Source organism: Convolutriloba macropyga, chromosome 9 (genome assembly GCF_964194025.1).
Source record: "Convolutriloba macropyga chromosome 9, txConMacr16.3, whole genome shotgun sequence".
NCBI lineage: Eukaryota > Metazoa > Xenacoelomorpha > Acoela > Convolutidae > Convolutriloba > Convolutriloba macropyga.
Genome location: NC_134476.1, coordinates 45,007,683 through 45,079,771, shown reverse-complemented (window position 1 = coordinate 45,079,771; position 72,089 = coordinate 45,007,683). Strand labels below are relative to the sequence as shown.

The following is a 72,089-nucleotide window of genomic DNA, read 5'->3' as shown; positions in this document are numbered from 1 at the left end:
TAATGGCTGATGTGTCTGGCTGTTCTGGTGTCTCTTCGTCAACATTCCTCCCTTTCTCAATGAGTTTCCCTATATTAACTCCATTTCTACTGCTTGCAAGTTGTGGCAATCTATGAATGGTCCCTTAATTCATCTGTCGTCCAGAGGTTTATGGTCGGCGTCCATCCGTTGGATTTGTTATGCGCTGCCATTCATCAATAAATTTTTTTTGTTAGAAATTGTAATCTCTGTACTCTATCTTTTCATATATTTGATTGATCTGTGCTAATGATCACTACCACTCTTTTATCTTCGCTTCAAGAATTGATGCTTGTTTGTGACGCAGTTTCTGCCCACAATTTTGTGTTCTGGTCGTTGGTGCTGATGTTTATTTCCTTCCTGGTAGGTTCGCGGTTACTTTCCGTCCCTCTTTTATCTACATTATTGTGCCTCTGTTGCCCCTGTTGTGTCTCCATCACCTGCGTCTTCATCGCATAGCTGGCTAGATCACTTTTGTCTCACAGCCGGCTAGAGTCGTTTATTAGTTGTGCTTAGTTTCTTTTGGCATTATCCCGCATAGTAACCCTTCATTTAACAGCTGACTCTCTACTTTTGTTGCCGGGCATTCTTATATTTGTCTTCTTGAGAGTGTGTTCCTGCAAGATTTCCTAGTGGCTCTTGGATGAACTCTGCCACCTTTGTTTGGCGGTATTTGTTGCGAAGTTTGTGCGAATTCCTGTGGTCTTCTTCTTCCTCTACTGCTTCCATCACCTCCACGTGGGCCTGTTTGATCTCCATGCCATTGGTTCTGTTCTATTTGACATGCAATTAGTGCTTGCCGTTAATTTTCTTGAGGTTGTTTTGAAGCGTTGTCGGGCTGCGCGTCCTTTTTTCGAATTAGCGGATTTTTACTTGCATTTTTTTTGCCATTTTGGGTTCTGCAACTGTTTCTTTTTCTTTGCTGGTGGCTGGAATATTCACAATAAACACCACTGATTTTTCGAGTTCATTGTCAATTTTGAAATTTGATGATAGCGCTCACATATCAGAATAGAATTGTCTTTATGTCTTTCCTGGTCTTTGTTTTTGTGATAGAAATTGATATCTATTGTAAGTCACGTTGCGCGTTTTATCAAACGCCTGTGTGATCTTATGACAGGTGGGAAAATTTGGCTTATACCGTTGCTCTGCAATAACAATTTCAGAGCATTTAATCCTAAACTCAAAAATAAACGGAAATCTGTTTCACGCTTGGTGCAATTTTGCCAATTTACGTTGGGATTTTTTGTCTCTCTATCCGTGGCTCACAAATTCTTGTCAAACCTGATGTCCTCTGTAACAAGATGGCTTGCGCAAGACTCTGCGTAGCACAAAATGTTCCAACATACCTCTCAAGTTTGCAAAAACAACTTTTAAAATCTGCCACAGAAAATGTTGTGAGTATCTGAAAGCAAGTTATAAAAAAACTATAAAGCAATAAAAAATTATTTGTACTGTTTGAAGCAAAAAAAATATGCCGTCTTTTTTAAAAAAAAACAAATTCTAGAAAAATAAGAGTAGAACAATTTGAGAGAGACCGAAAAAAATCATACAAACACACAAACAAAAACCAACACGAAAACAAAGCCCAACAAAAAAGAAACATCTTTTAAATTTTGATTTTGTCGATTGGTCACTACTCAAGGTTCCTCGCTGTTGATTTATGTCTTCTTTGATTTTTTTTCTCTAAAAATCTAGGTGTGGACTTTTTGGGGCAATTGTAAGGGTAATTTTAATTTCGACACTAAATGTTGAAACGTAAAATTTTAAAGTATTCAGAAATTTTTTCAGTTTGACAATTCATGCGCACAAGGGGACAATTAAACTTTCAACAAATCGCAGAAATGTTATCAACGAGATTTAAAAAAAGACTTTTGGTATTGGACACATTACAGGCCGCAATTTCTAGACTTCTTCACTCTGCCTCTTTTTGTGCCTAACATTTGAATGCACTGTCTCTCTAACACCATCTGTTCCTTTTTTCCTCTCTCATACTCACATACAACACACATAAGAAGCTGACACTAATAAAAACACCCACCAAAGCGCAGACACACAAATACACAATTACAAATACCAACCCAGCATCAAAAAATTCTTTGAAAAAATTCTTTTTGGTCAGTTGTGTCGGTTTTAGCAGAAATGACAGTAATTCATGAAATGAGCTCTATGAAGCTTTTCGAATTTTTTAGTCATTTATGCTTCATGAGCATTAGGGGACAAATAAGTTTTCAAAACAGCTCAAACGTGTTATCAGCAAGATTTAGAAACAAACAAAGGTGGCATTAGACATATTTAGACTTTAATGCATGTAGAAATTCTTGAGCAATTTTTCTAATATTTCTTGATTTGTGCCAGTCTTTGCTTTCTTCCTCCATTTGTGTCTAACATTTGAAGGCAAAATTTCTCTCATACCAATTCTCTTTCTCTCTCTTTCTCATGCACGTACCACACATTGAAAATTCGCATACCCATACGCCCTACAAAAGCGCGCACGCTAAAAAAAACAAAAATTATACGGGAAAACTGTGAAAGAAATTTGAAATTTTCTCTCTGGCATCTGATATTTACACAGTAATCGTCACTGTTCATTTGTGTCTTGATTAATGTGATTTCTTCTGAAGAACTTGGCTTGGAGTTCTTGGGGAATTCTTATCAGTAATAGTAAAATTGCCAATAAAATTGCCAAAAAAAATTTTTTTGAATTGTTTTGAAATATTTTGTCATTTTTGATGTTTCATGAGCATAATCCGCTCATTCATTTTTATAAAACAAACACGCAGACACAGTTGTGGTTCTGAAGATTTTAAGAACTTTCTGTTTAGCAAAATTATTAAACTTGAATTGTTTTCTAACCTCTAAAACTTCTGGCTGTTTTTGCTCTCTGCCTCTAGTTGATTTTAACATGTAAAGAAACGTTGAAAGCTGTTCGTAAAGGCTCCTGTTTAGGAACGTTGAGTAATTGTGTAAAAACTTGATGTTGTGGCATTTTCGCTTTTTTAAGTGAGAGTTTTTGAAGAAATAGTTTAAAAAATTTTATGAGAAGTGAAAAGAAAAAAAAATCTTTGTCTTTTTTACAGATGAGGAGTTTCAAAATGAATAGAAATTTCAGTTTGTCAATTAACAGAAACGCCGGATTAATGGAAAAGATCAGTTCGAAGAGCAATTTTAAAAGAAAGGGAAATGAAAAATAAATTCCTCATTTTCTGAAACATTGTGAACTTGTATTAAATTTTTCATGCTGACGATCCATAAACTCTCTAACCTTCAAATTCATCTGTATTTCATTATACTTGAGAATAATAGTTCTAACTCTGTGCTCTGACATTCTTAAGAGTACAAATAAAGTATGAAAAGATTTCCTTTTTTCAATAATGATTTTTTGTTAATACTCAAATGGTTAGACCTGATTAAATGAGAATTTTTAGCAAAAACAACTCTATAATTTAAACAAAATACATTTTCGGCTTGTATTTTTTCAATTTCAATTTTTTTCTGTTTTGAGAACTCTAATATCCCTTAAATCTTTGATTTCCCAAAAAATTTTTTTGATAAAGAGAAAAATTGCTTCGTACAATAGTTTTTAACCAGCAGAAAAGAGAAAGACAAGTATAACTGTTTTTAAATAAACTGTAAGTTTTTGAAACTGTAAAGCATCATCGAAAAATATCCAATTAACCGAACTAAATTTGTTACAATGTTTTTCGTTTGTTTTATCTGGAATTTTTATGCGATCTGTCACCTCACCCCCCCCCCCCCGAGCGATCGTCCTTTTTTCTTCTTGTTATTTCCTTCGAAAATTCTAGAGTTTCCCGTTTTTCAGATTTTTGATAATTTTTTTTATAAAAATGGAAACTAGATCCTGAGGCTGCAAAATGGTGTCTGACTGAAGAAAAAAGCCAGTCTCCCATATATTTTCCCCCATTTTATAAAAAATGTTGGATCATTAATATGGTCTATCCGTCATGACAAGATGATAAGACTCAATCCACGCTTCCCATGGATGTAGGGATCCACAGATTTTGATGGCAAAAAGTCTGCGACGCCCAATGACAATTCTTATCTTCTTTATTTTCAGATGCTGATTGGGTGACATAATTTGCGAAAAAACCTCTTATATCAAAAAAAAATCTTTACAGTATGTTCTTACTTACTTTTAGTTCTAAATATCTTAACCAATGAAAGAAACGCTAATGAGTAATTTGTAAAACTTGTTTGTAAAGCATGCCCGTTCATATCTCTAATTTAGCCCCAATGTGTATAGAATTTTGTTTTATCAAAAATTTCATCTCTTTTTTGTTCATGCTGCTTCGCGGTGGAGGCAAAACAATTTTTTGGTTTGTAATATTGTGTTTAACAACACAGAACGTCATTCAAAACTTGTGTTCTCAAGATTTTCTTCAGTTTGCTTGTGATTAGATTTTGGCTGGCTCAAGCTGTATATTGTCATTTTTGGTTTTTGAAATTGAAGCTTAAGGAATTTAGGATCAGACTTCAGCTCGCTCTCATGACCTGTCTTCGTCAGTGTCATTTTAGGACGGTAGAACCTACGTTTGAATCAAATTCCTTGTCACTAAAGAGGTTTTTGAGAGAGATCAATATAAACAGAGTTTTTAAAAATTGTTGTCCTCTTGTGCAAGTTTTATATACTACATAAAAATGTTGCACATAACTGCCCATTTACATTTATGGTACATGATTACAGTTTACGCTTAGTTGTTGCAACTGTTTCCTTGTATTTCAGTTACGACTTCGATAACCCATTCAAGTGTGTGTTGTGTCTGGACACTTTCAAGAATCCGCGCCTGTTGCCATGTGGCCACTCCTACTGTTCCTATCCGAAACCCTGTCTGAAGAACCTGCTGTTGAGACACCCCAGGAAGTGTGCCGTGTGTAGGGAACACATATCTGGAAACATCACTGATGAGAAGAGATACACCTTCAACTACGCACTCGCATCAGCTATCGAGGTGTGTATTCTTAGAAGATGCAATGCAATTCAATCTTGTTCTCCTCGGCTATCGATGCTAAGCAAATTCTGTACTCTGGAGTGATTATTGCCGTTCAAACTCTTATTAGGAAGACAACTTTTGTGTCATATAGAAGGAAATATGCTTCGTACTAAACTGTGGCTTTTACTTGACGTTGCTTTGCAGTATCACATTATGAATAAGCAAAACCATAAAGTTATACTAATGGCAAAATTGCATAGGGTGTTTTCCTTTAAGCAGAATCCCTGAGTATCAAGGTTTCAGTCCCATAACTGAACCAACAAACTTATTTCGGCGAATTAAAAACAGACAGCCCGTTCAAAAATAAATATGTAGGGGTTAACCAAAAAATAATTCAATATAACTGATGAAATGAGCTGATTCAATAAAATTGATGAAAAAATCTAAATAAATATCTATTACATACATTGAATTATTGTTAAACTTTTTTTAAAAAGTATTAGATTAGCCAAATGTTGCTGACTGTTGTTTTTTGTCAGTTGTAATAGCAAAGTTTTTCTTATTCTTGATAGAAGGGCTCCCATATTGAAATTCATAAAAGTGCAGATGAAGAATTGGAAAAAAATTTAAAAAATCAATGAAATAAAAAAAGATTAAAAACCAAATATCATTAAACATTTTTGAAGACAAAATTTTTGTTTTTTATCTTTGTCGTTCATGTTCAAACGTCATATATTTGGTTAACTTTGTCTGATATTTGTGTTTCTTAGTGGACTGAACATACTATAATATTAAAAAACAAAATTTTGTTCTCTTTGAATATCATGTTTTTCATGCTGGTCTGTTATTTGAGGCGTTAACTCAGTTTTTTTATGGGCAAAACGGGTAATAAAGTTAGCTCAATTAAGGATCAAAAAACATAACAGAGTCAAAAAGGTCTTTTTCAAAGGTCTTCAGGAAAAAAAATTTTTTTCAGTGGTTTTTTGACGGAAATTCCATGTTTGGTTGTTCCAGCATGTTTTAAATGAACCCTTAAATATCGGGAGGTCTGGATTAGCTCAAAATTCTTTCAGAAATTCGGAGAAATAATTAATCTTATAGGAAAAACATTATAGAAATAATTAGCATTATAAAAAGTAACATTTTAGAAACTGTAATGTTTTTTCTATTAAATAAAACAACTAACAAATTTGAACAACTGAAGGACACGAGCATTGAAATCATTATAAATCTCAGGTTGAATATGTACGTTTTGGAAATAGATGTTATTCTACATTTTACAACTTTTGTTTTACCTACGTCTGTTGCTATTTTTTGAAATTTCCAGGTGACTGCTAAATTTAATTGAATAACTAAATTCACTAACAAATCACAGTTCAAAGTAACGCCTAAAATTGAATGTTTCCTCTAGTATCAAAAACAATCGACAAAAGAAACATGGAGTAGAAAAACAACGAAAACTTTTGCTTTTTATCTCGAGAAATTTTATTTTCTATTTTGTTTTCAAAAATTTCATAAGTGGTCAAATCAGTCAATTTTTCGTCAGCTTAATACTGAACGTTGGTATGAGAAATAACAGCTCAAGCTAACTGCTCACAGAGATTCAAACTTTGCTCTCAATTATTCTAGTAAGATTATTTTAGTCTGTTTCCAAAACTTATGATCTTAAACGGGACAGCATTCTAATTAGAGACACTTTTTCAATTTTTTGACGATAGCAAAACGCAATCATAGGTCAAACTTCAAAATTTGTTCACTCTTCCACGTTCCATCGAAAACTTTTTTTACTTGAAAGATTTGTCATTCGTTCATTTGATTATGGTATTCGACAAATGAAAATAACGAAATTATGTAAAAGGTAACGTAGTTGTTATGTCAAGTATTTGACCGGTCATTTCAACGCAAAAAGGAAAAATATAATTATCTTCAGAATATTTTTTTTCGCAAATTGGTGTTTTTTTGTCTCAAACAATATCTTTTGATGAAATCGAGAACCTATTTAACTGAAAAATCAGAATCAGAATTAGATACGGTGGTGAAGAAGACCATTTGAGAAAGTGTTCAGAAAAAATGGTTTTCAAGCTCAGCACCCCCAGTCTCATCCCACGCCCCCTTTCAATTAAACTAACGCTAGCTTCCCAAATCTGCAGCTTTTGACAAATCCAACCGTTTTTACAACAATGTGTGCGATTTCTAAAGACAAGTTAGAAAGGTCCTCTAATTGCCATAAAATTTTATTTCGCTTTTTTTTTCTTTACAATGCCTAAACAGAAATTGAAGTTTTTTGACTGTGAAAAGGCCAGCCTGACGTGTTTCGCTATTTTGAAAAAAAAAGGTTGAAACAATTTTGTATAAATTAATTAACATACCAATAGGGTTTAATACTTATTTTCTCCAGTTGCTTGAACTTCTTTAATTTGATTTTTAGAGTGAAATTGTTGTTGTGAAGTTAACATTTTTATGTGTTCCATATTTTGCCTTAATCTGTCAGGCAAGGCCATAGTTGGCACATGACGCAATCAGTAAGTTTCGTGAAAAGAGGTGTTTTTACACTTTTTTCTGAGTTTTTTCTTGGTTTTAATTTTAAAGCATGTGAGAGTTTTCACGGTTTGTAGCCTTCTTCCAATTGGTTTTTGTTAAAGCGGCAAAAAAAGACAATCAAAATGACAAAAAGACAATCAAAATGACAAAAAGACAATCAAAATGACAAAAAAGACAATCAAAATGACAAAAACACGATCAAAATTGTAGGTCAAAAATGCCAACTTTACTCATTTATCCATCAAATTTTCAAAATGTTCAAACACCACACTTCATCATCGACCAATCGCATTTCTGCATTTCAATTATTGTGCAGTTTTGCTTGAGACAAACAGTTTGCGCGCAACATGTTTTTGAGCTGATGAAATCATTGAAATACTTTAATTATGATTTTTTCTTCTATGTCTACGATGATCGCTGCTCATGTACTAGGCACTCAAAGAGATGAAAACATTTGGTTTGTGCTGCTTTTCTCTGCTATTTTCTGTTAGTGTCGCAGCAGATTCATTACTGGTTAAGGCCTATCTTTTAATGTACAATTTAGATTCTGCAGACATATTATAGTCTGTCCCATAAAGTTGAAATAAGCGAATGTTCGAAAAACGCCAAAAACGTGCAATTGAGCATCAATGTGCTCATTTGAATGACAACGTTTTCTCCATTAAGTTTTCATTCATCAATTTTTCTGCATGTTTTAAATTTGAACTTTGACCTTTGAACTCTAACCTGTGGTTTTTGAAACGTTCGCTTATTTCAATTTTATGGGACACGCTATATGTTGCATGTTTTTATACGTGCGCACTTTTTTCTACATGGAAATGTTTTATGTGAACGTTCAAAAGTTTAATTTTTAATTATCTGCAGTAATTCAAGCTATTTTCCGATTTCTTTAATTGCCAAACACGACTTCTTTCTTGCACTTGACATCTTAATGTTAATACATAAAACGGACTCTGAATTGTGACTTAAATTGCTTTTGGTTAAATTTCAGTAGAAGGGAAACTTTGAAAGAGAAGAATTGTTTGTATTTTTTTTGCGTTGGTTGCAATTTATAAAATGGTACGTACGAATATGGTTGAAAAAGACTGTAATGATTGTTTCAGACGATTGAGTCTCGCAAAGATCTCTTTGAGCGACACTCTCATCAAGCCGAATCATGTCCGATGCACAACAACGACAAAGTCCTCTTCTGTCGCAGCTTGAAGTGTTCTGTCCAGATCTGCCAGGACTGCTGGAAAGCGAACCACATTGACAAAAACGAACACGAAGTTGTTCCCTTCGAAAAGATCGTAGAGAGGGTCGTCAATTCAAAGACACCTGAGATCAAAAACCACCAACAGCTTTTCCTCCAGGTTTCATCACAATTTGTGGAAGCAAATGCAGATGTTATCGGCTTAATGAACGAAGTCAACAAGTTAGCCGAAACTCAAGAAACCTCCTCTGATATTAAAACACTGAAAGAGCTCAAGACTTACAGCGAAGACATGCTCGAGGCGCTCAAAAAGCAGAAAGCGTCCATTCAACACCTTAAGCATAAATTCCAAGCAATTGTTGACGAAAACCTGCGAGACTCCGAGAGTCAGATTGATTCTACCATCTCAGCCTTTGAGAAGACTGTAGCAGAGTGGGAATCTGACCGCGGGCATGAAGGTTAAAAAGGAGAGAGCAAGCAACAGACAAAAATTAGTTAATTTGTACTGTAAAATATTGGTCATCCATTGAAAATGAAATAATAAGTAGTAATAATACAGCTTATGAACATGATGGTCGCAACATAATTGGGCTCTCGCCGAAACTATATCAATTGTAAATGTTCAGGAGGACACTTATGTCAGCAACACAATGAACGAATCTTGATAGCCTTGATAAGAAACATACCAAGCCATGGTTAATCTTGCCAAAATCTTTCCCATTATAGTCCCCACTAAAATTTAGCCCCCATTATTAATTAATTACCATGATTAGAGTTATACGTTATCTGACCACTATGCGCAGAGGGGGGGGGGGGTTAAAATGGGCGCTTTTTATTTCCTTCCTCCACTACCGATTTACTAAAAACAAATCGCTCAATTTCCATCTCTTAACATCATGTAGTCTCTATTTCTTTTCCCTGCTTATTTTTTTGTATCGGATTTTCATTTTCAACCATAAACTGTAAAATAATGTCGTCAATATCAGATCTTATTTTTTCACTTAGCCCTATATATAATAATAAACCTAAAGGTTTTAATAACCCTAAAATAACCTCTAATAAACTTAAAGGTTTTAATTTTCTGGTGATGAGATTGCTATCCAATTGGGAACACCAATGAATCACATTTGTCTTGGTTATCAAGACATTATGTTACGCACTAGAATAGAATAGTTAATTCAATTGGATAGTATTGGACAACATTTCAATCATCACATCCAATTACAATCCAATTAGGACACAAAATGAGCATAATTGCTCTTCAAGTCTGTGCCCATATACGCAAAAAAATTAATAACCCAAATAAATTGATGTCATCTTGCTGAAGCGTATTAAAAGTTAGTAATAGAGGGCAAAAACATCCCTATTATCTTTAATGTAAAGCTCACTTATTTTTGATATATGTGCTTTCACTTGCTGAAAACTAAAGTTTTGAAAGTTTTCGGGTAATAAATTCAGTTGTTTTAGCCAATTATATGTTTTCTTCAACAAGTTAGCTAATGACTTTTTGTTTTTTGTAGTTTTCGAAAATGGCGGGGGAAATAGGCCTCTTAAACTCCATCTCGTTTGTTTTTTAATGACTGCTAGACTTTGCGGAATTATGTATTGTAGCGGAGATTCGGACCTTATTTGTTTAAAAAGTTCTTTGACAAGTTCAATCACGTAAAGTTCATATACAGTATATATCTTGTTGTCAATTAGTGTAAGACCTAAGGATTCATATTTTTTCCTGAAAAAAATTGCTCGAATGATTTTTCGCTGTACCCTATCAATTTTTTCTAAATTCTGTTTGCTTGTGTTCCCATAGACTAATAGACCATAAGTTATGACCGATTTGGCAAAAGAGTCATAAAACATTAGAAGACACCTTCTTGGATAAAAATGTCGTACCCGATACATTAGTCCGCAAAACTTGTTAAGTTTTTTAACAACAAAATCAACATGATCACGGAATGTTAAGTTCTTATCAATGTAGATTCCTAAATACTTACAAGATGTGTTGTAATCTAGAGCATTATCCTTGAGTTTTACTTTTTCTTTTGTGGGTTTACCGAAATTTATAGCTTCACTTTTGACATAATTAATTGTTAATTTGTTAGTATTAAACCAGTTGGAAACTCTTTCAACATCCATTTGTAGAGGCGAATTATTGTCTTTACTGGCATTAACAACAGTAGTATCATCTGCGAACATTACTAAAGTGCTTTCATTACAAACTGCGGGGAGATCATTGATATACAAAATGAACAAAAAAGGGCCCAGAACAGAGCCCTGAGGTACGCCACAAACTATTTGCTTTTCTGTCGTTTTTTTTGCATCCTGCACTTACAAACTGGGTGCGCCCAGTTAAATAATTTTTTAATAGCTCCAAAATTGGACCTCTGAATCCATATCTTTCTATTTTTAGTAACAAAATTTCATGATCTATTGTATCAAAAGCTTTGCTTAAGTCAATAAAACTAGCTTGCCCAGTTGATTTGTTGGCAATAACATTTCGAATATACTCCGTTATGGTGGCAACTGCATGCACACATGACATTTTAGATCTAAAGCCAAACTGATTGTTCGCTAGCAAATTATTTTTTACGCAAAATTTCATCATCCTCTTAAGTAAGATCTTCTCCAGAATTTTGCTTATTGTACTCAGTAAACTGATAGGTCTGTAATTACCAGGGTCAGTCTTGTTTCCTTTTTTATATAAGGGTATTACTTTGGCTATTTTTAATGAATCTGGGAAAATACGCTCTAGCAAACAATAATTAATGGCTCTTGCAAGATGACATTCAATAATGGGAGAACAACACTTCAAAATTTCGTTTGAGATTCCATCATGACCAGTACTTTTCTTGTTTTTCAATTTCCTCAAGATTTTTGTAACCTCTGATTCATTTGTTTGATGAAGTACCATCGTTTTTTCATTATTGCGTATATTGCAACTGCTTTTTTCGCTATTAAATTTTGCAGATAATTTTGGTCCAATTGAAACAAAGTAATCGTTCAAGTCATCAAGATTTGGTAAATCGATGGTATTGTCCTTTCTTTTACAAGTTTTTAGTGTCCTATAAATAATTTTTGGGCTTGGATTTTTGCCTAGTTTTTTGAAGTTATCGTCTCTTTTTCCATTTCTTATCAAGTTAGTTACCTTGTTCCGTATTTGTTTATATCTAGTTTGGTTTTCAATAGTAGGCTCTGCTATCCATTTTTGAAACATTTTGTCTCTCTTTACAATGGCATTTTTGATTTCATTTGTAATCCAGCTTGCAGATTTAGGAGAATCAGATGTTTCGAACACCTTTTCAGGCGCAAATTTGTTTAAACTTTCAATAATTTTCTTGATCATTGTACTCATGTAATCATTAGCATTCAAATTCTCAGGAATTTTTTTGATATTCTGGTCTAAGACGAAAAGAAAATTCAGCGCTTTGTCTGTTTTGATTGATTTCAAATTTCGCATGAGTACCGATGACTGAATGCTTTTAATATTTAAGCTTGATACAAAAAATTCAGCAGTTAATATAAAATGATCGCTTATTGTCGTTCCTAGCGTTTCAGTTTTTATGTTTGTTTCTGTGATTATATGATCAATACAGCTCTTTGAATTTTTGGTTACCCTTGTGGGCATTGAGTTTTGTACTTGAAAATCAAATGATCTTAAAAGATTCTCATAATTTTTTGTACTTTTTTCTCTCTTTAAAATATCTATGTTAAAATCACCAAAGATTAAACTTTCCTCTTTTGAAAACTTCAAACAATGTAAAATGGTTTCCAGCTTTGGTTGAAAATCAGTTAACTTCAAAGACGGAGGTCTATAAATCACGCAAAAATTATGCAAACATTTCTCGTCGTATTTCACTTGTAAAATTAAGCATTCAATTTCTGTGTTAGTATCCTGTATTGTATATTGAAGATTATCTCTAATGTAAAAGACTACTCCACCAGATCGTCTCTTAGCGTTGTTTCTTGGTTTCGACACTATTGTCTGATAACCTGGTAGATCATAGTCGTCAGGCTGGTCACTATCTTTTAACCATGTCTCAGTTAAAGCAATAACATCAGGTTTTTGATCTAATGTATCAAGGAAAACTACTAGTTCAGCATGATGGAATCTCAAAGACTGAATGTTTAAACCCAAAAAAGTTCGGCTTTTGTTTTTAGTATGACAATCAATGATGTATGAAGACTAAATCGGATTCTCTTCACTGCTCTGATTACTCGAGAAGTTATTGCATTCATCATTCAAGTTTGTACTTTTTTTGGACGGCGGAGACTCTTTTTCAACCAATAAATTGAATACTTTTTCAGTCAAACAGCATAACCTGTCCAGCTTGTCAAATTGTTTAGTGCCACAATGCTTTTGAAAATTTCCTTGAGGTGATTGAAAAGCCACCTGCCGACTTCTTTTCAATGGTGTTTTCTTATTTACATAAGGTTCTTGTGCCAACATCTCTACTGTTTCCATACCCCACTCGTTTTCAGTATTACCATTAGTTCCCACAAGGTAATCAACTTGATGCCGACTGTCAACTGGATACCAAGTTGTATCGTTTTCTGAGAACTTAACGCGTACTTGGTTTTTGTTCGTGGTTGTAAGAAGATTTTTTTCTTTTCTGCAATAGTTGTACAAGTCTCTATCATTTTCCGCTAGACGCTCGTTTATGTGAATTTTAGCCCCAGAAACCGGATCAAAAAAAGAATTGCTATTAAACCATACCGAATCGCGCTGATGATTATAAAGAAATTTAACAATTATGGATTTTCTTTTACCTTTCCCAGGTAGGTAGTGGCAGGCCGCAATATCATGAGTTTCAATTGGAATTTGTACTGACCTGATTAACTCCACAATTTTGTGTACCGGGTACTCACCACCGTTCTCTACCCCATGAAAAGTCAAACACATAAAAGATGAATAACGTTCCAATTTAGTAACTCTCTTTGAAAGCTCCTCCTTTTCGGTCCTTAGTTGATCACATCCTCTACGCAGTTGGTTGATTTCTTCTTTTTGATAATTAATTTCTTTAATGAAATCCAGAAATAATGAACGCATTGAATTTGTATCGTTAAGATCAATTGAGTTTAGTTTCTCATACAGCGCCATAGTTAAGAATGCAGTTGAAATTTTATTACGTAATGCAGTGTAAAAGAAAGCGACTGTTTGCTAACTGCTCATTTCGTGTAATGCAGTGTAAAAGAAAGCGACTGTTTGCTAACTGCTCATTTCGTGCACTAGTTTTAGAGTGTCAATGTGGTTGCACACTTAGTTGTTTTAAGACACAGTTAAGGCAACTACCTTTCAGCAATTTAGTTGTTATACAATGCAGTTCTAAGCATTGCAATTGACAGTCGGCCTATTTGGAGCAATTTTGGATGAGCGCTATCCGTTTTATGGGTACTATTTTTTAGAAAAAGGGGTTTCAATTGATGAGACATTCAATCAATCTAAACCTAGACAGAACCAAGTTTTCTAGAAATTTAATCAGACTTATTATTGAGTCACAATGTTATTTCCGAAGAAAGAAATTATCAAGTTTTAAGAGAGAGTTTTATCAGCTGATCTCTTGGGGTGGTTTTCCGTTATTGTGGTGGTCCGGTCTTAGGTAGATCTTTACCTCGGCCTAAATTTATTTTGTAATTATTTGTCGATCTCTCAACCGGTACACTTCCGATTTGCACATTTCTTGGTGTTTTTTAAGTACATATACAAACGAATACTGACACTCGATTTAACAGTGTAATTACTTTTTATATACATATACTTTACTTCTTCTGTACTTTATTAACCAAATATACAGGTCTATATTAGGTTTATCTTCTTAAAAATGTTGAAAACTTTGTACTTTGAAGCAATTTATGTACAAACAACAGGTTGTTACGTGTACAGTAATCATGTTTTTATCCGGTTGCTTTCAATAGAAGAAAACAGAATATGGGTCACGGTGCTACATCGAGGTAACCAAATATTGCCTTGTAATTATTCAATGAAGATCTCAATATCTATTTTTTAACGGATGATTAGCGCTTGAACTCGGGAAATCACGTGTGAAGGAGGGGATCGAAAATACCACGTGATAGTTTAACACAAAAGAATAAAGCTTCTAGTGCATTCTAGGTCGAAGAACTTAGAGAAAGTTTTAAGCACAGTTTCGGAGAATTTTTCCAGGGTACGAGGAACAGAAGCCTTTAGTCTGTTGCAATGAATAAGATCAAACTGAGAGATCTCTTGAGAAACGGTTACACAGTTTTTAGCCAAGTCACGCTGGCTCCTCCTCGGAATTGCAGAATTTTTCGAAAGAATAGATGCAAGCAAGCATTAGGTTTTTGATGGATCAGCGTTGAAACGTCTATTTCCGAACAAATATTTGATCAGAAAGCAGCATTCATAACTACGCTTAAACTTCAAAATTTAGGTCAGCACAATGACATTCGACTAATGCAAGTCCGTCCTGGTTTAGGATAAACAGTTGCTAGTTTAGGATAAATAGGAAAGTGGAGCTAATTGCCATTACTGGAGAAAATGAGCCTTCTTTTATTTAAGTAATCGATCTCTACCGGTTAAGATTTTCCTGAAAGCGTTTGCAAAATAAGTGCCGACCCCAAGAACTTCATCGACTAGCAAAGACACGTTCTCATCTGTAAACTTACACTGCTTACTGAAGTCGATACCTCCTTTGAGGAAAAAAGTTAAACATAACAAGTAGGCGAAAACGATAGACTACAGTCTCATTTAAAGGAAACTCAATTATTAAAACGTATAGCAATGTTAAATAGGCTACATAGCAGGGAACATAGTGTACACAGCAATAGCCACGTAGCAAAATCGTTGTCACCAGTGATCTAAAAAACAAAAACGCATCAGGGGCAAAGAAAATTACTTCAAAACAAAATACCTGTATCATTAAAAATATAGTTGTAAAAAAGGGCTCAAGGTGTTGAACGGCCGAAGATTAGACTGATCCGATTGCGTCGCGTTTGACTCTCACTTAGTTAGAATAGGCGATTGCGCCGCAATTGAAAGCTTATTAAGTAAAATTCTGAATTTACTTTTGGATTTAAGAATTCGCGTCGCAAATGACTAGTTGAGTAGGCCATTACTGCCCTTGAAATTATGAAGTTAAACTAAATACGGTAAGCGATATTTGTATTAACATCTAGCCCGTTTGACATTTCCCCCTTTTTGGAGAAATAATGAAGATTATAATAAAACAAAAAAATTTTGTTTTTGTTCACAAGTTAAATAATAATAGAATATTATTATAATAGATAAACATATAGTTTACAAATTTTTCGTGCAGTTTTCGCTTGGTTTGCATAAAGATTATATTTTTGCCAAAACAAAACAATCTAATGGTTTCTTTTTTATTAAGAACTTTTAAAAGTGCTATTTTTGATGTTACAACTGATAATGAGGAATTGCATAGATTTTTTGAAAACATTAAATTCTGCTCAATATTTTTTCATTCATTTTTTTTCATTTTTTTACTCTCTGTCCAATAGCTCCAAAGTAATGCTCAATAGCTCAAACAGTGGTGGAATATAAATTTTTCTCGGTTTTATAATTTGGGATAATTGTTGTTCATTTTTGACGAGTTTTATTGTTTTACGAAAAATAGGTCAGCGGTTAGGTCTGACTGTTTCAAATCTCTTATGTTAAATTTTTAAATTCACACCAAACTTTTTAACCGCCAATTTGCTTTGAAACCTTTTTTCATTGAAAATCAATCGAATATCTAAACTTTGAGGCGAGTACTTTTGATTCTAAAAACTTGAACCATTTCTGCTCTGATGGTGCCTCTTTGGGTCACTAACTGACAGTACAAAAATAATTCAATCAAAAACAAAACTTAACCCTCAAAACAGGTCAAAATTTTAAGTTAATGTACCTTTTTAAAGAATTTTTTGACCAATTTCTGTAGATTTCCCGAACAACTTAAGACAATTTTTCAGCATTTTTCGCTTGTTTTTTATCTACTTTGGACAATTTTTCTGCTTTCTGGAACTTCTGGACAGTTTGTTAGCTCCATTTTGCTTTCATTATTTTTTCCGTTTTCAGTGACTTTTGTGGTTGCTTTTTAAATAATTGCCTAGACATGTATTCACACTTTCACGCTTTGGCCAAAACCTGCGCAAGGATAACCATTGTTAAATGTGTTATGACCATAGCTCGGAATCTGAAACGAAGTTAGTCTTGCAATTAGACTTGGCCAATACTGAAATTGACGTGGCAGTAAGTGCGTGTTATAAATAAAATAAATAAATTTTCTACTTTTTTTAAAATTGTTGAACATCGGAAACTTCCATTAGAAACACAAGCAATAAACTTTTCACTTATACACACAAACTGAAACCTAATAAATTTTGTGTTGAGTTTTTAAAAATAGTAGAAGATCAGAACAGTTTGTCATAAGTTTTCTACTTCACTTGATATGAATAAATATTTGGTTGCCCCAGTGTTCACAGAATTTTTACCGTGCAAGATCTGACAAATGTCTGACAAAACCATGTTGATAGAAGCCTGTAAGAGGATGCATCTGCTTATCAGATCTCATAAGACGTTTGCCAGATCTTACACCGCCAAATATTCCTCTTATATGACCATACACGTTAAAAACTCTCTCTAATCAGATCTTACACGATAATTAATCCGTCTTATCAATTCTTACAGGTTAAAAACTCTTTTTGGTACGGTTTCAGATACAAAAATTTCCTTTAACCAGATCTTACTTTATAAGACTTCTGTTATCAGAACTGGTACGATCAAAATTCTTATATCAGATCTCACACGATAAAAATTCTGCCTGATAAAAAAGATTTATCGTATAAAATCTTAAAAGTTCTTGTAAGATAAACATTCAGAAAGCTATGACTCATCTTTTTGATAAGGTTTTTGTCAGAATTCATACGACAAAAATTCTTTAAGTATGGCATATTCTTCCAATTGAAGACAATTCAGAGTTGCTTTCAAGCACAAGTCGAAACACTACAGCAGAAACAAAAACTTAGAATTTTTGCTCTATTGCTGCGATGAAGACCTAAATTCTCATGTCAATTATTCAGAAAAGGAAAGGAAGAATTGAAAAAAAAAATTGGTGCTGGCTTATTCGGTTTTTTTTCCTGGTTTTTGGCAATATGGTTTCCAAATTACTTATATAAAAATTTCTGAAAAATTTTTATTGGTTCTTATTAGTTTAAGAATTGTTTTTCTACAGAGAGAGTTTCTCTAAGGACAGATAACGTTTCTCGGAAAACAAAAGCTGTAATCATTTTTCATTTGTTCTGGCCACTTCTAAGTCGATTTGTTGGATCGTTATCAGCTGAAAAGCAAACATTGGTTTAGCTGTGTAATAACACGCTAGCTATTGACATGAGTCATATTTTTTTTATTAGTTTTAAGAATTGTAAGTTGATTTTTTTTAACAATTTTGGTCAAATTGTGTTTTCGGTTCTTTTGATTTTACAGAAAAAAGTGGATCTGGTTGATTCTTCCGAATATTATTAATACTAATTTTTATTGTTTTGATAGCACTGGACTGGTTTTTGAACAAAAAGAAAACAAGGAAAAAATGTTTGATGAAATAAAATCTTCTTGCTAATTCTCGCCAGGTCAAGGCAAGTTTTTGCTAATTCGTTCTGGCTAACACTTTCATACAGGAATTTTTATTTCACAGTCTTTTGCTTACTTCTCTGGCTTTTGATGTAGATGATTAGAGACCTTCAAAAAACGGGCTTACAAAGTACGGATGTTTATGGCTTCAAATTTTCTCAACTATACAGAAACACTTTTGCCTTTTGTGAAACTTTTTTGTATTCATTTTCGAAAGAACAACATTAAAAGACGTTTTATTTCTTGAAATAAAAGTTTCTGATTTAAAAATCAAGGTTTATTAGGTTTTTCATGTTTTAAATTTATTACAATACTTGTATCTACTCTATCTTGAAAATTAATTTCTGGAGATGATAGTATTTAGACATTTTCAACTTTCGGGTTTCAATTTTGATATAAAAATTTATTGTCCCAATGATATTGAGCAGACCGTTTTTAAAAGCAAAATCTGGATTCCGGAACTTTTCATCGTCTTCACAAAAGCAAGATTTTGAAGAGTGAATTTAAAATTTCTGCTCAAAAATTCCAATATCATGAATTGAGATTGTATGAATGACAGTTGCTCACTTGTTTCTGAATTTTCCCTTCTATAGTTCCTTTGTTTTGAGCACAGGTTGACAATGCCGAAAATTTCGGAGTTATGCACAGAATTTCGTGAGCAGTCTTGTTTGTTTCAATATTTAAATACTGATGACTTTTACGTCCACCAAAAATAATGTTAGACCTTTCTGTGCTACTCACAGAACCTGACCAGACTGCTTGACAGATAACAATCTATTGCTTTTTGTAATGATCTATTTTATTTGTGGTTTCAATTCAAAAACAATATACTCATTCCTCCCATTTGCTCTACGTCAGCATCAGCAGGTGTGTTCGAATTTCTGCTCCCTGCAGAGTATCAGAGATGTCTTGTTCACTTGTACAAGAAATTTGTTTGTAAAGGCTGTTTTATTCAACACATGCTCACTCAAATCTGCAATAGTACAGCAATCAAAATCTCAAATTAAAACAAATGCCTACAAAATGTATCGATTCTGCTGTCAACAAATCTAAAAACTTGGTACTTAATTTTCATCTGCAAAAATACTATAAATGACGGAATGGTTGTATCAAGTCTTTTATCAAGTATTAAGTTAGTGTGTCTGCAGCACTAACCAATTAGGTCCAAAAGTTTTGACAGCTTAAGCTATGCATCGCATTAATTTCTAGCACATTTTGGACCTAGTATCGTTTGAAATGTAAATTGAAGAGTTTTTAGAAGTTTCCAAATCTTCATAAATGCTCTGAGATTTGTGTGGGGAGAAGTTAGGCTTGTTGCCTGCTCTGCTAAGTAAAGATGGCGGCGTCTTCACAGATCGTGGAGGCGGTACTGCACCCTGATTGGCTGTATTGATTATGGCGTGTGATTGGCTAAAATGCTCTGCGCTCTGATTCGACGGCTTGTAGGGGTTTTCAATTTCGCCCGAACCTTAAACAAACATTGCTTGATTTCATTGCAACAAATATATTTTATACCAAATGTTAACTAACTAGAAAAATTGCATCTTATAAGCAATGGTTTTAATATATGTTATTGATGTGACGACTGGAATTCAGTAAAATATCAAATTTCTGGAAAAACTAATCTTCGATCAAATTTTCACATAGGAGTTAAATTTCGAGTGATTGACAAGATTGACGCAGTTAATGAGGCTGAAAAGTTAAGATAACTACGGGCTAGAATTTCAATTACAGTTGACAACGTTAGCTAGCTCACTGAGTTAAAAATAAAGGGGGCGATGAGAAAAAGAGGAAGCGAGGGGTGCTTTTCCCACTACTCCCGTTCTCCTGTTCCGATTGGCATTAGAAGGAGAAAAATGGGAGAGAGAAAAGGGGCAGGGGTCACCCGTGGACTGATTGGCCAAATTTAGACACTATTAACATTCCAATCACTATCATTCAGTCACTACAGCATTTAAGCTCTGCATCATATAACTTAAGAAAGAGATGACATTAGGAAATGGGCGATTAATGTGCGAAATACAAATGTTACTACGATTCAAAAATAGCAGACAATGTTTCAGATGCTTTGCTTCATGGCAGAAATAGAAGAATGACATTAGTTTTTGAATAGAATTATGACTAGTACTGGTTAACTTGATTATGCTACTAAACTAATCAATCAATCACAAACAGTCACAGTCTACATTGGTGTATGTGAGAGGGAATGGGTACTGAGTACAGTTAAGTTAATTATTTGTATCTTCTTCTGACTACAGTGAAGTATCTTTGACTGCAGTGGAATCAAGTGCAACAAAGTTCTCTCCTTTTGCGATATTGATCACAAAAAGAAGCGTCAATCAGTGTTACAAATCATATCTAGATTATAGTTAGTTAGTAGTGGTGGTAATAGTGATAACAGTAGTCAGGCTATCAATTACAATTAGCTCTTCTTGTTCAAATGTCACTCCTGCGGACTGGAGAGAGTTGAGTAAGGAGAGACGAGCACACATACTAAACAGGTAGATCTAACTAACTAACTAAGAGACAGTGTAGTGACACTAATTGGTCAGGAGATCCCGCTGTTCATCATTATGTCCGTATTCACTCTCACCCTATCGCACTATATGCCCATCTCTCACTCTACAAGTCTCTAGTACTACTCAAAGCAAGCTAGTTGGTTATAACTTAGTTTCTAACCAGTTTAGTTTCTAAGCCGTGATAGTTACTTCCGAACAAGCCTTCACAGCTGACCATCAGTAAGCAGTCAGTCAATAACTTGATGTGCCAATATGTTTGTTCCAATTTGTCAATGATATACAACTATTTCATGAAAAGACCTATTTGACAAAAATTTGATCAAACTTCCTCAATCTTAAAACGTCTTTTTTTAAACGTCACTTCAATAAGTCACACGTAACAATTTTGTTATATGTTCTTTTTTTCCGAATTGACAAGTAAATTACTTTAAAACCAGTCGGTTAAAAATTACAAGTCAGGTATAATATATACATTTTGTGCTCTCGAACAAAATTTTAAATCACAATTAAGGGTTCTGTTTTCTGCTAAAAATAAAAATTACTTTTGAAGTAGCTAATGTTTCTTTCCAATGGTAACATTTTAAATTTTTTTACACAAATTGGGAATTGGAACAACAATTAGCTTGGTTACCATGAGAAGGTTTATAAAACAGCAGATCACAAGTTTAATAAATCAATTTTCAGCAGTTCATTTCAGTTTTCTAGATATGAAATTTGTTTCTATTCTCCCCACTTTAGTCAGGTAAAAATAAAAACTCATAATTAATTAAGTTTAATCAATCGTGTTTTCATTTGGAATAGTAAAACCCACACAATCGGGTTTTCAACTAAGATAGTGGAACCCACGCTATTTGGTTTGCAATTGGCATACTGAAACCCACATAATCAAAGGTCATGAGACATTAAGGAGGCTTTTTTGCTTGCAGCTGGCTCACAGTTCTGCGCTTCTTGCTATCAACATTATAGCAAGAAACATTCCAACCAAAACATTTTAAATTGCTGAAGCAGATGATGTTTTAACATTTTTTAAATTTGTTTATAATAATAATAATAATAATAATAATAATAATAATAATAATAACAATGATGAATTTCACCAAACTTGGTTTCACCAAGCGTAGCAAGTCACTAACGGGGCTTGAATTTGATTTCCCTCAAACACTGTCTATCCATATGGGCATGATTTGTTATTAAAATTCTTCTTAGCTAAATCAAATAGATATTATTTGAGTTCTCTTTTGAATTTAGGAGGACCTGAATATGGATTATAGTTGGGAAAATCACGCGCCATTGACATCGGATTGTTGTAGTTTGCAACGCGGTAGAAAAAATTATATCGGCAACACTGGCGATTACATTCGTTCGAGAATAAAAACATTTTCTTGTTCGATCGTGTTTTGGGATGTCCATTTCTTATTTGCCAAAATTGCTCGGCCTGAAGTGGAAATTTTCTTGCCAAAATTTTGATTAAGACCAAGAGATTAAAACCAATTAAAACCAAGAGATCCAAAAAAGACAAGTTGATATGTGATCAGAAGTAAATTTACTTATCGACGACAATACTCATGTACCAGGTTGTCACTACAATCATTGTATTCTTCATCAGTAAAATGACTGTTTATCTCCAAACATTTCTATGATTGTGATCATAATTCTATCTACAGTACGTGCATAGGCAACTTAAAGGTTTCCTTGAAAAAATGCAAACATTTTATGATATAATTTGAAGGAATATTACATTTGTACCGTCCTAAATCGGACAAAAGGCATGCTAAATCATATGACCATTTCCAAAATTCGGAAGCTTTTTTGGACAAATAACTCTCTCTGATTAATAGCTCTCTCTCACTCAGTATGCAAATTGATTGTGAAAAATGTAGTGAAACTGCTTTTGGCAATGTAACTTTAATCTTAGATAATAAAAGCTTTGCGTTATTTGAGAAGATATCATGTTCACCACCTAAAACAGTTTAAAATGCCTCCTCCTCATATGAAGAGAAAAGCTGTCCTAATTAGGAGGCAGCAATCTATATAGCAAACGGAATCAATCTTAAATGCCTCCTAGCAGTGTTCTGTTGAAGTAAGGGTGCAGTTACTGCTATTCTCCTCTCTTTCGTTTCATGGGGAACTATTAGCATGGCATGGTGGGGGTACAAATAGCGAAGGGAAGGGGAAGGGGTGAATGGGAACAGCAGTGGAGTATTTAAAAGCAGCGATTATGATTTGGGGTTAGTTAGTTGTATTGAGTAAAGCAGAGAGAGAGAGAGTCAGTTACTGACTTACAAGCATGTCACTGCCAATGATTATGAGTGACACGATACCCACAAGGCTTTTACAGGGAAAAATTCCCAAATTTCCTCAAATTTTTCCTCAATTTACGATACTATAAACATCAGTGAAATTTATAGAATTAACTAGAATGACAAAACTGTCAACAAGTTAGGCATAACTAACAACGTTAACTATTCTGCTTGCCATTACTACCCATTGATAACCATTACCAACCTACAATGATCACCCAAGGAATTAAATTAAATTTAATCAGCCGTAATTTAATTAATTTCCGCATCATTTTGTTACGCAAAAAAGAGCCCATTAAGTCACATTGTCTGAAACTGCCCACTTTTAATCCCAAATTTCAGCTTATTTACACAAAGTGGACTATAAAAAGACAATACAACGCACAAAAACCAATTTGAAATTCTCGTCTGAATTGAAAAAGCTTCACAAATTAAATTTGTCAGACAAAAGGCTTTAAAATGCACTTGCAAACTTAAAATACGTTTCTTTCATGCTGATATTTTGAGCCTGAAAGGATCTCGAGAGTTAAAAACTGCCATTTTAGGATGTTTTTCCTGACTTAAGAGCACTTATTTTCCAGGACAAAAGCTCTCAACGGATTCGTAAAATGGACAATGTTTTTAAAAATCCCGACTCGAAAGGTACTTGACTTTCACTTTAACAATTTTAAAATCGTGTTTGTTTTCCCTTTTTCAACAAATTTTAGCTGTTAATTTTATTTTGCTTTGAGTTGGGCCAATTTTCTAGGTCTGAGTTCCAATATTAGTAAATGGAAAGAACAGGTCATGGGAAATGTTGTTTAAACTTTAATATGGCGAGGAGAATACGATGTTGATAAGCACTGCTTATTGAAGCATCGTTTATTGGAATGAAATCTAATTTTCAAGGGGAGAATTTAGGTAAATATTTGTTAATAAAAAGTAATATTAACAGGATCAACATAAATAGTCACTTTTCAAAGGATGCGCCTCAATTCCCCAAATTACTTGCGGGTTAATCAAAGCAGTCTTTTGGGCTACTAGCCAGGAAGCAAAACTATTTTGAACAGCCCAGATTTCGGCGGCTCTCTCTAAGTATCTTCTACAGAATCAGACTTTAAAAGCGGCCCGATTTAATTTAATCAAAACAAAGAGCTCTTTTATTGTGACTTGTAATTTCACATACACACATGGGTAACAGTCCTGCTGCGCCCATTCTAACCAAAATTTTTCCCCAGTGCCGCATTCCAAAATTGGGCAAGAGACGCTATAAAAATATTTTGCAGCATCTTAAAAGATTCATTCCTCTACTTTTTGTGTACTTGAGCAATTGGGCCAAGAATGGGAAGCAGCTATTTGTGTTCCCGGGGGCTTTTGAAGAGTTGGCTGCGCTATTATGTTAATTGATTGCCTCTATTGCCATAAGGAAGGCTTGTGCTTGTAAACTTTGAGCCCAAAGTTGGAACAAAAATCACCAAAACTGGGTCTATTGCTGATACCTTGACAATAAGAATGAGTCCAACCACAACAAATTCAGACGGCTTTTCTCTTTTCTGGAGCATTTTTTCAAGGAAAGCAGGAAATTTAGAAATCCGGCGACCTTATATATCACCAACATGCTTGCATAAACATAACAACAGCCAGATTACAAAACACACGTCAGAACCCATCCCCGATTTTTATTAAAAAAAAATATTCAAACTGTTATAAATTTTCATGTTATTTAAAAACAATTATTCCGTGTCTAGATGTAAATTTGGGTAATGTGTCACCTCTCCTCCCCCATTGGGGTAACTGTGGTGAACACATATCCCACCCAATAACTATCTCACACAATTCTCCCACAAATGCCTCTTTTAAACAAACGCTTTCAAGAAAAGAACGGCGGGGGTGCTCAGTCTCAAAATTGACTGGGGCAACTACTACGCATGAATAGAATGAAGTGAAATAATTGTCACGCTAGTTTCTTATAATGTAAAAAGTGGGCACTGGGCTATTGTAGTGGAATATACATTGAAACTACCCAACCAACAGTGTATAAAGGATATAGTGAAAAGAGGGTGAAAAGTTTGGAATGGAGGGATAAACTCAAGTGCAACTAGATTTATTTAATTGATTTCTTTCCAATCCGGGGAACGAAAAATAACTTTGCCAGAAGGTCAGAAAAAGTTGTTGAGCCTGCATATATAGAAAAGAGAAGAAAACAATAACAATAATCGATAAATAAAACACAGGGTCAGGTGTTTACACTTGAGGGTAAGGAGCCAATGAGAGTGCAAGGTATATTTCAATTTCATTATTGCAGTGTTGGTAAAAAATATTTTACTAGCAGTATTTGCCCAGCAATTCTTTAAATTTTGTATTTGTTCTTCATTTGATACAGATTTTTTGGTAAATTTTTTGAATTGGTTGACAAAAATGTATAAACAAATTCCAAAAACCCGAAGTGTCCGTTTTATTTTGGTCAGAGACCGGCTGTGACTGATCACCCTAAATATACGAAATAATTAGCCGGTGAAATAAAAGATTGTAAAGCAGTTCCAAAAGCCAGGTTAGCATCTCTTTTACGAAATAAGAGTACAAGTGTAAAAACTGAAATGAAGTAAAAAAAAAAGATGTAAGAGACATAAATATTATTATCACATAAGAGAATTAATTCTAAGAAAATAAACGAAAAGTGTCATTGAGTAAATTTAGTAAAAAAAATTTAAATTTTAAATGATTGTCAAATTGTGAAAAGTAATGGTCTACGCCCAACTGACTGTATTTTTTAATCCCTAGCTGAATTAGTTATTTATAAATAAAATTCAGACATACAATCTATTGCTGTTTTAATTTACCTCTCGAGACCCGCAACTATTTCTTGGGAAATTTGTGCAGAAAAAAGAAATGATGCGTCAATAAAAACCAATGAGAGCAGAGCTCGACCGAAACAAACTCGTAAGAAACTTGCAAAATAACCATTCGAATTGTAAGATTACGATATTCCTGCAAAAATATCCTCTTCTTGCAAGATCTTTCAAAGTATTATTTTTTCGCAAGAAACTGGCTAGACCTTTTAAAGTAAAAATATGATCTCGCCTGGGGTTGCAAACCTTTAATAAACCAACAACTAAAGTCTTGAAACTGATTGAAATTGTAACAATTTCAACGTGGCGTGTTACAATTTCAAATCGGGTTTTAATTAGTCCTTCTGCGCTGTTTGATTAGACAAATGCTATCTGGTAATTGATTGCATTCTAAAAAATAAAAAATATATTAAAAATGTCGATAGATTGCCTAAAATAGCCGCAAGAGATCTCCATGGCCTCTAAAATAGCCGCAAAAGAGTAATAAGTAACGTAAACATCCAAAATCCAATTACCGAGCGGTAGAAGTCACTGAAAATGAAGAATCATCGATGGAGACAAATTGAAACACACAGCAGGACAAGTTCTGAACTACAATCGACAGAACTTAATAAAATCAAGACTCCTACCCGTAAATTTACCCATACACAAAATTGGGTAGGACAGAATTCGAGAGGACAGAGTGGTTGGAGGGGGAAGTCTTTAGGTGTGTTGGGGGTCTAAAACTCCAAATAATTGCCCTTCATACAGTCTGCTTCGCCATTTTGGTGAAATACATAAATGAAGACTAATAACTATAGAATATGAACGTCACAAAAATTCTTCGGTCCGATGATAAATAAAAAAATACAAACAATTCTATATAAGAAGACCGAGAGGACTAATAACAAACTTCTTTGAGAGCAAGTAATCATACCGCTCTGATAGACTTCACGGTAACTCATATAGTGACATATCTATTCGACAATTCTCTTCACAAATTATCTTACATTACAGAGTAAAATTGGAGGAGCCGCCAAAACCAAAGCGCAGCCCTTCACGCCATTTACTCATATCAGCAGCTGATTCGGTGAACTGTAAAAGCTAGTAAGGACTAGTACAACAATAAGAGAGCTGCTGAGAGACTTTATGTCCTCAAAGCTTTAGGTGTTCACCGAAACTTGAAAAAAGTTAAAAACGTCAGACAGAACAGATCAAGCAAACGATTATATCAAAACGAGCACATTACTAATATAGTTGCTAACAATTTCGTTTGAGAGCAAGTAAAAGCTCATTTTTCAAATGGTATCAAATGTATATCAAGTATACACGTGTCATCAGATGTGAGAAGCATTTCTAAAGTGTTTTAAAGTCTGGCGCTCTGATGTCGCGGCCATAGATACGATGACTAAACAAGGTAGCAAAAATCAGATATTTCTTGGATACACCAACAAATCATAATAGACCACGTGACTCCAACAACAATGCACATCGGGTTAAAACTCTCGAGGCGTTTATTTTGAAACTTTAGGGATAGTCCAATCTAGGGATTTTTATAGCCCCTCAGTCTACGTAGCCATCATGCTACTGTAATTGTGAGAAACATTTATTGATCGGAAAAAACTACGAGACAATTTTTGCGCATTGCATCTTTTTCAAATTTTTTCTAACTGTACTGTATGCGGGTTGGATCTGCTTTAAGTTTTAAGCTTTTTTGTTGTGCACTTAAAGTAGACATTAGTAAATAATGAATAGAGCTCCATTTAACAGTTGAGAAAAGAAGTAATGTGAGGTAGACTCAATAATTTGAAGAGGTTTCAACGACTATTTGCAAACAAAAAGTTCAGAAAAAATTCAAAATAAGCAGCTGATTTCTAAAATTGCTCAATTAGAATTCTTGAGTGGATCGCTTTTGTTTCTAAATTACTCTTTCCCTCCCCTCAAAAATCGCCACTTTTCTTTAATCACCTCCCTAACAATATTGTACAGTTTCTATAACGTTTCCCGGTAAAAAAAAATATTTAAATTATCGAAAGTTAAAAAATCATTAGCTGAGATAGGTTACCAAACTTGGTTATTACGATGAATAAATGTTCACAAGAGAAAGACTAAACAGTACAGGAGGCATGATCATATTTGAGAAGAACACTCTAGCCATGGTATGGTTACTGTTATACAACCATTCCATAATTTATGAATACGGATGAATTTTTATGACTAGCCAGTGAAAATATTAACGTATATTTATGATCATAAAAATCGCACAGCACAACATTAAAGGCACAGAGAGGGGAAAAACGAAAGAAAGCATAGAGGAATTCGTGGTCGGATTATTACAGTCGGCGGGCAGGGATTTTGAAAGAGAGTGGCTATTAAAATTGCTTTAGAGTTCAATTAGTCAACAAGTTTAGATTGGATTGAGAGATAGAGAAGAGAGGGGTGTGTTTAAAGAGAAGAGGGACAATTACTTTAAAACAACACATACTCCATTTACATTCCATCTCTTTTGTTTTTATGGAAAGCACTCCTTAATTTGTGTGGACATACTCCAACTCCCACTCCACTACTTATTCTCCTTTCAACCTCTCATTAGCAAATTACATTTTCCTCTCCTATAAAGTAGTCACGCGCTTCTACTCTCCACTACCTTTCCCTTTATTCTTAGGAAAAATTGATTGCATTTCCGCATTTTTCTCGCTTTGGGAAACTTTTCAAAATCAGTGACATTGTTCAAAATCAGAAAACCGTGAAAGACAGCCATGCAAAATTTCAAATGCTTCAACTCAGATTAAATGTTAGGACCTTTTGATTTTAAAAAGGCAGGCAACATTTTGACAAAATTGAGAAAACGGATCGGCCATATGTATGTCCATGTAAAGTGAAGGTTTTTGAGCCTAGCCGTGGAAGTTTAGGTAATGGTGTTATATTAGGGAGGATTATGATAATCTGCTAAATATTTAACGGTTAAAGAGATCTTGAAAGGGGAAAGCACTACCAAAACAATAGACTTGTCGGGGCTATAATAAATACCACCCTTCTAGGTTTGAGCTCATAACGGGGCGATTCAATCTTACAAGTGGCTGGAATGAAGATTAAATTAAACTTTTGTCAATATTTATTAGAACCACCCGATCTCAAATCCCTCCATGCTAATCTTTTCACTAACTTTTCACCTTTTCTTCACGTGGGTTTATTATTAATTCACACTAAGCTGATCACATCCAATGATTCACACAGGCTGCAATGTGAACAACCGCAGCAAAACCCGATCAAATGAAAAACTTTTCAGCTCGGTCAAAATCCCCCAAAAAATCCACAATATGAGCTAATGTATTTGTTGAAAAAGGACATTTAGAGACTAAAACCCCGCAAGGTTTTCAGAACAACAGAGGCATTTTTAGGATTAAGGGTTGTTAACTTAATAGCCGTTTTCAAAGATTACCCAAATCAGATTAAAACAAGCTATCTTGGGGGCAAAAATGCACATCATGTGTACACTTTTTATGATGTAGTCGTAAAATTTAAACTAATTGAATCATTAAATCTACGACGAAAGACAAATTTTGCAAACTCATTTTTAACACAACTTTTTACTATTTATATCAATTATCAGAGAGTGGGCTAACAAAACATCGGCACTCAGAATCAAAAACGAACATAAGCGTTTATGGGTTTGGCCAACAGACTTTCAATGCATACAAGTCTGAGGAGATCTTTATCAATTAAAGTTGCAATAATTTATGGACTGGGGCTGCAAATGCAATTTGAGGGATTTCTTAGCACTCGTTGAAAAGGGAGAGATATAAATTTGTTCATAAAATATGAATAGGTTTTGTTCAATTACGGCGCTCATTTTTTGTGTTTCACGACATCCGTTAGTAAATACGGAGCCATCTTTACTCTCAAATTATTGTTGCTAAATTGTATGGATTAAAAGACACAGCAAACAACACAATGAGCAGCGGCTGCCGGGCTTTTTTGGGGAGTTCTAAAGGACAAAGTAAACTGCACTTCTAGCCTCCAGGTTGAGTAAATTGTGTGCTCCCCGCTGAATAAATCCCTAAAACCGCCATTCTTCAAGGCGCCAAAACTTACAGTTGAACGTTTAAAAGAGCAAACTGTCGCAAAATGTTCCAGAAAATGCGATTAAATTTGTTTTGTTGTTGCTGTTTTGTCAAGTAGAATTAAAATTGGCAATTAAGGGGAAATACAGCCCAGCTGACGTTGGTCATTTTTGGTATGAAAAAAAAACAATATTCCATTTTTTTGTTAAACGCAAACTCCATTTTTTGCGCGAAAAATTTTTTCTCAATATGACTACGTTAAAAAACAGGCTATGAAATGGTTATTGAGAAAGAGACGGAGAATAGAGAAGTTTCTTCAGCTGACTGATAGAACAATTATCATATTTGTCCTAGATGCGAATGCGAACAAAATTATTTAAGAGTTTTGCTGAAACGTTCGAAATGAGCGTGCAGTTTATGAGTATAGATTAGAATAAACGGCTGAAGTGACTTCCGCAAACTGTGTTAAAAAGTTCCTCCCTTTCGCTCCAAAAACATCCGGAGAGGGCGGGAGCTGCAGCAAGGAATGTAGGGATGTTTGATGTTTTATTGGAGAGGGGTTAAAATTTATGACGTCGTTTACTTTTCTAGCCTTGAGTTGGATAAGTTGAGTTTTATGGTGACATTTATGGGTCTAGAGTCGCCCTGGAGGACGTCACATTATGACTACTTCTCTGGAATACTAAACAGGATTATAATACACTCACACATCTAAGAGAAAGAGGAAAAAGAGAGGATGCATGGATTAAATATTCAGCATTAATATTAAGACACTACAATGCCTATTCAAATTATTCCTTTCACAAAAATCCACACATTTCATCAACCAGTGCAAAAACTTAAAACTAAAACAGTTTTCAAGCCTTTCAATTTGTAAGATCGTGAAACCAGAGATACTAGCTATCCCCCCCCCCCCCCCCCGATCAATGATTTAAAAGCAGAATTATATTTTATGTCACAAAGTATACGCAATTGCCAAAATATGGAAACTGAAAACATGTGAAAAATTAGTTTGAGGTTTCTAAAAGAAAGCAATCAATATTGACAACGGATTGTTGACTTAAGGTTGAGCTGGTGAACCTATCATTCTCCCTTTCTCTCCTCGGAGAATAGAGTGAAATGAATGGATTTGGATACAAAGGGACATTATGGACACTATTGGCACAACTGTTGAGAAGGAGACAAAAGTTCATTCAAACACACTCTGCTCTGCAAACACACAAGAAAAAGGGAGAAAGATAGGATAGAAAGTTGTTCAAGAGGACTGCAAATGACGCACAACTATTTATACATTTTCATTCAAGTATTATTTTCTAACTTTTCTTAATCTTTTTTACAAATAATTCAAAGGTAATAACAGCTGTCTTTTCATAAAAGTCTTGCTTCAAGCTTAGTATAAAAGTGAGATCAAAAAATGTTTAGAATGCATACAATCATAGGAATATGAAGCTCTTTGTACGAAATTAACTCATTAACACAACTGTTATCTCGAAATTTATTCCCACAGACGTCTAAAGTAAAACACAGTCCAAGTTAACCTCACATTTCAGAAGCTATAAAGTAAAATTTTGGGCGTTTTCTATCTGTTCTCATGTGTATGAGCGGGGTCGGAACTTTATGTGCAAACGCACATTACCGAGCCTCCTTGTTGAATTTGAGAATCAGACAGATTTAGGAATTTAACGTAACGGCTGTTCTCGGACGCCATCGAAAAAGCCGTAAATTGTCTTTAGTTTTAGTATTAAAACATCTAATTTTTTCTCTTTGTAGTGATATTTGACACTCAGATAGCTTTAATTTGATACCACATTGTTAATCTAGGATACCCTCAAAAAAAGTGTCTGAACAAAAAAAGGGGGCTGGCATGAAGTTCTCCCCTTTTTATTTTCAAAGAAATGTGGGAACAATAATAAAAACAATCAAAATTGATTGTCCGCCAAAATCGTTTTAAAATAAATAGAACATTTAATTTTTGAAGTTGAAAAAATTTTATGAAACGTTGAGTTCGTAGAACTGCTGAAAGACTACTCCAATTGATTGTCAAAGTTTCATAATTCCAATAATTATTAAGTTTTAACTTTTTCAATTTTCGGTCTTCGTGGGAGCATTTTTCTTGAGATACAAAAAATTAGTAGTGTCAGCTCAATGTTACCATAGATAAGGTACCGATGTAATTAATATGAGAGTACTGACCGTTGGATTTTGTGGATGAAATAGTAGAGTTTCCTCCTCCCCCGCTTTGAATGTTGTCAGCTGCTGTTGCAGGACATCTGGAAGGCAAAGGAGGTCTTTGACCTTTACTTTGTTGGTGGCCTTGACCTTTGTTCACACCCCCAACTGTTGACTCCTTCTCATCAGCATCAAAGTTGACCTCTGACCCCAACTTGCCACTCTGATAGTTAACCATTCCCAAAATGTTTCCAGTGCAGTCAAATCCCTTCTGCATCTGGTAGATGTCATTATCAATATCACTCATGTTAGGATTGTTCAACTCCATCTGATGGTGTATTCCGACGTAGTCAGGGGTCAAATTCTGCTGACCTTTGATGACACCAGCACCCTGTCCCATGTTCATGTTGTACTTATGTTGATTCAACACTTCGTACATGTCATTGTCTATTCCGAGAGGGGTGCGGGCGGGTAGAATGGCAGTGGCCGGGTGATACAGGATGTCCGGGGATGCTCCGGCTGCGGAGGCACTCCAGTATGATGTGCCAGACCCGACTGGAATGTAGGTGCTGTCAGTTGGGAATGATTGTAACTGGGGAGGGTAGTGTCCAGCTGCTACTATGTACTCAGATGCTGGATCTGTAAAGACACATTATTTAAATAAGGAATTCGCTTCTGATTTCATCGCCAAAACTCAACAGGGCAAACTACGTGTTTATTCTCGCAGAAGAGTGATTCCCGTTTTATTTAACGTTTCATGAAAAAAATAGGCAACTGGAAGTCTTCATTCATTAAAGCTTCCTAGAAAAAAAATCGTTGAGAATCATATTTCCGATTAAATTTATTTTTGTATAGCAATACTAGACAAAAAAGGCCAACATGTATAATATTCAAAGTGAGCCTTGGGCTTATCAATTATCTTGATCTAATCAATTCGGATCAATTAATGAATCCTGATTACTTTTGCTGATAGCTTAACTGCTAACTGATAGTAGGGATATTGTACATGGCTTCATACTCAATGTGCGCCAAAGGCGATTGGTTGATTAGATTGGTGAGTAATATCTTTTGATTTCTTCTAATAGATTCAAATTGGTGAGCAATCACCAATGCAATTGATCAACAAAATAAGATAACATTATTCAACAATTTATGTGTCAATTTTGATTACAATTCATTGCCTCAAAACAAATTCAGGCTATAGTTCAACTTTAATTTGAACAAAACCCTCCGGGCTCCAGAGAAATGTGGGAGAGGCATTTGATGATATGGGCGAACCGAGGTATGTCAGGATAAATATACGGATGGAGAGAGAGAGAGAGATAGGGTAAGAATGGGAAAATGGAGAGATAATATTATTAAAGGACCCTGCCCACATTCTAATCTGTAAGACAGTAGCAGCCTGTGTATTTAATCAATAGAGTGAAAATAGTTAGTATTATGGATACTACTATACTGCACTATGGGCTTCTATCTCTCTATTGTGGGTCTGGATTGGGTTAAAAGCCATTCAGGTTGACTGGCACTGACTGGAGTGTGTATCTGCGGACACTCCAGTCACATTTAATCCACGACAACTGCACCACACACAACACACTACGCAATCCGACAGCTTAGATAACCGAAATGTCATTTAAAACATCTGTATCACATGTTATGTTTGAGAAAAAGCCATCGCGATTGGAGTTGGTCCGAAAAAAAACCATTTAAAAGTGCAATTGAAATTGCAGTCTTGAGAGAATTATTGTGGTCCAGAACTGGTCTAACATTGGCTCAGTAAAACACCTTCCATTAATCTGTCGTTGAACAAACAACTATTTCATAAGCAAACCAAAAATTTCTCTACTTAGCATTCTTATTCTGAATACTTAAACGAAGTATCGAATAAAGCAATCTTTATTTCACTATAATATATTCGGTTTATCTTATAAAATATTTTTTTTCGCTGTTAAAAATTTCTGTTTAAATGGAATTGAACTAAATGAGCAGTGTTTGAGTGGTCACAGGGTGAGGATACGTATTTTGCGGACCATGGGTTCTTTTATGCTGGTTCAATAGTATCTATCTCCTTCTGTTTCACAACAATCGATATTGTGGGAGACTACATCCTAATGCTATCTCTAATCGCCCATTCACAATACTTTACCCTATCAATCATGTGAACATCCACAACTTCCATCCAATTCTCACTAACATCCCTTGCCTAATCAATGATTTTTTAAAAGATCGATACTTCCTATTTTTTGTCAAATATGGGACAAAAATCAAACATCACAGACAAAATGAAATGATTTGAAAATTGCTAAGCAACTAAAAAGAGCACAACACTTAGATAACAATCACTGAAAAGTAAACAAAACCTACGCGCCATATGAAAACTGTGGCAAAATAAATAGTCCCATACTTTTAGTCAATCTTATATATGTGCACAATTACGACGGAGTAAAATTTTTCACTTCATTTTTTTAACTAATAGCCTTGATTCCTAACAGATGATTTTCCCCGTCAAAAATAAGAAATGCTCAAGAAAGTACTTGTTTTGTTTGAAATTAAAATTTATGACTAATTAATTGATCACAAACGAAGTCTGTAAAAATTATATTACTCAACTGGTTTTTTATCCCATTTTGTGCTACGGACATTATGTCTGATAGATTTATATCGCCTGACCATTTAAATTTTTGTTTTCAAAAACAAAATAAACAGGTAAATGCCGGAGGGCATTAGTTCACTGAGCAGTTCTCTTAGAGCTTTGCTAGTCTCTAAGTGTGCAATTCTCCGAAGGCGCTGATAACACATGATCATATTGGGAGGGATAGGTTTCTGGTGGTGTTTAGAGCAGTACCCCCAACGCTCCAACCACCCCACCCTCAATTAAGCCACTTCATGACCACCTTTCTCTGCTCCTTGTCCCCTTCTCTTACGCTAGCCAGCCGTAACCAAAGCTAGCTGCTGTCGAAGACAACCGCTCGCCAGTTTGCGAGTAATTCACCCAAAATTTTTGGGTTGTTTCAGAACCCAACTTTTAAGAAAGTTAGACAAATTGATGCTTCATCGATATGCCAAATTGTTTTTTTGAAAACAACACTTTGTCAAATATTGTATTAAATGCTCTTCATCAGTTGGCTCTCTTTCCTCTTTCACTTAACTAGCAATGCTCGCAGTTGAAATGAATGCGACTGTCTCAAGCAAACGTTGCTAGATGACATCAAATAAATTGTGAGCATAACTCCAAAATAGTGATTAGTCCAACTTCTTTTCTATAACAATAATGAAAACGCCACCGTCAAGTATTAAAACATCATAATTCTAAAGGGCTCGCGTGCATTTTTTCTTCACATTCCATTCAGTGCGGGTAAAAACCAACAACAGGTTTTAAAGATTTCCAAAGCACGACATAATCGCAGAAACACTTTTTGGAGAGTTTCCTCAATCTGGTTATCATTTTTTTAAATTAGTTAACTAAAACTTCGGTTGCGCTCAGAAAACTCAAATGCAAAAGTCTTGGCTATTAAGGACTAGGGGAAGGCGTAACCTACAAAAAATTCCCAAAAAATTCTTAGCACTATGATGGAAAAGTTACCGACGACGTCTCATGAGACAGAAAATTTCATGAGACGAAAAACATCCAAACAACCCAAAACAAATAAAATGGCAACTATTGCCTAACTCAATTGCTTTTTTGTCAAGTGCTGACGGCACGATTGCGCTTTTCGTCATAAAGCGTCAGAAAAATGTACTATAAACAAGGGCTTTCTGAATATTAATTAACAATTGAATTCAAAATCAGATCTTTCCCATTTTTCTCAAAAGCATTAAAGCGGTTGTTTGCCTTTATCAAAGTGAGTTAATTGAGAAAGATCCTAAGAAATCAATAGAAGTTAGTTGAAATTTATATCAGTGAGAACAGATGCAAATGACATGTTTAATTTATCAACTACCAGTTAATAGAGAGGTCGTTAACTTGTAATAACTTTTCCCTTTGAACTATAAACTGATCTTCCTTGGTCTTCCTTTCTCAATTGGAAATCAATTGTGCAATATTGTCCCAACTAGAATTGTTTGAAAAAGTAGGTTGTAAATATTGGAAAGAGCTTGTAATATTTTGACTTTTATAGCCCTGGTTATTCCTAAATTTTCCCAAAACCACCCCCAGTGAACAAATTAATCCCGCCTCATTTTCCCATTAAGATCTTAACGGGGAGCATACAATTCTTCTGTTTGACTTGGATCTGATTTTTATTTGAGTTGATTTTATGAAAGATTGCAATTAAAGTTGAAGAGCAGACACATTGACCATTGTCAAATCAAACTCATTATTTCGAACCAATTTTGGTTAACTACAGCCTTTTTGTCATCACTGTGTCCCTAAACCACAAGTTAACACTGGAGATAATTAAAAGTTTAGCATCTTAAAACTGTTTAATATTAATTGCAAGCAATTAGCTGTGATGGCAAAGAATTACGTTAATTAATATCCTCCAATTTCAATAATGGCTGTTAAAATTATAGGAAGCATTTTTGCAATTATCTTTCATCGTCAACAGAAGGTATGGTGATCACATGACACCATAAGAAAACATTATCAACAGCCTATAGGAAGACAAACAAAAGAGTACAGCAGGCACTTGTCCTGCTAATGGCCCAAAATTGACTTGTAATTGGGTAGAGAGTCCTAATTTGAGCATTCAGTTAGACAAACAAGCCATTTGTGAAGAGTTATGGGAGCACTTGAAAAATACTGCTGTGAACATTATTATCCTCTTGAGAAGGAAAAACGTGTTGTAACAATTGCTACCAGGCGCCCAGAATTGCGACGCCGCAAAATCATTAGGAATTAAAGAGAAAACAAATTGTCAATTGAAGAATAAACAGACGTAAACAAATGTAAACAGGCGCAAATAAAGATTAACAAAAAGCACTGTTGACTTTGTACGTGAACAAGATACTTCATATACTTTCTTCACTTCACCCTGGCGAAAAAATAAAAAGAGGAAAAAATTGAGGAAAACTGACAAAATCCCTCTGATGAACGATAAATTGTGAGGTATAGAAAAGCGTTTGAAATTTATTCACAAAGAGTTTATCACAAACTAATGAAAAGATTTGAAATTATTGACATATTGGCAGTTTCTTTGATTAAATGTAACAAAGCGAATTGTAATTAATTTTTTAATTCTACAAATACTAACAATTAAATTGTAACAATTTATAGATTCCATTCGGTATATTAAGTTTTAGTAACAAGTCGACAAAAATGGTGTTTTGTTTACATCATTCTACTGTTTCTGAGGAATAGTAAAAATGGAAAAACAATTCAATTTTGTCGGATACGAATTTTAGACAAACGATCAATTTAGAATGATCAATTTCTGAAATATGGCTATGTATTGAAAACATTTTTGTTTAATAAAGGCTGTAAGAAGTTTAGTGAAAATTAAGCAGAGGATTTAGAAGAACAAGAATATAGAGAAGTTGACTTACATCGTGGGTCAATAGGAGCTGCAGTGTTTGAGTTGTTGTGAGGGTAGAGAGCCTCGAACTGTCTTCTCTTGTACTTGACAAAACAGCACCCCACTATCAGACACAGGAATAGGACCACAATGAACAACACAAACACACACCCCCAGATGATCACTTTGGCAAACACGAACCCACCTGCAAACACAACAACAACAATTACAGTTATATATAATAAATAACAGGAGGCAGTATTGGAAAATACAATTCAAAACATGAGTTAACTTTGAATTCTGTCGGCAGTTCAATCAAAGAAGAGGTTCCCAAACCCTCAAGTCTTCCATAAGTACCCAATACGGCAATATTGCTTACCTTGCCCAGACTTGGCTTGAAATATAACAGCTGGTTTTAAGATGGAGACCGAAAAAAGTAAAAGTCCTCCTTTAATTAGCGTGATTTAGTTATTTAGGTGGCTTCAGCTCTACGAAATGAACAGATTAGAAACTTATATGTTAACTAGAACAATTGACTCCAGGGGCAGAATCTAGTGAGCATCAGTGCTCCGTTATCTGTCCTCTCTCTGTGTTCTAGCTGATATATGTATCACTGTAAATATATAACTCGAGAGAAATTAATTCTTCTTCTTGACTCTATTTTGAGCAATCGAATATGGCGATCAAGATTGACTAACCAATCTGAACTGGCTCGCACTTGCTGGACCAATGGGTGTAGAGAGATGAGGAAGAGAGCACATTGGAAGAGGAGGGGGGATGGAATGGACTGGAAAATGTCTCGACCACCCCCACTCTCACACAGTACTCTGTTGACATTGGACCATACTCCACGTACTTCCCTATAAATCAATCACAACAATTGTAACTATTACCACACCCATTATCACTCAAAACCACTATCTCATAATCACACTCTTCCCAAAAATAATCAAAACAAACACTTATCTCAAGTTTCAGCATTAATTAGTTAGAACATCTACAAGAATCATATGGGAATCATAGGAGTGTATTTCACCCAAAAAGTATATTTTATACGTGAATGCAGTCCTCTGATTCTTCACAGAAACATCAGCATGGTCCATAGTAATAAAGCCTCATGTGCATATGTTACGTGACTCTGCGTGAAGTCACAGATAATTTCTGGCTTTTATTGACAACCATCGAGGTGTTCGAGATGCTTAGAGAGTTTCGAAAAGACTTCTGCAGAGTCACGTGACCCAGCTTAAAACGCAACTTGCAAGTTTTTATATTCCGAAAATTGATGGATATCAACTTCTGGCTATGTATATAGGAAATTTTGGCATTTAAACTAACTTTTTAGCGCTGCAGACTTTGGGCATTTTAAAGATACCAACTGTCTCAAACACAGTTGCTATCTCTGAATTTATATGGTTTTTACTGCTCAGAATGTTTAATTTGCTTTTCGGATGGTCACAATGAGAACTAACAAGTTGACAAGTACAATCCTCTAACAGTACCTTGCTCCTCGTCCCAGTAACTTCCATAAATGGGCTTGATGTTGTCGGCATTGAATGTGAATACATTGGTGGTGACTTCTGCATCCAGTACAGGCAGGAATCGGTTGTTTCTGCTGGGATGGGAGAGCTGTTTGGGCAGCACTTGTATGTTGTAGTGGGCAAAGTTCTTCACACTTCTGGCCGGGTAGTCACTCCACCTGAGTACAATTGAACCACTCTGTTTAGCCGACTCTTTCGTGAAGTTCAACGTCCCTAAACGGAAATTTCCATCATCTTTAATCCTCAGAAAGGCCGACATAAAACTAACCACTTCTCTACAAATAGATAGATACAAAAATAACCAGAAATCATAATTGTTCACAGCATTGAATTCAAATCCCCTTATATTAATTTAAATTCGAAATTCCGAAGAAACCGTCATCAATTATTCTATAAAAATGAATTGTCGATTTTGGACCTCTTCCGTTTGTGCCCCCCAGCTTATTGGGTTCATTTTATTTGCACCCCCCAGGAGCACGTGCCATATTTTAACATAAGGATTTACTGTGTAATTGCATGTGCTCTGTAACTGGGGGCGCATAACGTACTGGGGGGGGGGGGGGGGCACGAACAGAAAAGATCCTCGATTTTCTTAGAAAACTGGTAGAACTCACAAGGTTCTGAGGTCGAAACTGTGACTTGCTCGGGGACACTAAGTTGAGCTCTATAACTGGCATACACTTTAATCAAGTAGGTCTCTTTAGCTTCCAAACCAGTGAGTAGCTTCGATTGGAACCGAGTGGAATAGTTGCCTAGGAGACGATTGTTGGTGGAATTGAAAATTGATATGGTAAAGGTGGTCTGCTTAGTCTGCAACTCATTCAAGTTTGCAGGAGGGCGCCAGTAGACGAACACAACATTGCCTGATACGTAGGAGCTGAGTTGTCTAAACACAACCTCACTATAAACAATTTTGCTAACACATTTAGTCAGCACTGAACACCGTTTTGACGTTATAGCTCAAAACTTTTCCTTCAGTTTTAAGATTTCGATGAAGTGTACCTAACGGGTGATGGAACAGCGGCGCATGACTTGATGACCATCGAGGACAGTCCGAGTCCTCCAGACGCCCGTGACGACGACATCACAGAGGAAGATTCAGGAAAGAAACCAGGATCACAAACACAGCTCTTTCTGTCATCAGAGGCTCTTGAATTTGGAGGACAAAACGAACAAGATGCGGATCCAGGGAATGCTTTGAAAGAGTTTGGTCCACAAGCTTAAACAAATTAGAATGAGAACTCGTTATAACAAAAACGAAAATAAGTTTTCATAAAAACTATTGGTTGAAAGTACTGCAATACTGACCTCTGCATGTAGATGATCCTTCAAAATTTGTGAAATTCTCAAAACCAGCGCTACAGACGCATTCCCCATAGTTCTGCTCCAATTCGCGACCTCCACGGTTTGACCCAGACCCGGTTCCCTGACTTGGTTCTTTAACTGGATAAAACTCGAAGCCCAGAAGAGAGAATTTGCGGAAGCACTTGTATTTGAAATTAGGAGATGGCTTTCGTTCCACATCAAATGAGTTGCGAGGCTGAGCCACTTGGGCATTTGGAATGCATTCTTCGGAACGGAATCCTTCGCTGAATGTCAGAGGTAGGAACGTCAATCTCTTGGGGAACTGAACAGAAAAAGACCGGTTTAAACTGGGTCTAGGAAATAAACCCCCACATAATTATAGATAGGAAAAAAACCACGGAAAAAACCCCCACGCAAATGAACCCCCATTATAAATATGAACTTTGATTGTGATAATTTGTTCGGCTGTGATAGTTTCATATCAAGTGCCACGGGCCGCCAACGCATAGCCATGGCTCGCGAGGCATGGCCAAACGCGATAAATGCTCGGCTGGTTAAAAGTCAAGTGGGGGTTTATTTCCGTGGGAATATATTAAACTATTTGCCCATACTGGACACAATTTTGGCAATGGAATGATGACTTACAACTTTGGGTTTGCAAACAGTTCCAGCGAGGGAGAACTTGACTTGATCAATAGTGGCACAACTTGACTGGACGGAAGGCTGCATAGTGGCTTCAAGTACAAACAAGTTGGATTCACAAGGCAGACTTATGAGAACAAGATTGAGTCCCGCTTTTGGTCCACTTTCAGGCTGAGTTGACCAGTCTATTTCTTGGAACTGATACGAAATTGGGTTGTTCCCAGATCCACTAGGGTTGCACGACTGTTGTGAGTTGAGAGATGAATCCTGATCATGAGGGTACACTTTGTATCGGAATTTGATTGGTGGAAATTGGTCGTTAGTGCTGATATGAAACTGAAGCCTAAAATTGTTCAAGTCATTTACTTATAATCAAGTTCATTTTAACAATAAAGTATGTTATCATATCCATTTTTTGTGCTGAAGACGAGCAAGCCGTACTCTTTCTACATTCAGCCTCTAGTTGCCAAGTAATCAAACCTTTTTGAACCCACACTGTCTATTTGTCCAACTTTGACCAAATAGTCAGATTAAATTACTCTATGTTAACTGATAACTTTTGATTTAACAATTGATTTAACATTTCGATTGATCAAATGACAGGCACACATACATTGTCAAAGTATAGTGGCAATTTCAATTAACCTATGAATTGAAACTGAGTCTAAAACTGGGGAAAACAAAACAATAAACTCTTTGACATTATAATAGGTTATTCTTTGGATTGATTCGAATGCAATGTATGCCAAAAAAGCTCGATAAAACAACCCGCAACTGGAAACTTTCCAAGGGTCTTAATTGGATGGTACATGCTGAGAATATTCTAGAAGAGCGTTGCTTCAATGACTAACATGAGATTTCCACTGCTGTCTAGAAGGATAGGAGCTGTGGTGGCTACTTGATCACGTGAATCACCACCAGATGGGCAAATTTGCACTGCAGCTGAATTGGGCTAAAGACACCAATTACATGATATGAATAATTGCAGATAATTTAGCAAAGGTAACCCTGCACAAATCTACACCACATCACTAGTGGGTGTATCATGTTACAGATTATATCAAGATTACATGTGTATAGCTTTTTAGCAAACAACATGAGTTTAAAAATCTGATTTTACATTTCAAACTACCTCCATATAGGTTTCCCCATTTCAAATTAGTAAAAAGGCTAGCGACTACTTTTCTTCGGGGAACGGTGCAAACTGTGATGATCTGAACTTGATATTTTTTCACTCGCGTAAACAACTACTCCAATTTGTAGTTCATTGGGGGTACAGTGCTAATCTTTTCACACCGGATTTCATCTGGAGAAAAATTATGTCTTGATTAGAATCTGTGGGAATTAGTGGGAAGCAATTCCACTTGAAGCGTTGGATGAATTCATTCTATTGGACTAAAAATCGTAAAAAAAATGAAAGTTAGCAAAAATGATTCGAAAACTGCGACAAAGCGGAGTTGTATGATCAGACAAAAAGTGAAACATGTTAAGGTTTATTCTTTTTTTAGTCGATATGAGATACGAAGTACCTTGACTATAACTCCAAGTACGATACTATGCTTAGATATACCGTCTTCGTGCTAAGTACTGAAAAATGACACGAAAAAACAGGTCAAAAACTAACGTGCAGACTGTGCATTTAACGTCTGCGAGGGTGTCCCACCCCATATGATAAACTATCGAGGCTTTGTCACTCTAGACAAAAATTTTGTTTTTTTATTTTTACGAAACAAAAATTTCAATCAATTACTACTAATTATAACACTGGAAACTTTCACTTTGGGAAATATCACAAATATTACAAAACTGCGGCACAACTTTAACTTAACTGTTGCAACTTAACTGTTCAAAAATAGATTAAACTTTTCAACCTATGTTAAGTTTATGTTGAGTTTATGTTATATTGTTAAGCGAAAATTATAAGTGGTTGAAGTTGTTTGCCCACCGTTACCTATGTTTTTGTGTTTTATACTGCCAGATGTAAATCTGATCGCGACCACTCAGAAGCCTATCTCGCAAAAAAAATGCAAGAAAAATTATTTTTTATTATTTTTATTATCTTATTATGCAAGAAAAATGATAGAAATGTTGCAAGATAGGCTTCTAGTCTCGACAGGCGTGCCAACTGGCTGCAAAACCCCAAAACATAGGCAACAGTTGGCGAACAGGTCCAGCTGTCTTTTATAGCTTGCTGTTTTGATTCTGCACAGCCTTCTGTCCCTGTGTTATCAATTGCTTTTTTATTGAAGCAGAATTAGATATATGTAAAGTTAAAAGCAAAAAATAAATAAAGTGAATAGTCTAACCTGTACTGGGTTTTCCCATTCCACAAATAACTCCTCGCCTGAAACAAAGCAATTTTTTTTACAAAAACTGAAAACAAACGAAGTTGGCCGACTTCTCATGTCTCAAATAAGAACTTTTTTGCTGATTAAGACTGATCAAAATTAAATTGAAGGCTTAAACTTTGAACTTTGATTTACCTTCCAGCGTGGCTGTTGCTAACAAGGCCAGTAAAAGAGAACATATAACTAACTTCAACAGAAAGTTATTATTAATAATCCATAAAAGCAAACCCATAGCTACAAGTAATATTTCGCCAGTAATTTCCCTCTATAACAGGAATATTAATCTAGATTTAAGGGAGGTTAAAATAGACTTGTCTGTTCGATCAAAAGAAAAGTTCAAATGGCTATAAATCTTGAACAGCGTTTAATAAAACTTGAAAAATTGTTCCGTGGGAGTTCAAAATGCCAAAATTAAAGCTAAAAACACATTTTTACAATCCTAGAAAAGGGAGCTTTAAAGTCCATAAAAAGTCTTTGAGTTAATTTTTCTCCGGAATTAAAGTACGGAACCGAGAAAGAAAACAATTATTTTAAATTGAAAAAGGAAACATGAAAGCATTGGAAATAAGAATATTTTACATAAGCGGCGTGAAGAAAAGTAGGGAAAATTACGAAATATATCAGCGTGAGAAATCGGACAATTTTAGCCAATCAAAATTGAGCAAATGTAGTCTAGTCGTTTGAATTAACTCTCTTTTTAATTAATTCTATCCCAAGTCAAGTAGCCGAATAATATTAAAGCAGAAATTTAATACTCTAGGTTAATATGACTGCCTTACCGATACAAATTCGAAGTATCGACCTTTTCATTGAGGAAACAGTACTATTGTTATGCTAGAACATACAAGTTAGACCAATGAGATTTGACAGCAAATCAGAATTAAAGCAATCACCTAATTTACTTTTTGTCTCCTTGTCGGCTAACACCACTGTCGGTTATTTGTACTATCACCCGCATAGATTAATATATCGAGCAGTAAAACGATTGATTGCCAAACTCGATGGTAACTTTAGGCCAGAATTAAAATATTACCAACTTGTTGCTCTGTAGCGAGGTTGTGTTGTTGTATTGCAGTGGAATGATTCCTCTATTTCAATAAACCATATTAAATCGTCATTAATGGCTCTCGAATGGCCTTGAGGCAATTATTGTAGTTGCATGTATTTTTTTGATTTCTTGCAATATTTTCGGTGGATCCTTTTGACAGTCTTTTAAAGGAATCTGACTGACTGAAAAACTGCCTTAGAATTGCAATATTATGCAATCAATTAGCCTTCAATCAACATATTCTATCGTATAAAAGAATTTTTATTCAATTGGGCAAGCATTGTGGGCCAGGGACACTCTAGTGCAGAAATCTTCGTTTTTTAAGAAAATCGTCAGTATGCTCGGTTATTGTCATAGGTAGAGCAAAACGACCAAAGCCCTTACGTTTTTTCTTCGTTATCATCGGTATGTCCAGTTTTGAACGAGAGAAAGAGTTCGGTTTCCTAGATTATGTATGTTCGCTTTTAAACGAACGAAATCTTCGTTAAGAGCGAAATAGGGCATCCGAAAGGAAAAACAATTTGAAGTAAACTTGAATTGAAGTTAAATCAATTATTAAATAGCTTAAATAGTTGTCGGATATGTTTCTCAAGCTGATTAAAAAACAATTTTTGAGAATTTCCAATACTTTCTGGAGGCGGTTCCCTTCTCATTGCTCACCCGGACTCGGCAACGGCTAAGGCAGAGTTACAAACAAACAATTATAGGAGTTTCGAGTGCAGGAATATGGTGAAAACCGCCTAAAAACTCCAAACAAAAAGCAAATTAATGCAGAAAATATATAATATAATATAAGCAACTACAAACAAGTGAAAAGCTAACTTTTTTAGATGAGCTAAACAAAAATTTGTTGGCCTGTTAGACTCCTCAGATATAGAGGAACGTTCGTAACAAGTTCGGTTTCATGGGAGAGTTTCGTGAATCAATTGAAATCCTCTTTTTTCTGATATCTGAAATCCATTTCATCAAAGCAGAGTACGAACATACCAGCGTCTATTGTAAGTTTGAAACCGAACATACCAATATTTTTTATGCTTGAAACCGAAGATACCAAATCTAAGAGACCAAACATACCGACGATTTCTTAAGTTTGAAACAGCACATACCGAACACACCGACGATCCCTTACGTGGAAAACCAAACAATCCGAACAATTTGCACGTCGTTTCTGTTCGGTCTTGTGGATAAGGGCATGCATGCCTCAGCAGCCCGTGGGACTAGATATGGATCTATCACAAAAAACCTGTGATTAAAACACTCAAAAACATTAATTTTATTGGTTTGGTGTAATTTTAAAACGTGTCTGAGATAACTTGCGGATCAGATCTTAAAACTTCGAAATTGTGGTAAGCAACTTCTTATGGAAACTAGGTGTCATAGCGTGATCAGGAAGAACTTATTAGGGTAAGATTAAGATATGCTCGGTAATTGAACCATTCCAGGTTCGGGGGTTGCAATAACGAAGATATAGGTGAAAACAATATTGTTTTGGCTGCGACGTTTTGGTTCAGAAACCAACTTTTTTCAACGTATATGACGGAGATAGAGCAAAGGTCTTCGACTTAAGATCAGGGAAATTGCAGGAAGCACCAAACCTAGCGTCCTTTTTGACAGGTCTTCATCGAAGTTTACGAGCGGTCGTCACCCATTCAGTCTAATTCATTCAATAAACCAAAAATGATTTTGCTAAATGAACCATTTTGAGATATAATTGTTAATATGTTACGTGAGAAACCAGCTTGGGTACTCCTAGGGAATAAAACGTGCAGGGCATTTAGAAAAAAAGATATAAGCAAGCGGTCCTGTTTTATGCGTACAAAAGTTCTCCAGGTAGTGATGTATTTTACCAATTACTGCTGATTGAACCAAAAATGCAATTATAGGAATAAATAGCACATTAACTTTCATATTAACTCGCTGATAAAATGTTTGTATTAACGACGGAAGCATGAGATCTATCGCAATCGTTTAACCTTCTTTTAAAGTTGGGCCCTTTCCAGCTCAACTTCATCGCAAAAACTAACAAGAAAATGAGGACTGACCTAAGAACAAAAACAGCTCTTAAACAGAACAAGGAGGCTCGGTAAAGCGCATTTGCACATAATACTCTAATCCCACTGATCCACATTTTTGACATAATTGTATGTCAAATTAGGACGAGACGAATACTTCCAAAAGTTCACAGAGTCTTCGAAAATAATTGGTGTATGAGTTAAGACGTGGTTTTAATTTCAAATCATCAGATGAATTAATTAATGCCAAGTTAGAGGGCTGACCAGACCTGTCATTGATTAGACCTTAAAATTACACAAACAACAAACAATAGCCAATAATAACAACAAACACTAATTACGACCAAAACTCAAAGTCTAATTTCTAAAAAAAACTTTCCAAACAAAGTCTTTCTTAAAGAAGCCAATATAGATTCGGAATAGAACCAAACCTGAAAAATAATTTTCACTGGTGAAGATTTGGGAAATTTTTTTAATAAGACCAGGTAATAATTGGACAAAAAAGAACAACAAGGGCAAAAGTAAAGAAAGTTTTTTGCAGGTTTTCTGTAACTTTATGATTTGTAATTTAATAAACACAAATTTAAAAAATAAAGTTCAATAGCTATAAACTGAAAATATTAAACAGGTTCATTTATACCTCTGTAGAATGCCACTAAAACCTGCTATTAATTGGATAAACACAAATTACAAATCATAAAGTTCATTAGCTATCAACTGAAAATATTAAACAGGTTCATTTATACCTCTCTCGAATGCCACTAAAACCTGCTATTAACTGGATTTTGTCATACGACTACAGAGAAAAACAAATACAGGAAAACCAAAAAATCAATTAATGTTTACCAGAAAACAATATCTAGTTTCTAAGCTGTTCAAACCGTAATCTATTTACAAAAACATACGATAAGTCAACTTGCACTTTCTGTCGACGTTATTAAAAAATTAATCATATGACATATAATCATTTATTAATGTAACAATTTTGACAAGCAAGAGGAAATGTGCCAGTTTCCAAAAAAATGGTCGTGAAGATTGCTTTCATAACATACAAAAGCTTTCAACTGAAAACCATGGACATAATAGCTTGTAACTCCTTAGGAGGCCGAGTAAACTTATCATTATTGAGACTTAATCAAGACTCCAAATTAACATCAAATACATACCGAAATAGAAACTTCACTAATCTTTTTACGCATACACAGTGTTGAAGCCATAAAAACATAAAATTTTCACTGAAGGTATAAGATTTTGTTCTTTAGGTCTCTGTTGCAACTAAATACTGTCCTTCAGATGATAGGCCTTGACTTGGAATCGTTGCAATTTTTACATCACAAAAAAAACAATGAGGCAAAAGCCATTCCTAGTGCGTTCTGATTCTCGGTCCTGCTGTTTTTTTATAAAATGTTTTGAATTCTCGTTTTTTGTCAGTATGTAATTATTCGTTTAACTAATTTAGTTTTTGTACTCCAATTAGGATCAAGAGATAAAACCCGGATAACATAAAGTTCCCTCAGAGCCTCACTGCTCACTAGTCTCTACGTATGCAATTCACAAAAATTATCGACAAGACAAAACTTCATTTTGCGGATTTAACTTCCATTGGACTACGCTGCCAAAAAATTTAATATCAACCCGCCTTCTCCACGTCATTCTGCCGTAACTCAGAAACGTCCCCTCCGCTCGCTTTCACTCCATCCACAAACTGAGACCCTTTCACTTTACTGTAACTAAAGCTAGCCCTTCTAAACCGCAGCTACCCACCGACAAAGCAAACCGCTTGCTATGTGTTTCAAAGCAATTCACTTGACAGAGTTCTGTTGTGTTTGCATTTTGAAAGCATTTGATTTCAAATTCCTTAAGGCCACTAGCTATCGTTTTCCTTAAGGCCACTAGCTATCGTTATATAATTTTGTTTACGATTCCACATGAATCCATTAAGACCTGCCACTATTCATAATTTTTCCTACATGTATAAACAACGACAAATAAAATCAACATTCAGAAAGTCTTTTGAATTTTGCAAAAAGGTAATGAATAAAACCATTAAGACCGAAAGCTACTTGCCAAAACTTTTATATGTGTTAAATTTTGATTTCATTTATTATCAGGAATTTTTATATTATGTGATAAAGTGACAAGACCACAAAAAACACCAAAATATCTTGTATGCAAAATTCACAAAAATCTATAATTGTTCTGAAAAGTTGGTGTAGCATTAACCCAATGAAACGGTTGTTTGAAACATAGAATCACTAAAAAGGTTGACTCTTATTACACTAGAAAGAAAATGCGAGTTGTCTTTACTGCGACTAAGCCAAAATTTGAAGGAAATGTGCCCAGAACTGGCTAATTTTTCAAACTCAGTGAGAAATCCTTTCAGAATACTAGGCGTCATTAGTATTAACAGAAAATATTATATTAGGTTCGCTATCAAAGACAATGAGGGCGTCCAATTGCTGCAGCGAGACTTGTACAAAATGAATGATTAGAGTAGGACTTGTACATTTCCCTTTCATCCAGACAAGGCGAAGATGTTACCACTTGGAAACAGAAAACTTGAAATGCGTGAGCATCGTATATGTGACAACAGCAAGAATATCAAAAGCGGACAGTGAGATAGACCGGGTTTAAGCTTTTAGAGCCATCTCATGTTTGACAAACACATTGCTGAGATATTAGTCAGAGCCAACAGAACCATGGGACTGATAGCAAGAAGCTTTGTCCATCTAGACATATTAATTTTGAAATACCTTTTCAGTTCACCAGTCAGACCGCACATAGAGTACGCCACTCCAGTTTGATTCCCACGCCGTCAGAAACCTAATACCGTATGTAGTGAAACATATATTCTAGACTTTTGGTTGCTCATATTTGGTTGCGACTTCTTGTCAGATGTTTTGGGAAAGAGTAACTCTCAGGTTTTTGGCGGTAGTTTTAATCATCAGCAAATGTCATGCTTTTCTTGAGTTCCCAAGGTCATTGGGAACATGCTCCAAGAAGGAGGGCAGGGGTTGGAGATCATCTTGATTGTCGTTTGATCCGATATCCTTGAACCTATATAATTGGAATGAAAATACTGTAAGGGCAATAACATCAAAGGGGGTGGATGTAGCTCATGTTGCCTAAGACCGAAGCAAAAAATTTGAATTAAAAAACTACGGAGAAAAAACCCGTGCGAGGCCGGCGACAGGACGCACGAACGAGCCGTAAGCCGTTTTTACTTTGGCAACTCGTACTTCACCGTCTCGTCCAGGGGATGTTTCCACAACTCTTCCAAGGGGCCAGATTCCTCTCGGCGTCAAGTCCTTGAGTACCCACACAACATCTCCTAATTTCAGAGGAGGCTGGTTGTTTTCTGTCCATTTACGTCTCTTGAGTAATGTCGGCAGGTACTCCTTAATCAAACGCCGCCACACGTGGTTCATCAACTGCTGCACGTGCTTCCAGTTCTTGAAACTAGCTGGCTGTTGGTCTCCAAAGTTTCCGGGTGGCAAGGAACCGTAAGGGCGTTGAATGAGGAAATGGTCAGGAGTGAGTGGTTCTTCGTTTTCAGGCTGATCAGCAACGTTTGTCAAGGGTCTGGAATTCAGGATTGCTTCGACTTCTACCATTATTGTCTCAAAGATGTCGAAGGAGAGACGCTTAGATCCTAGAATGATCAAGAGTGTCCTTTTGGCGCTCTGAATCAATCGCTCCCACACGCCACCGAAATGAGGGCCGTATGGTGGGTTAAATTTCCATGTGGTTTTGACTGCAGCTAGGGCTTTATAAATCTTGTCTTTGTCTAAAGCCTTAACCGACTTCTTCAGCTCTTCGGAGGCGCCAACAAATGTTTTTCCGTTATCGCTGTACAATAAAATAGGTTGGCATCTTCGGCAGGTGAATCGTCGATATGCATTGAGGAAGGCGTCTGTAATTAAATCTGGACATGTTTCTAAATGGACTGCTCGCGTAACGAGGCATGTAAAAATAAGTCCATAATGTTTCTCGATTTTGCCTTGTTTGTCCTCAATATAAAACGGGCCAAAAAAGTCCAGTCCTGTGTTGGCAAACGGAAATTCGGTTTCTTCTGGGCCATTATTGGTTGTATACTTTGAGTGTCAAAACGGCGACACAGAAAACATCGGTATTTTATTGAAAGTAGTGTTTTTCGAAGTCCAATGACGTAGTAGCGTTGTTGTACGAATGCTTTGACCGGTTTTGTTGCTTGATGAGCACAAATTCTGTGCGCATGCTCAAGGTATAGTCTAGCAATCTTTTCCTTTGCGTCCAAGATTATTGGACATTTTTCGATCTCCAATTCTGTTGGAGCAAATAGGAGACGGCCACTAGATCGTAGGAGTCCGTTTTGGTCAATTATTGGATTTAAGTTTCTCAATTTGCTCTTGGCGCCTAATTTTTGTGTTCTTTTTATTGCGTTGATTGTTGAGGAAAAAGCATTGTTTTGAGACAACTTCAGCAGAAAATTTTGAGATAAACAAACATCATCTTTTGTGTATTGGCTTTTGTCGGAACGATTCTTCTTAGCTCTGTAAATTAAATTGAAGACAGTTGCGAGGGTTAAAAGTAGCTTATTCCATGTTGAAAAGCGGTTTGGGTCTAGAACAAGTTTGATTGGTGTTTTTGTATTTCTGGTTACGGCACCTACGGTTGAAATCTTTTTCAAATCTTTCCAAGAACTTTCAGTGTTTTGCAAAAATTGTGGTGGTGTAAGCCATTTCGGGGGAATTTCTGATGGCTCAAGGCCACGCGTTCCATGGTCGGCTGGATTAAAATTAGTTGGGACATGATTCCACTCATCAGTTTTAGTTGTTTTCTTAATTTTTTCGAGTCGATTTGAGACGAAAACGTTTTGTTTCTTAGTTGAACTGATCCAATCTAAGACAACACGACTATCAGTCCACAAGTAGACTTTTTCAAATTTTAATGTCATTTCAGTTTGTATCAGTGTGCGGAGGCGTGTACCTAAAACGGCTGCTTCGAGTTCTAATTTTTGCACACTAATTTGTTTTATTGGTGCAACTTTGCATTTTCCAAGCAGAAAATATGTTTGAAAGATTTCATCCTGTTTTTGGGTGCGAATGTAAGCAACTGTTGACAATGCAACGGTTGAGGCGTCAACAAAGACATGGAGCTGGTGATTATTTTCCTGATTCGTTGAGGAGTTCAACCATCTGAGATTTCGATATCAGGCGTTGCAAAGTAACTATCGAGCACCTTTTGTAGGTTGGAATGAAGTTCTGCGGGAAGTGGTTCATCCCACTTCTTACCTAGCTTCCAGACTTGTTGTAAAAGCATTTTGATTCTAATTGTGAGCGGGGACAAAATTCCTAGGGGATCGAAAATTGTTGATACTAAGCTGAACATTTTCCTTTGTGTATACTCACTTGCATTTCGGGCAAAATGTTCTAATGTCTTCATTAGAAAACAATCAGTTCTGGTATTCCATTTCTGACCGAGGAATCTATTGATCTCTTTCAGTTCATCTCGATCTTCTTGCTCAATGAACCTTAGGGCTTCATGTTTGTTTGACACAAATTTTGTCAAGCGAAAGCCACCTTTATGAAGGCTATCTTTAGTCTGGTTAATAGTGTCAATTGCTTCTTCTATAGACGGCAAAGAATGGATATAGTCGTCCATATAAAAATGGTTCTTTATTGCATTAACTGCTTTTGGAAATTCAATTGCATTATCTTCTGCGCAACGGTTCAGAACGAAAATTGCACAAAATGGGGAGCAGGTTGCTCCAAAAATTAATCTGGTGAACTGGTATTGGTTAACCATCTCTTCATTGGGCCAGAGAAAGCGTAATGCAGATTGGTCCTCATGCCTTATTGCTATCTGCATGAACATGCCTTCGATATCAGAGAGAATGGCAACTGGGTTTTCACGAAATCTCAGAAGAATTCCTACCAAGTTGTTCAGCAAATCTGGTCCTGTGATCAAATTGGAGTTCAAAGATTGTCCTCTAAACTTGGCCGCAGCATTTGCTACTCTGCGCACTTTTCCGGGCTTGTTTGGATTAACCACTGGGTGATGAGGCAAATACCAAATTTTCTCGGGTTCTGGCTGCTGCATTTCAACTGGCTTGACATAAAATTTTTGAAGATCTGTTGTGAGAGTTTGCTCATACAACTCTTTCAATTGGAGGTCATTACTGAGTTGCTTCTGAAGACTTTTCAGCTGGCTGAGAGCTGCAAAATAATTATTTTCAATTCTCAATGGTTTTTTCCAAGGCAGTCCAATTTCGTACCTCTCACCATTGTAGCTGATTGTTTTGTTCAATATATCAAGGGCGTCCTTGTCAACGGGATTTTTAGATTCAGGCTCGGGTTGAGTTCCTTCAGCTTCAATTTTACAGAATTGCTCAAGCAATTCATCAAGAGGCTGATCGTCGGAGCTTCTTCGTGATACGTGGTACACGTACTGTTTCTGCTGGTGAGATCGTTGTTTGGGTTGCTTTTGCACTCTTTCATACTCTCCAGCTAGGGTCCATCCAAGCCTCGTCTTTACGCCGAAAGGCTGGTTTTTAGTTGCCGGGATGACTTCAACTGGATGTGTGAAAGCAAAAGTGTTTATTCCCAAAAGGGCACCGATTTTGCCTTCAGCTATTTCTGGGAAGTGAATGTGACGCAGTTCTTTGAATGCATCGCAAAGTTGGTTGAGTTCAAATGTATTAGCTGGTGCTACATTTAAACAAGGAGTGCTATAAGTGGTTGTAATTTGAAACTTTTGATCCAAATTTTCGTAGGATGCAACTGTCACTTGTTCAGAAATTTTTGAAAGTGGCATATCATGCTCCGTGTTAAGATACTGAAGCGTAGTTGCTTCTTGATCGTCGCATGGAAGAGCAAGGAACTCTGTGATTTTGTCAAGTATGAAAGTAAATTGGCTTCCTGGATCGATCAGAGCGTACGTATCGAAAGCTTTTTTGCCGTTTAGAAAAGATACTGGGATAAGTTGAAGTTGTTCGAACCATTCTTTTGGTGTAGACTGTAGATGATTCACGCTAAAACTTTGGTTGGCATTGTTCAAATTAGCGCGCTGAAATTGATTCTGATTTTTGTTTGCAAAAGACTGTCCGTAGCGGCTCTTTTGTGATTTGGATGAGGCGCTTGCGTTGTTGTTACTTCCTGGTTCACATTGCTGTTTGACAAGCTGATTTGCTTGGTTGGTAACACTTGTACCTGTGGAATCGCTGGTGGCAAAAGCAGCTGGTGGACGCTTGATAATTTTACCAGGGTCATGCAGCGTTGTGTGGTGGTATCCGCTGCATGTTTGGCAGCGTTTTGTTGATGGGCAGTTTTGCTTCTTGTGTTTATTGCTCAAACAGTTCGAGCAAAGATTGCTCTTGCTTACAATGTCAAATCGCTGGTTTGGGCTGCATTGTTGGTAATCGGGACAGGTCGCTAGTATATGATTTCCTCGACATTTTTCGCAAGAACGCTTTGGTTGATTTGAGTTGTTTAGGGATGGAAATGGTGGAGCGCTAGGTGGTTTCACATTACCGCTACTGCTTATTGCTGTTAACTGATTTAGGCTAGTCGGCTGTACTGGAAAAGCTAAATTTTGGGTACCTAAATTTCTTGAGTGATTAACGCTGTTGTTCAAAGTTCCAGAGATACTAAAGTTGTTTCTACGAAGGTTATTTTGCTGGAAGTTTTCGCGGTTTATCTTATCGTACACATGTGCTTGAACTTCTAACCATTTCTGAAATTCAACCAAAGTAGCTGGTGTTTGGATTGATGTAACGGTGTGCTCTGTCCATTTGAGGAGGATGTTATGCGGGACTTTTTCTTTAGCTTTCTTCATAAGTGTTGAGCTCTGTAGGTCCGCTGTGTATCCCAGGTATTGGAAAGCGTGCACTAAACGTTTCAAGAACAAAGCAAAGGCCACAAAATTTTGCTTGTTATAGTCATTAGTTGATTTCCAGTTTTCCAATTGATTTATGAAGGCGTTCACCACTATTGTAGGATCACCAAAAATGACATTAGTTCGTTTAAAGCTGTGCTATAATGAGCAGGATCACACGAATAAGCTTGGATTACATCTTTTGCTTTGCCAGTAACTGCATTTTGCAAATAGGTGATACGATGTGTGTCGGTGATACTGGTGTTGTTATGTACGAGGCAAAAAAAAGTTATTTATCCATTCGTGGTACTTCAATGGGTTGCCATTAAAGTTTTGAATTGTAAGAGGTGGTAACTTTATTGAGTGTTTACTTGTTGAATTCTGGCAATATGGAGCTGTGTTTGAGGTCCACGGTAAAGATTTGATTTCAAATGAAGGGTTTTTGAACCTTTCATTTGATATTGGATTCAATACGCTGGAAAATTGATGTGAATGTGGTAATTGTGGCTGGGGATTTTCTCTACTGAAGGCAGTGCTTGTGGGGGAAACGTTGAGATTGAAGGAGCAATTGGAACACTTTCAGTTATTGTTTTTGAACAGGCGGTTTGTTGAACACCGAATGGGTTGACAGGCTCAATGCCTACGGTATTGACTTGTGACTGTGGCTGGAATTGAGTGAAGTTTCCAGGTAAATTTTTATTCTCTGTGTTTTTCGATTCCTGTCTATTATGCAATGGTAAAGAAAATATGTTAGATGTTTGAAAATTGTTTGCGTTTTGGCAGAAAATTTCGGAGAACTGATTAAAGTTTGTCATTGTGTTACTCAGTTCAATTGGTTGTTTTGTCTGTTGCGGATCAAAATCTAGATTCTGTGCTTTTTCTTGACTGTAATATTTGACAGAACTGGGATTCATCAAGCGGGGATTATGTGTTCCTTGGAATTGGGAACAACCCATGCTCTTTGGTTCAAACGTTTGCGTCTGAAACTGTTCCTCGGCGATATCTCGAGAAAATTCAGATAACATATTTTTTTACTGTAATTGATTATTAAGGTTTTCCTGTGGAAAACTGTTTTGAAAGTTATTTTGCGCGCTTACAAAACTGAGTGGCTGGATAGAATCATTGTCTGCTTTAAACTGCTGCTAGTTGACTGTAAAATTATCAACAGCAGATAATGTTGTATCACTGAGAGCAAAACGATCGGGAGTTTTAGCGACGGTCGTCTCAGGTTTCGCAAAATTTTTATCCGAGTGTTTTACTTCTGTTTTGGAATCAACTGTGTTATCGATGTTAATTGGTCTGAATAAACTTGTTGTACTCATTGCAATAGTAGGGGAATTCTCGTTGTTGCCATTTAAAAACTTTGACAACATTGGTTTGGTCCTGTGGCATTCAGACAAAAACAGGGACGGTTTCTCCGGTCTCGGTGGGAGAGGTGGTGTTTTGTTGGTGAAAGATGAACGTTCAGGGTTGCTTGCTTCTGGAATCTCGTTCATTGATGGTGAGCATCTCCGTGAGGTTGGATATCTGGCAGTCGTATGAGTTGTTACACTGACATCATCGCGTATCCTAGTTGAAGATTGGCTGAGTAGTCCATCGTCATCTAAACTGTCAATTTCGTGTTCAAATTTCTCTAGCCGTGACAGAAGGTTTGAATATCGTTCCATGACAGATGAAGTACTGCTGGAGTTCGGATTTTCATTTAACACGGCATCAAGTGTTGTTTTCAGCTCGTCAACATTTGATTTTGCTTTATTGATGAGCAGGGTGAGTGATCTGAAACTCTTTCGCTGATCAATTGCAGACTGTAAGAGGTCCAGCTTGCTTTTCAAACTCAGCTCTGCAATTTTGAATTTGTTTAAAGCGTACTGACAACTTTGACTGTTCTTCTTTGTCATCTTGCTCTTGTTGGTCTTTTTCGTACTAACAGGTAAAAAACGGCTTCGAAACCGGAGCGACGCAAATTTCAAAATTGAAAAACAATGTTTATGACACTGTGAGGCTAATCAGTCCCAGTTTTTGTTGTTAAAAATACGACGCAACTTTTCTGAAAAATAGAATCCTATTGTTTTTTTTGTGCTAAATCTAGCTAGTTTTATCTAAAAAAAGAAAAAATAAACGTGTGCGCGCGCTTGTTTCGTTATTTCAATAAACACGACCAAATAATTGCTAAAACTTGGGGAAATTAAGATTTCCTTATGAGTATAATAAGTGTATGGCTCTTGAATAGTTTTTTGTTACAATCTTTTACAAGTACAAAACCTTTTTTGAAAAAGGAACAAAAAAATGCTTAGAGGCTGCTACTGCTTAGTACCTGTGTTGAAATTGTTTAAAAGTTTTTTTTTATTGCGGTGCGAATAGGTAACGTGAGCTACAGACAAGCAGACAAGACAACTCGACTTGGGGGCTCGTTTGAAATTCTTTCCTCTTAAATTGAACTGCTTGCTTCTTGTTTTCTTTTCAAAACTTTTGAAATCTTTTTTTGAGAATTCCTTCCGCCCTTGTGACTGCTGACACTAAGTTTTGAAGATCATCTACTATGGTAACTACTGACACCAAAAATACTCTCTCCTTCCATCTGGTGACTACTGAGACCAAAAAGAGGGGCAAAGGGACTTCTTTCGGCAACTTCTGAGACCGCGGACAAAAAAGGAAGAGACGTTTGAGTTATCCTCAAGGAAGTATTTGTGTGAGCAAATTTAAGTGGGGAAATATTTCGAGCTTTTGATTTTCTTGCTTTTGATCTAATGAGAAAAATGTTCTTAATTTTTCCTCTTTTTTGTTTTTTTTTCTTGAAGTTGTTTTCAGTGCATACTACCCCATTAACTAAGCGCGCGGCTAGTAGTATGCACAAATTGAAAGCAAAACTGTGATTGTCGGATTTTCTTAAGAATAAAGTTTTGCAAAAGTGATAAAATTTATTTATCGGTTTGTTTTGAAATAAACTGAGGGGGTGCGATCAACAGGTTTTCTGGGACTAATAAATGTTTTAACCAAAACTTTGGGAAAACGTTTTTATTTTTTTTTTTGAGTGAAAGAAGCAATTTTGCCAATTTTATGTTGCCTCTTTTCTAAGAGTAAAATCGAAATAATAATTTTGAAGCTTGTATTATAATAATTTGAGGGGGTTCAATGAAAAGGTTTTCTTAGATCTACTAATTGTATCTATCAAAACGTCAAGAAAAGTTTTTTTTTTGAGTTTTTTGAGTCTAAGAAGCAAATTTGACAATTTTATGTTGCCTCTTTATTGAAATGCAAAATGGATAAACTAACTTTGAAGCTTGTTTTGTAACAAACTGAGGGGGCTCAATGAATAGGTTTTCTTGGATCTACTAATTGTTTATAACAAAATTTCAAGGAAACGTTTTTTTTTTTTGACTTTTTTAACGTCAAAGATGAAATTTTGCTAAATTCAAGTTGCTTCTTTTCTAAAATGTTAAATTGACAAACTAACTTTAAATCTCAAATTATAGCAAACTGAGGGGGCCCAATCAATAGATTTTCTTGGATCTACTAATAGTTTATATCATAACGTCAAGAAAACATTTTTTGAATTTTTAAGGTCAAAGAAGCAATTTTTGCCAAATTCTCGTTGTCTCTTTGCTAAAAAGCAAAGTCCATTAACCAACTTTAAAACTTGTAATATAGCAAACTGAGGGGGCCCAATCAATAGGTTTTCTTGAAACTACTAATTGTTTATATCACAACGTAAAGAAAACGTTTTTTGAATTTTTTAAGTCAAAGATGCAATTTTTGCCAAATTCTAGTTGCCTCTTTGTTAAAGTGCAAAACCCATAAACTAACTTTAAAACTGGTATAATAACAAACTGAGGGGGCCCAATCAATAGGTTTTCTTGGATCTACTAATAGTTTATATCATAACGTCAAGAAAACATTTTTTGAATTTTTAAGGTCAAAAAAGCAATTTTTGCCAAATTCTCGTTGTCTCTTTGCTAAAAGGCAAAGTCCATAAACTAACTTTAAAACTTGTATTATAACAAACTGAGGGAGCCCAATCAATAGGTTTTCTTAGATCTACTAATAGTTTATATCATAACGTCAAGAAAACGTTTTTTGAATTTTTAAAGTCAAAGATGCAATTTTTGCCAAATTCTAGTTGTCGCTTTGCTAAAAAGCAAAGTCCATAAACTAACTTTGAAACTTGTATTATGGCAAACTGAGGGGCCCAATCAATAGGTTTTCTTGGGTCTACTAATAGTTTATATCATAACGTCAAGAAAACGTTTTCTGAATTTTTAAAGTCAAAGAAGCAATTTTTGCCAAATTCTCGTTGTCTCTTTGCTAAAAAGCAAAGTCCATAAACTAACTTTAAAACTTGTATTATAGCAAACTGAGGGGGCCCAATCAATAGGTTTTCTTGGATTTATTAAAAATTTTCCATTAAAATGTTGGGATAACGTTTTTTGATTTTTGACCCTCAAAAAAGCACTTTAGCAACTTTTTCGTTTTTTGTGCAAAAATTTTACATAAACAACTAGATTTTAAAAAAGTCAATATAAGGTCCAACTGAGGTGTTCTATTCAACTACTAATTTTACTGTTATGTAGATTTTTTGCGACAAATTCAGAAAAATGTTTTTGAATTTTTCTGATCCAAAAAAAGCTATATCATTTTTTCGTACAATCTATGTGTTTTTTTTGCTGCTAAATGCTGACATGTGATTTTTCATGGCTATTTCTTTCATAAAGCATCGACAAAAGCTCGCTGGGGGGGCAATTTTCATGTTTTTGAGATTTTTGTTGCAAAAAAAATTCAAGTTTTTTTTGGATACGTCTAACCGGGAAAGGGACTTCTGAGGTGACGTCTGGGATCTCGGGCTATCATCTCTTGGCGACGGCTGCAACCAAAAAAAAGTCAGGCCTTCTTGATTGGGTGACGTCTGGAACCCTTGAAAAAAAAAATCTCCTCGTCTTTGGTGACGTCTGAGACCAAAAAATCGTCTTGGGGGGGCTTCTCTTGATGCTGATTGTCTTAATTGTTGATGAAGGGCCCCTTTTGTTCGGCTCCTTTTGTTCGGACACCTTTTGTTCGGACACTTTTGTTCGGCGGCCCCTTTTGTTCGGACACTTGGTACGGTTTCTTTGTCTTTGGTTGGTTGGGGGGGGGGGGGGGTGATGTTACCCTCTTTGCTTAAAAAAAAAATCCGTTTCAGAAGGTGGACTATGTTTCTTAATCACGGAGGTAGGTCTCCATTTTATGTAGTGAAACAAATATTCTAGACTTTTGGTTGCTCATATTTGGTTGCGACTTCTTGTCAGATGTTTTGGGAAAAAGTAACTCTCAGGTTTTTGGCGGTAGTTTTAATGATCAGCAAATGTCATGCTTTTCTTGAGTTCCCAAGGTCATTGGGAACACCGTACCTCAAATTAGTTTCAGTCAGCTTGGAGAACAAATATACGAATTTTGGTAATCTTTTGAGTTCGAAGTTTAATCAGAATTGTTTGAAATAAAACCGTTTCTTATTTTCATTAGCAATAGATTGCATTAATCCCTAATAAGGCAAATGTTATTCTAAATAATGATCTCAACCAACTGTTTGTGTTGATTGAAGTAACTCATCTGATTTGAAGAAAAAATAGCCTTCGTTTCTTTCTGTCGTGTAACTTAGTCTGAAAAATGAAGTTTTTCTTTAGTTTTCTTGTGAAACAACGTTCAGAAACTTTAAGTGTTGCGGCTGATATATCACAGTTTTAAAAGTTTTGACCAAAAATAATAACTGGTCAACAGTTTTTCCATTCCTTGGCAAAAATTTTTCTCTGTTATCTTATCACTCGGCTCTGGTGTTGAAAACCCCAACTTTTTTTTATTTTATTCACAAAAGTTTTGTTCCAATTATTGCATCTCTTAAATGGTTTAACTTTGTTTTTAATGTTTTATGATTTCTACTCAGACAATTAAAAAAAGTGAGCTGTCATTGAAAATTTAATATAAAGAGCTTTTTTTGTATTTCAAAACTTTTGCGAGTGGTTTGTTCAGAGTATGACCGTCTGTTTTCGATGGGTTCAGATTTTTATTTTTTTTATCATCGTCTGATTACCTTTTCTCTAATTCTGATAGCTGAAATCAACTTACTTTTTCATGGCTCGATTTTGCAGATAATGTCGTTATGGACATCGGAACCATCGCTTTAAACAAAATATATTAAAGTTTTCATTGCTTGCCTTCTCTGCTTTTGTTGGTGTCGTATCTGAAGGCCTTTAAGGTCGATTCCTTTCACATATGGAAATTATTTTTTTTGCAATTCATGCATAGGGTGCCTCCGCTTTAGAGTTTGTTTAACAAGGATGAGGGTGATGATAATTATCATAAAAACGGCAGGTAGACAAATTTTTAGATATTTTTTGTTTCTTTCCGGTACTCATTTGTGTATTTTTCACCATTTCCTTAATTGTTTTTGAAACTTATTGAACTTTTTTTGGTTAACCGAATTTTTAAAATATTCACTTCCCCAAAAGAATGCTCAATATTTTCCCTTTTAGTTTTGTTTTAATTTTCAAATCCAGTTTCAAACTAATGAACGACAATTCTAAAGCATAAATGCATTCCAAGGCTGTTTTGTAGCTAATGGCTTTACGGAACTCCTCGTTTTAAACAAAATTTACTGAATATTTATTCTGCTTGCTTTCTTTAAAATTATTGATGTTTTTTTCTGAATGGGTTTGAGATTGTCACATAAAGAAAATATTATTCAGCAATTTTTCCATCTTTAAACGTTTTTTTTTGGGATTTGATTTTTTATGAACCCTCTGAGGTACCGTGGCTTTAGCGTTTGTTTAATATTAATTATGGTGATGATAAGGCTGATAAATAAATGCAAATACTCAAAATTAAAAAAAAATAAACTTTTTCGTTTAATTTGCTCTTTGGTATATTCTAAAGTAATTTCCACAATTTTTTTTTAAAACTAATTAATTTTCACTTTTTGATGAACGGAATTTTTAAAATCTTGACTTTCTCAATTGATTGCTCAATAAAGGTGCCCGTTTTCAATTTCTTTTACTTTTGGTTCCGACCACCACTTTAGTGGGGAGGGAGGAACTATATACTCAACTGGGTTTTTTTTGTTCAGACAATTTTGGCCGACCGACATATTCACCGTAGAGAATTGTGCGTGGTATCATTAAAAAGCCCGTCCAGCGTAGAATACGGAATTAAAAAGCTTTTTTCGATTTTCGTGTTTTACAGGGAGTTGTCGAGTTTTAAAGTTTTGTGAACATTCGACTGTTTTTGTTCACATTTTCAGTAATTTTTGCTAGAATTTGGCACAATTTCGCTAATATAATTCAAAATAAGTCGAATATTTTAACGGCAGAGTGTTGTTGTTACTGTTAGAGATAGAAAAACGTTGCTGGATTGTTTGATTGAAGTTATTTTTGAAAGTCTTCTGGAATTAAAACTTTGCCGTTTTTTGCAGATTTATCTCGATAATTAAACAAATTGCATCTTTTTTTTCAATATTTGAAGAATTTCACTCAACAGTTGGTCTAATTCAAAAATACTTGGAACACTTGGTCGGTTTGCTGGGCGCTCAACAAAATCAGAGGTTCGATAATATCATGGACTCTTAGAATCAGAGACTTTTTGGTTTTTATTTTGACGCTGTTTTTTTTCAAAATATTTTTCTTTTGTTGTTTTAATGTTAATTACTGACAATGTTTTCTATTCACGTTATTGACAGCTCCATTTTACGTAAACTTGAGGCCAAATGCAGATACAGTTTGTTTTCAGAGAACCAAAGGGTCTTTATGGCTTTGAGGAAGAGTTTTAGTGAAATTTAACTGAACTCTTGTCTTTTACCTTCAATTATTATTCTTTTGGCAGTCTGATTTTTAGGTTTGACCACTTAAAGATCTAAGTTTTTTCCTCAAGAGGTGCAAGTGAACCTTTTCTATTCATTCGGTTTTTACCTAATGTCTCTTATGCTATTAAAGGTATTTGTTTTAAGGAAATTTCTGTGATTTTTTGAACTTGTGAATTTTTTATAATAATTTAGTCAACATACTGGTTATTCTCAGTAAGTACAGGTCAACCTTTCCTCCTTATAGAATAAAAAGTAATTTCGTGCCGATTGATTTAACAGAAGGTTTTCTTGCTTTAGGTACTACGAGTTTTTTTACAAAATTTTCTGATTTTGCCCATTTTTGCTTTTGCCCATAATTGCCCATTTTTGCTGTTGCTTTTGTTTCTTTTGTAAATTGTCACATTAATTAACAATCTAACTGAAAAAAGTTTACAACATTTGAAACTGAACATAATTTTTGTTTTTATAACATGGTTTGAAGGACTGTGACACCGTTCTCTTGCAGAAATTAGGTTTTTAATATTTGCCATTTATTTGTTGTTAATTTTTGTTGTCCTATGCCAAATATTGTCTACTAAAAGATCTCAGTGGCCAAATATAGATTAAAAATTGAACTTAATTAACTGATATCGGTATATAACTCATGGATGTTTTGACATTCGAATTAAATATCTAAAAAATGAGTAATAGTATTCTTCAGTTTATCACTTTTTGTTCTGGTTTGCGCTTTTTTCGTATTTTACAATGATGTATCATTTTCGTAAACTACGCCCATTATTCATAGCTCTTTTTAATGTTTTGTGGAATCAAACAAAAATTTTTGTTTTGTTTAAACTTTTTAAATTATGTCTTCGGGGCTTAGACAATTTGTTTCAGAAGAATTTTGTGTTTCGATACTTTTCAGTTTTTGTGGTTCTTTTTGTTGTCATTTTGTGAAAGTCGTTCTACAAAAAGATGTTTTGATGATCAAAGGAGACGCAAATGAAAATGTTATCTTCTCGCGGTTAATAACTAATAAATTTAATGGCTTCAAAACTGTGGTTTCGTAAAGTTGTTTTTGAAGTTATTTTATAGTCTTATGTTTTAGTCTCGTTAATAACAGTTGCACTTAGTTTTTCGAGTAGTTGCAAGACAAACTGTCTACTCTTTTAGTCGAAAGCTTTTGTTGGCTATGAATTTTGAAAATATTTGTTTTTAATAAAAAATAGAGATAGATTTTTGAGATCTGCCAATTTTCTTTTTTTGTTAAATTGTGGCTAGGTATCTCTCTATCCAATTCACATCATTTATTTTCTAAAATACAATTCGTTCTTTATAACGGTTTTTTCCTCAAATGGTCTCTTTTCTTGGAACAACCAGTTTTAATGAAACCAATTTTCGTGATTTTTGGAAATTTGCCCCTTTTTTGTAGGTTTTTGTTTTCTTTTCACAGTATCACAATAATGGGTGTCATTTAACTTACAAATGATGTCACCTGCAAAAAAAGCAAACGAAGAACGAAGATTTTAATTGTTTTTAGTGATCACCTTAATATTTATTTGATTGGGGGGACATCGTTTTCGTGCATAAATTTTCGTGCAAATTTTGTCTGTATTTGTCGTTCTTTTTGTAGTCGTATGACTTATCCTGGATAATGAAAGGCCTCAGTCACTCTCTATTGAGGTATAAAAGACTCTTTCAATGATTTCATTTGATGCGTAATGTTTCTAATCAATTCGAATTTAATTTTTTTTTTTTAAAAAAAGCAATGTTTAATAAACTTTTGCCGCTTTTGCTCATTTCTAGTCGACTTGTTGCCAAGTTGCATTTTGGAAAAGTCCCATATTTTGTTCCATAAAGTACCGGTTAATCTTCTTAGTATAAATTTTATCTGATGCCCTTTTGATTTGGTTATTAGTGGTTTTCAAAAAATGGACAAGGAATTTTGGTCGTAATTAATATTTGTAACTATTTGATTTCTATTGCCGTTTTTCTGGTAGTCATATTATGGTAGCCACAGGTCTCATAGACCCTCTACAGTAGACTGTTTTATTCTTTTAGTTATTTGTTGAACGATATGTTGATATGTTAATTTTTTGTCTCTCCCTCATTTGGTAGACAATTAAGTGAAAAATGTAGATGAGCGGGGTCGGAGCTTAATGTGCGAACGCACATTACCGAGCCTCCTTGTCAAATCTATTTTCAAACTAATCACCCGCATTTTTTAAAGCATCCATTTATGGAAATTTAACATACTGTTTCATTTCATTGAGTTCTCTATTGGTTTTAAGTCTTATGCTCAGCTCGCTGCGCTTGTCTGTACTCTAAACTGTTGGGTGGCAAATTTTGTAGCTTAAAAATTTTTTGTTTATATTTTTTTTGTGTAATTCTTTGCTGCAAATTGGTATGTTGCTTCTAGAAACTTCTTCCAATGAGCCTCAGAATTTTTAAGGGCTTTTATACCACTTGAATTTTCTAATCAAATATTTTTTAGTTTCTGGTTGCTGGTTGGTATTTCAAAAAATTTGTTTTCTTCATTGCTGTGCAGATTTGACCTCAAGAAGCATAACTTTTTCAATGTTTAAGTGAAAAAGAATTATTTATTTTGGATGAACTGTTTCTCGAAAATATAACCGATCATCACTGAGGACAATCGTAGTGTAGGAGCTTGCAGTGCCTCGAACCGACTTGCGCGAGTCCTCATCTTTAGATTTATGTTAGCTTAGTGACAAAGATGTCAACCATAACTTTAGAGAGAAAGAGAGAGAGAGAGAGAGAGAGAGAGAGAGAGAGAAATATTAATTTCTTAAAATACCAAACTCCCCCCTCCCTCACTCAAACATGAAAAAGACAATGAGAAAAAAGAAGAATATGACATTTGGAGTGGGCTTAGAGGATAATTGGCCATATTTTTGACAGATTAACTGCTAAGCACGTCACAATATGAGTGTTATATGGCACCTGGCCTGATTAGTGGAGCAGTTCAGATCTCTCCTTAATTCCCTTTTCCAGATCAGACACATTGAGCGGATTTAAGGATGAAGTTTAATAAAACTCGTAAACATTCATACATGCATGTTTTGGCCATTTTTGGAAAGGCATTTTTTCGATTTGACGTTCTGTGGGACTAGTTAGAACTATTTCCAGTGAAGCTGTGTCCAAATAATCTAGCAAAGCGCGAGCAGTTAAAAACATGAGCAGTTTTTGAGTTATGAAAAATCATGCCCAATAAGGAGATTCAACGGTAACTGCTTTTCATAACAGTAACTAATGGTTTTTAAAACAAAGCTTGTGCGCCAAATGGAAAAAAGAATTAAGTAAATAAAATAAAAAAATACGTCGGAGACATTTTTAATCTTTGTTGACATCAAACAAAATTTGAACATCAATGTCAGATGACTGCGTTCAGTGCAAATTAGCTGACGCAGTGATGATACTTGCAGAGAAGGTGTCGCTTGTTTAGCATTTCACTATTCAACATATTTGTTAACTCAAAACTAATTTGCTGTGAAATGCAAATAAAGGAGACATAATACCGAAAATGCCTCTTTTGCAACTTTCAAGTGCTTATTGCTTCACAAAAAGTATTTAAAAAATATTAAAAAGTATTAATTGGATATTCTAGAACTACTACCCTACCAACTGCCAAATTGCTAGAAAGTATTTTTTTCAAACTCTGCAAAATACCTTCAAAAATACGGCACACTGAAAAATATGGACAGAGAGTTTAGATTTTTTTTAATTTTAGGTGTCGCAAAAAACACATTGGTGCGTTTTTAAATTCACGTAAAGCTCTCATATTAGCTCTCTCTTAAAGTGAAGCATCAATAGATCTGTTGAAACTTGTAGAATACCGAAAAAGTTGCATTCTACAGCAGATTATCAAATTTGAGATGCGATCAACCAGTGACAGAAAACCACAAACAAGAAGTTGAACAATGGTTGCAAAGATTTGTTTGCATACCGACAATCCAAAAACCAAGATGCTTAACCTCTCAATGTCAACGGTAAACATCAGCCCAGCCTCATTCCATCACGAACGAATCAAGTTTGACCATGGCTGACATAGTGTACATCAAAGCGACCTATCCGGACAGATCAGTGATATCACATTATTTCATCAGCAAAACAGCAAAAAATTTTTTTGGTTTCCATCCAAAACAAGCATTTTTACCTCCAACTCATTATAAATTTGGCTGATGGTTTATTGGAATATAGAACAATGCGACTTTTCTTGATATTTCTAATTTTCAGTATACTTATGAGAAGAGAAAATCATACTGAAATTCATAAGCGCACATTTGAAAAGTATTATTCCAACAAACCTAATGTTTGTTATTTTTTTAAAACAGTTGATTGATACTTTTTTGTTTTTTTCCCTAAAGCTGTTAGTTTTTTGTCCACTTGTACGTCTCATGCTGTCAGGGGACATTGAATTGAACCTAGGGCCTCATCTGGAAGATTTGATTAAGTATTCAAGTTACTTAAAAACAGAGGAACAAGCCACTCGCCTTTATTTTTCCTTATTAAGTGTCAGAGCTTGAAGAACAAGTTTGAAGAGTTTGCAAACTTTTTGCAAACAGCTCCCATTAATACGTTTGTCGCTGTAACTGAAACCTGGTTGGACACCGATTGTAATATTGAAAATAACTTTTTACCAGCATCGCATACTTTCTTTGGGAAATGTAGATCAGAAAAAACAGGGGCTTCAGAGGGCGGAGGAGTAGGTATTTTTGTCCCGAAAAAATTTACCGCCGATATTAAATCAAGCCTTGAAACGGTTGATGGGAGTTTTTTTGGAATTCATTTGGGTTGAAATAACTGACCCTCTGACTGAAAAATTACTTGTTAACGTTTCTTATTGCCCAAACAAACGTCTTGGTGAGTATTTTCTTGATCAGTTAGGTACCGAATTATCGGGAGCATATGGCGTTACAGATAACGTTATTTTGCTGGGAGATTACAACTTGAATTATCTGAACCAGACAGAAAAAAAACTAGACGTTTTTTCGTCGAATTCAGGATTAGAAATTGTTAACCTAAGGGATTCAACCAGAGGTACTGATAAAACATTTACACTTATTGATCACTGTTTCGTTTCAAAAGATCAGATAATTGCCTACAATGTAACAACAACCCCTTTTAACTCCGACCATTTTCTTGTTATCTTCGAATCAAACCTCTCATTGAAATCTGAGAGTGACAAAATAATAACGATCAGAAATTTTCTACTTTTCTCAAGCTCTAAATTTAACCGAGATCTTGCCCTCGCCGAATGGTGTAGAATGTACCAATGTGAGAATGGCAATAATATGTTTGATTCTTTCCTCGACTTTTTTGAGAAAATTGTTGAAAAACAAGCACCAATTTAGAGCGTTAAAAAAGGGGAGAAACTTATAAAAATTCCAAGCCCTGGTTAACACAAGAGTTGAAACAATTGATTGCACAAAAACACTTTGTGTTCGATAAATGGAAAAAAATTCCTGACAGCGAGACGTACGAAGAACTTAAGCGCTTAAGAAACTTAGTTAATAGGAGACTAAGAGAAGCGCACAACAATTTTTGCATCAATTTCTTCCAAAAACTAACAACAAGTAAGGAGCAATGGAAATTCATTGAACAAAAGACCAGTCCGAATGAAAGAATTGTCAAGGTTGATGAAATCAGATTAGAGAGTGATGAAATTTCAAGGGAACCAAAAAATATTGTCAATTGTCTGATTAGATCATCTGCTAATCTAGGTGTCTTCAAAGGTTTGGATATTGCTTGTAAATACCCTGATAAACTTAATATACTTGAATTCACATTCAAAACTGTGACTAGAAGAGAAATTTATTCACTCATTGACCAGCTGGACGATAACAAAGCAGCAGGACCTGGTGAAATCTCAATTCGACTCAAAGTCTTGCAAAATAGCTATAGGCGTACATCTACAGTTCGCCTTAAATGAGTGCATTAAGGAGAAAATTTTCACAACAAATGAAACTAGCCTATGTAACACCAATTTTCAAAAAAGGTGATAAATTAGATAGCACAATTTATCGAACAATTTCTGTAAGTCCGAGTTTTTTCAAAAATTTTTTAAAGCCTCCTTCTGACTCAGATGATGGAGTTCATTGATAGGCATAAAGTTATAAACAAAGAACAGTTCGGATTTCAGAAAAAAATCTGCAACAGATGCAGTTCTATTACTGGTTGAAACAGTTTCGACTAATTTAGATCAAAGCAAAGAAATTGTTTCTATTTTTCTAGACCTTGCAAAAGCGTTTCATTCCATTTCGCATAACATTTTCCTGAAAAAATTGAAATGTGTGGTTTTTCCCAGGAAGTGAAACAATTAGTGTTGTCATTTCTTGCCAACCGCAGACAACAGGTAAAACTTAATCACGGTGTGCCACAAGGAACTGTTTTAGGACCACTCATTTTACTTTTATATGTGAACGATTTCTCATCTAATATAAGCACAACGGAAAAAGTAATTCAATTCGTAGATGACACAAGTATTGTCTGTTGTGGACAGGAAGGTAGCTTACATGGAAAAGTCACGGAAATTTTTACAAAAAACAGTAGAATATGTAGAGATGAACAAAATAAATTTGAATACAAACAAAACCGAATTAATCTTTTTTTCGCGCGATAATTCAGATTTCGGATTTCTTTTTGTACAAAAACGAAGTTCTCACAACACAAAAAAGTTGCAGATATCTTGGTATTCAAATTGACAGGAATCTTAGTTTTGATGAGCAGCTGAATAAAACCTTGAAAAAGATGGCTCATGCTATAAGATCAATTTACCTTATAAGACATCAAGTTCCCCTGAACTCGTGCATTCTTCTTCTAAAATCACTTGTGCTTTCACACTTATCATTTTCGGCAATCTATTTTTAAAATTTGTCCGCAAAAAAATCTAAAACGCCTTAACCGACAGATTAACTGGGGTATAAAGGTGTGCTTTCTACGCAAAAATTATGACAAAGCGACAGATTTGCTAATTCAGACAAAGACAGAAAAAAAACTAGACGTTTTTTCGTCGAATTCAGGATTAGAAATTGTTAACCTAAGGGATTCAACCAGAGGTACTGATAAAACATTTACACTTATTGATCACTGTTTCGTTTCAAAAGATCAGATAATTGCCTACAATGTAACAACAACCCCTTTTAACTCCGACCATTTTCTTGTTATCTTCGAATCAAACCTCTCATTGAAATCTGAGAGTGACAAAATAATAACGATCAGAAATTTTCTACTTTTCTCAAGCTCTAAATTTAACCGAGATCTTGCCCTCGCCGAATGGTGTAGAATGTACCAATGTGAGAATGGCAATAATATGTTTGATTCTTTCCTCGACTTTTTTGAGAAAATTGTTGAAAAACAAGCACCAATTTAGAGCGTTAAAAAAGGGGAGAAACTTATAAAAATTCCAAGCCCTGGTTAACACAAGAGTTGAAACAATTGATTGCACAAAAACATTTTGTGTTCGATAAATGGAAAAAAATTCCTGACAGCGAGACGTACGAAGAACTTAAGCGCTTAAGAAACTTAGTTAATAGGAGACTAAGAGAAGCGCACAACAATTTTTGCATCAATTTCTTCCAAAAACTAACAACAAGTAAGGAGCAATGGAAATTCATTGAACAAAAGACCAGTCCGAATGAAAGAATTGTCAAGGTTGATGAAATCAGATTAGAGAGTGATGAAATTTCAAGGGAACCAAAAAATATTGTCAATTGTCTGATTAGATCATCTGCTAATCTAGGTGTCTTCAAAGGTTTGGATATTGCTTGTAAATACCCTGATAAACTTAATATACTTGAATTCACATTCAAAACTGTGACTAGAAGAGAAATTTATTCAGTCATTGACCAGCTGGACGATAACAAAGCAGCAGGACCTGGTGAAATCTCAATTCGACTCAAAGTCTTGCAAAATAGCTATAGGCGTACATCTACAGTTCGCCTTAAATGAGTGCATTAAGGAGAAAATTTTCACAACAAATGAAACTAGCCTATGTAACACCAATTTTCAAAAAAGGTGATAAATTAGATAGCACAATTTATCGAACAATTTCTGTAAGTCCGAGTTTTTTCAAAAATTTTTTAAAGCCTCCTTCTGATTCAGATGATGGAGTTCATTGATAGGCATAAAGTTATAAACAAAGAACAGTTCGGATTTCAGAAAAAAATCTGCAACAGATGCAGTTCTATTACTGGTTGAAACAGTTTCGACTAATTTAGATCAAAGCAAAGAAATTGTTTCTATTTTTCTAGACCTTGCAAAAACGTTTCATTCCATTTCGCATAACATTTTCCTGAAAAAATTGAAATGTGTGGTTTTTCCCAGGAAGTGAAACAATTAGTGTTGTCATTTCTTGCCAACCGCAGACAACAGGTAAAACTTAATCACGGTGTGCCACAAGGAACTGTTTTAGGACCACTCATTTTACTTTTATATGTGAACGATTTCTCATCTAATATAAGCACAACGGAAAAAGTAATTCAATTCGTAGATGACACAAGTATTGTCTGTTGTGGACAGGAAGGTAGCTTACATGGAAAAGTCACGGAAATTTTTACAAAAAACAGTAGAATATGTAGAGATGAACAAAATAAATTTGAATACAAACAAAACCGAATTAATCTTTTTTTCGCGCGATAATTCAGATTTCGGATTTCTTTTTGTACAAAAACGAAGTTCTCACAACACAAAAAAGTTGCAGATATCTTGGTATTCAAATTGACAGGAATCTTAGTTTTGATGAGCAGCTGAATAAAACCTTGAAAAAGATGGCTCATGCTATAAGATCAATTTACCTTATAAGACATCAAGTTCCCCTGAACTCGTGCATTCTTCTTCTAAAATCACTTGTGCTTTCACACTTATCATTTTCGGCAATCTATTTTTAAAATTTATCCGCAAAAAAATCTAAAACGCCTTAACCGACAGATTAACTGGGGTATAAAGGTGTGCTTTCTACGCAAAAATTATGACAAAGCGACAGATTTGCTAATTCAGACAAAGACCCTACCAGCTGAGCTAATAATAGCCAAAATGTCGCTAATCAAATTTCATTATGATATCGTTAGGCCAGAAAACTCTGAAAATTTTCGCGGGTATCTGAGTCTTCATCAAAATACTCGAAAACAATTCAAAATTAGACAAAATGATAAAACCAGCTTTGGAAGGAATTCGAATGTTCGTCAAGGCGTACAAAATTGGAAAAAATTACCACATGCGCTTCGGTTGGCAAAAAATGAAAACGTTTTTAAGAAAACGTTGAATGATTTCTTGCTCTCACAATATGCAAAAATTCTTTTGAATAGTAACGTAGGAGCGTTTAAAAGTTATTTTTTAATTTTAGGAAGAAAACAATCGAAAGAAATTTTTATAATGTGGTTCTTCAAGAAATTTGTTGATGTTTATTTTATTATTGTTTGAATGATTTGAAATATTTTTTGTTTCAGGTATATTTAACCGTATGGTTATAATTTTAATTTACTTGTTGCAAAAAAAACTAAAGTTGCCACCATCAAATAACTCGCCATCACAAAACTTGAACTCAAAGCAGCAAAATTTGGTCCAGTTTGTGCAGGTTTCTGTGGGACTAAGTTGAAAACAATTTTCGCATCCAAGCAACTTTTGACAGAATGTAATTCTGGATGTATTCAGTCCAAACAACGACAGAAGGTGTGCATAACTAATCGTTTGTTAAAAATACACGACAACTCCTTTCGCGAGTACTTGAGACAGATCCCTGGTAAAATGAATCTAGCGGTGCAAGTTCTCAAGAGGATTACCACGATCTGAAATTCCTGAATTATGGCCCAAACTTCCCCGTTTCCCTTTGACAGCCCAAAAATCTTGGATTATCTTGGAGGAAAGCGTTACATAGGTTAGTGCAGTCTAACTCACAAAGAAACAGCCATAT

General features: G+C 35.2%; 3 protein-coding genes across 3 annotated transcripts in view; 1 reads left to right on the top strand and 2 right to left on the bottom strand.

Annotated features, from left to right (window-relative positions):
- LOC142345403 (tripartite motif-containing protein 2-like) overlaps positions 1 to 9,275 on the top strand; it is an 11,391-nt gene extending 2,116 nt beyond the window's left edge. The window contains exons 2-3 of the mRNA XM_075397450.1: positions 4,763 to 4,988; positions 8,615 to 9,275. Of these exons, the coding sequence (XP_075253565.1) occupies positions 4,763 to 4,988; positions 8,615 to 9,166 (778 nt within the window). The 3' untranslated portion in view covers positions 9,167 to 9,275. The remainder of the gene's footprint in view (positions 1 to 4,762; positions 4,989 to 8,614) is intronic.
- A 9,961-nt stretch (positions 9,276 to 19,236) lies between these two features.
- On the bottom strand, positions 19,237 to 44,034 carry LOC142345799 (uncharacterized). Its single transcript, XM_075398162.1, has 12 exons — positions 43,582 to 44,034; positions 43,405 to 43,442; positions 41,950 to 42,050; positions 41,102 to 41,441; positions 40,460 to 40,778; positions 40,154 to 40,370; positions 39,766 to 40,037; positions 39,113 to 39,364; positions 38,312 to 38,473; positions 37,645 to 37,818; positions 32,185 to 32,799; positions 19,237 to 19,769 (listed from the first exon to the last, which is right to left on the bottom strand). Exons 1-12 carry the CDS (start codon positions 43,676 to 43,678, stop codon positions 19,507 to 19,509), a joined length of 2,850 nt encoding a protein of 949 aa, XP_075254277.1. The 5' UTR covers positions 43,679 to 44,034; the 3' UTR covers positions 19,237 to 19,506.
- A 5,630-nt stretch (positions 44,035 to 49,664) lies between these two features.
- On the bottom strand, positions 49,665 to 54,321 carry LOC142346236 (uncharacterized). The gene is made up of 2 exons (XM_075398750.1): positions 51,897 to 54,321; positions 49,665 to 50,158 (listed from the first exon to the last, which is right to left on the bottom strand). The coding sequence occupies exons 1-2, from the start codon at positions 54,319 to 54,321 to the stop codon at positions 49,665 to 49,667; spliced, it is 2,919 nt and encodes a 972-aa protein (XP_075254865.1).
- Between the last annotated feature and the right edge of the window lie 17,768 nt (positions 54,322 to 72,089).

Excerpts from the sequence above, each read along its gene's own strand:
- LOC142345799 (XM_075398162.1), bottom strand. The coding sequence starts at position 43,678 with ATGGGTTTGCTTTTATGGATTATTAATAATAACTTTCTGTTGAAGTTA. Across the intron at positions 42,051-43,404 it reads AATGGGAAAACCCAGTACAG|CCCAATTCAGCTGCAGTGCA; the intron begins GTTAGACTATTC and ends TGGTGTCTTTAG. Across the intron at positions 40,779-41,101 it reads CTGTTTGCAAACCCAAAGTT|TTCCCCAAGAGATTGACGTT; the intron begins GTAAGTCATCAT and ends TTTTCTGTTCAG.
- LOC142346236 (XM_075398750.1), bottom strand. The coding sequence starts at position 54,321 with ATGAAGAAAGCTAAAGAAAAAGTCCCGCATAACATCCTCCTCAAATGG. Across the intron at positions 50,159-51,896 it reads ACATTTTGCCCGAAATGCAA|GATCTAAGCGTCTCTCCTTC; the intron begins GTGAGTATACAC and ends TGATCATTCTAG.